Consider the following 72,089-nt stretch of genomic DNA (forward strand, 5'->3'; position numbering starts at 1 on the left):
TGTTTTCGTGCACTATTTACAACCTGTTGAACATTGACATGAAAATAAAGACCTGCATCACCATCACGTTACACTCACTCCTCCTCAGTACTTCAGTCACTTTGTAAATCTATCCTTTAATGACTTGTAAAGACCACGTCTCACAAACAAAAATAAAGTTCTTAATAAATAAGTTAACAAATGATTGACATGAATGAAAGCTACCAACGCTACATACCGCCAGTGAAAGGGTTAACTTGGCAGTGCACAATGCATAGTGTAATCTACAGCGGAAACACACTTTATGAAGCAGACAAGGGTTACAGCACTGTTTTAGGCTAGCGATCCTGGGTGGTTTGGTTTCCTATGGGGACAGTAAGAGGTTAGGCGAGGGGTTGATTTGGGATTGGCCATTGAGAGACACGTTCTAGTCCCCTCCCACTAGCTATGTTAAGACTGCTGGATGGACCTCTGTTTCCTCAGTGCCACTGGCCTGCTAGTCTCTCTCTCTACTCCCATCAACAACTTCACAGATCCCTCTGAAATGAATGCCTGAGGTGTGTATGTTTGTGTGTAATACATTATTCATTCATACTGTTGAAATGGAAAATAGCATAAGCTTAAAGACATTAATAGATTGTGTGTGTGTGTGTGTGTGTGTATATATATATATCCGTTCAAAAGTTTGGGGTCACTTAGAAATGTCCTTGTTTTTGAAAGAAAAGCGAATTTTTTGCCCATTAAAATATCAAATTGATTATAAATACAGTGTAGACATTGTTAATGTTGTAAATGACTACTCTAGATGGAAGCGTACAGAGGCCCATTATCAGCAACCATCACTCCTGTGTTCCAGCACTCCTGTGTTAGCTAATTCAATTTCAAAAGGCTAATTAATCATTAGAAAATCCTTTTGCAATTATGTTAGCACAGTTGAAAACTGTTGTACTGATTAAAGAAGCAATAAAACTGGCCTTCTTTAGACTACTTGAGTATCTGGAACATCTGCATTTGTGGGTTCGATTACAGGCTCAAAATGGTCAGAAACAAAGTGCTTTCTTCTGAAACTCGTCAGGCTATTCCTCTTCTGAGAATTGAAGGCTATTCAATGCGAGAAATTGCCAAGAATCTGAAGATCTCGTACCATGCTGTGTACTACTCCCTTCAAAGAACAGTGCAAACTGGCTCTAACCAGAATAGAGAGAGGAGTGGGAGGCCCTGATGCACAACTGAGCAAGAGGACAAGTACATTAGTGTGTCTAGTTTGAGAAACAGACGCCTCACCAGTCCTCAACTGGCAGCTTCATTAAATAGTACCTGCAAAACACCCGTCTCAACGTCAACAGTGAAGAGGCGACTCCAGGATGCTGGCCTTCTAGGCAGAATTCCTCTGTCCAGTGTCTGTGTTCTTTTATTGGCCAGTCTGAGATATGGCTTTTTCTTTGCAACTCTGCCTAGAAGGCCACCATCCTGGAGTCGCCTCTTCACTGTTGACGTTGAGACGGGTGTTTTGCGGGTACTATTTAATGAAGCTGCCAGTTGAGGACTTGTGAGGCAATTGTTTCTCAAACTAGACACTAATGTTTTCTAATGATCAATTAGCCTTTTAAAATGATAAACTTGTATTAGCTAACACAACATGCCATTGGAACACAGGAGTGATGGTTGCTGATAACTGGCCTCTGTACGCCTATGTAGATATTCCACTAAAAATCAGCAGTTTCCAGCTACAATAGTAATTTACAACACTAACAATGTCTACATTGTATTTCTGATCAATTTGATTTTAAATGGACAAAAAAGTGCTTTTCTTTCAAAAACAAGGACATTTATAAATGACCCCAAACTTTTGAACCGTGGTAGTGTATATATATATATATATATATATATGTGTATGTGTGTGTTGCTCCTCCTAAATTCTACCTTGCAGCACATCAATCTATTTTCCTCGACCTTTATCTTTCCACTCCTCCTGACATGCGTTGACTCCCTTTCTCACTCCTTCACACCCGTCCTCTCCCACTATCCTTCTTCCACTTCTCCCTCTCTCCTCCCCCTGGAACTGAAAACCTGTTCATTGCCTCTTCCTCAAAGTTATCCATCTCCTCCTCTACCTCCTCATCCTCCACCATATCCTCTAAGATGTCGTCCACATCCTCCACAAAGTCCTTGAAGCTCATCTGGTCGTGAACGAACACTCCGTCACTGAAGAACTCCTTGGTTAGCTTACTGAGCTCCTCCCTCTTGGAGGCCTCCACCCCCACCCTCTCTGCCTTGACCAGGTAACCCAGGAGCAGGGCCTCAAACTCCGGCATGGTGACAGGGAGCAGCCCCTCTGCCTGGGCGCAGGCCTCCACTGAACTGCAGTGGGTTTGAGGGTTGGGTTTGTGCTGCAGTCGTTCTCTCTGGTGGCTCCAGTAGTCAGGTTGCTCAAGGGGGGGTCTTCGGTGGGTTTGGGGAGGGCCCTTTTCTCTCCTTCTCCTCTCTTTCTGCCCTTCCTTAGAGTAGTGGTGGTGGTCCTTCTCGTACTTGTCATTCCCCCGGTCCTTTTTCCAGTTCCCACCGTTTCTCTCCTCCTTCAATCCTTCCATCTTTCTATTTCCATCCGACCACTCATTTTCTCTCCTGTTGTCCTTACTCTTCCACTCTTTACTGACGTCTTTCTTTCTGTCTTTCTTTGTCCAATCTTTCTCTCCCTTCCACTCCCTTTTCTCTCCTCTCTCCTTCCATCCTTTGCCAAGGTCCTTATAGTCATCCTTGTCGTTCTTCCACTCCCCTCCCTTCCACTCATCCCTGCCCTCATTCCAACCTCCTTTTCTTAGATGTTTCTCCTCTTTTCCATTCTTCTCTCCCTTCCACTCATCCCTGCCCTCATTCCAACCTCCTTTTCTTAGATGTTTCTCCTCTTTTCCATTCTTCTCTCCCTTCCACTCATCCCGGCCCTCATTCCAACTTCCTTTTCTTAGATGTTTCTCCTCTTTTCCATTCTTCTCTCCCTTCCACTCATCCCGGCCCTCATTCCAACTTCCTTTTCTTAGATGTTTCTCCTCTTTTCCATTCTTCTCTCCCTTCCACTCATCCCTGCCCTCATTCCAACCTCCTTTTCTTAGATGTTTCTCCTCTTTTCCATGCTTCTCTCCCTTCCACTCCTTGCTATCACTCCATCTTTCAGGGTTTTCATTTTTCCAATCTTTCTCCACCTTCCAGTCTTTTTTCTCACTCTTCTCCTTCCATTCCATCTTGTTTCCTCTGTCCTTCCATGGTTTGCCCTCATCCCCTCTGCTAGATTTATCTTTCTTCCATTCTCCCTTCTTGTCTTCTTTCTTCTTCCACCCTTTCTCCTCTTTTCCTTCTTTCTCCTGGTCATATTTTCCACTTCTCCACTCTTTTTCTACCTTATAATCTGTCTTCCCTCCCTTATTCCAATCCGTCTTCCCTCCCTTATTCCAATCCGTCTTCCCTCCCTTATTCCAATCCGTCTTCCCTCCCTTATTCCAATCCGTCTTCCCTCCCTTATTCCAATCCGTCTTCCCTCCCTTATTCCAATCCGTCTTCCCTCCGTTATTCCAATCCGTCTTCCCTCCGTTATTCCAATCCGTCTTCTCTTCCTTCAACTCTGTTTTCTCTCCCTTCCCTGGTTTCTTGACCTTCCTCTCTATTGTTCCGGCTGTGTTCTGGCTGTCATCCCCATCTTGGCCAGAGGGGGGCGGGACAGAGGCAGAGACTGGAGGTGATGCTGCTTCTTTGGCTAAGGAAAGAATTTAAGAGAATTAGACATTTTTGTGTTTGTGTGCATGTACATGTTGTGTGTGTGTGTGTGTGCTAGTTCAGTCACTGTGGCTATTAGTGTCACTAGCTAGTGCTTTCCCCTTGTCCTCTTCCTCCCTCCTTCACATTCCCTACTCCCCTCCCTCTCCCCTACACATTCCCTACTCCCCTGCCTCTCTCCTACACATTCCCTACTCCCCTCCCTCTCCCCTACACATTCCCCACACAGTCCCTACTCCCCTCCCTCTCTCCTACACAGTCCCTACTCCCATCCCTCTCTCCTACACATTCCCTACCCCCTCCCTCTCTCCTACACATTCCCTACTCCCCTCCCTCTCTCCTACACATTCCCTACTCCCCTCCCTCTCTCCTACACATTCCCTACTCCCCTCCCTCTCTCCTACACATTCCCTACTCCCCTCCCTCTCTCCTACACATTCCCTACTCCCCTCCCTCTCTCCTACACATTCCCTACTCCCCTCCCTCTCTCCTACACATTCCCTACTCCCCTCCCTCTCTCCTACACATACCTGTGGGTTCAAATACTACTGGAAATCTTCCAATTACTTTTAGGGATTGCTTTAGCATGCCTGGTGTACCAGGTGGGTGGGGCTCGCTTGCAGTTAAGACAATTGTATTGTGCCAGGCATTCTCAATCAAGCCCAGCTGAAGTACAGTATTGTAAATGATTTTAAATAGTATTTGAAGCCAGGTCTACTCCTAAGTACCTGTGCTGTGTTTTAGTTCAGTCACTGTGGCTCTGAGTGTCTCTAGATCCTTCTGTAAGACAGGAACAGACTCCAGCTCTCTCTTCATCCTCTCATTCTCCTTCTGGAGGACAGGGAGCGACGTCATCTCTTTCTTCAGCCTACCGTGCTCCTTCTCCACCTCCTCCCTCTTCTTTCTCTCCTTCCCTCCATCCTCCACCTCCTTCTGGGCTACTTTTAGCTCCTCTTTCTGTGCCTGATTTAAACATTTTAAAAAAAGAGGATCCTTTGAGAATATAGGCAGCACACACACAGTTGAACATTAAGTCAGAAAGAGAGAGAGAGGGGGAGCGGAAGAGAGAGAGAGAGACATAGCGAGGGGCCTACCAGGAGTTGGGCTTGCAGTACAGCTATCCGTGGGTCTTCTTTAGCCAGTTTATTCAGTTGGTCTGTACTGTCAACGTCTACAGGTGGTGGAAGAGGAACCTCAGGATTCAGCCATTCCTTTGATAACACACACACACAGACAAACATTACACACACGCACAGACAAACATTACACACACACACAGACAAACATTACACACACGCACAGACAAACATTACACACACGCACAGACAAACATTACACACACACACAGACAAACATTACACACACGCACAGACAAACATTACACACACGCACAGACAAACATTACACACACGCACAGACAAACATTACACACACACACAGACAAACATTACACACACACACAGACAAACATTACACACACGCACAGACAAACATTACACACACACACAGACAAACATTACACACACGCACAGACAAACATTACACACACGCACAGACAAACATTACACACACACACAGACAAACATTACACACACGCACAGACAAACATTACACACACGCACAGACAAACATTACACACACACACAGACAAACATTACACACACGCACAGACAAACATTACACACACGCACAGACAAACATTACACACACACACAGACAAACATTACACACACACACAGACAAACATTACACACACGCACAGACAAACATTACACACACACACAGACAAACATTACACACACGCACAGACAAACATTACACACACGCACAGACAAACATTACACACACGCACAGACAAACATTACACACACACACAGACAAACATTACACACACACACAGACAAACATTACACACACGCACAGATAAACATTACACACACGCACAGACAAACATTACACACACACACAGATAAACATTACACACACACACAGACAAACATTACACACACGCACAGATAAACATTACACACACGCACAGACAAACATTACACACACGCACAGACAAACATTACACACACGCACAGACAAACATTACACACACGCACAGATAAACATTACACACACGCACAGACAAACATTACACTCACACACAGACAAACATTACACACACACACAGACAAACATTACACACACGCACAGACAAACATTACACACACACACAGACAAACATTACACACACACACAAACATTACACACACGCACAGACAAACATTACACACAGACAAACATTACACACAGACAAACATTACACACAGACACACACAACCATTTGAATGTTGAAGTTAGAGGAGATAAGATAGAGAGAAAGAGGCTGACCTGTTTTCCCACCACCTCTGTTTCTCTCAGCTCCCTGGCATCATAGTCCCCCTCTGGAAGGACAACAGCTGTTATAACGCATCACAAGACTGATACAGAATGTTACAATGCATTATATCACAGTTATAACAAGTATAATGCATCATAAAGACAATGGAGACAACCACAGACATATCAAATAATACATTGGGGACAATACACATCACTCAAACACTAGGATGCACTATCACCATGACAACAAAACACAAGGATGGAATGCAACACAGTGCATCAGTGCATGTCAGGAGCTTCCTCATCAAAGCATTGAGAAACAACATGATGCATCAAAACACACTCAAATGGTGTCATGAGGATGGGCAGGCAACATTCACCTGCACAAAGCCCCCTCAGCATGCACACACACACACACGTTATCATTATCAATGTGCACTTGTCATTTGTAATTGGCTAAGTAACCCTTCAGTTACACAGGGGGAAAAAACTAAATCATTAAGCGAATATCAATTTCTAACATTCATTGAATAGTAATATTATATACAGTGTAGATCTAGAGAGAGCAGTGCATCTTGGGAAAGCATGGAGAGCACTGTCAACCAAGCATGTGAGTGTTAATCACATAACACTCCTCTTTTCATCTGGTACACACACACACACACACACACACACACACACACAACCTACCACCATCCAGGTCCATGAAGACACCTGTAGACATAATACAGTCTCAGATACACCTTTATCTGCGACCACGACTTCAACCAACACACTACTGACTAGCTGTGATGTGGGGGACAAATCCCTTTAGTCTAATCATTCATCATTATGTGAAGCACATCGTGTTACCGTCAAAGAGAAGAGACAGGCACAGGTGACATACAGGCGTGTGTAGGTTGTACACAGGTCACTTAAAGGTAACAATATTGTATGTTACCATAGTAACAGAAACTGCAGACACACACCTGAGAAGATGATGGTTCCGAGGCCCAGCAGTATGACAGCTCCCAGGATGCACTTGTTGAGAGAGAAACCAGTCTCCTCTTGCTCCCTCTGCTGCGGAATCCGGAACTCATCCTCCTCCTCCTCTTCCTCCTCCTTCCTCCCGATCCGCTCCAGAGCTGCCAGGAGAGACCCCCTCCTCCTCCTCACCCCGGACACCCCTTCCTCCTCCTCCCCCACCACCTCCAGATGGGAGTCTGGCCCAGGGAGAAAGAGAGGAGTTATAGCCACTGAACATTAGCGTTAAAAGGGACAGTTCACACAAACTACATTTTAAGGAGAAGTGACAGTGAAGCTAATGTTGTTACGGTGCTCCAGACAGATGCCTTGTGTCTCACCTGTCTTGGCCCTGACCCCAGACAGATCAGACTCCTCCTCTTCCTGCTCAAGGCCTTCCTCATAATGATGATGCACATCCTGTATATACCCCTCCGCTTCCTGTACAAGCCCCACCTGCTCAGTGTTGAGCAGCAAGGCAGGGGGCTCTTCAAGGTCGGGGGAGGAGCTAATGTGGGTGTAGGAGTCAGAGAACGAATCAGGGTCAGAGATGGGAGGGGCTGGGTTCCCAGGGAGGCTTCTGGATTGGCTGTGTGTATTTGGGTCAAGCCCTGTGGGGGCGAGGACTTCTAACAGAGAGCTCGGAGGAGCAACACTAGCAGAGGTGGAGTCAAGGGCAGGGGTGGAGTCAGGGGCAGGGTCAAAAGGAAGGTCATGGGTGAGACTCTCTACAACAGGGGTGTAATCCTTGGCTCTCTCTGGTTGTGTTTCCTGGGTCTCCTGGGGATGGATGTGAAACAACTGTTAGAGTCCAAGACCAGTCAGTGTTTCCTCTAGCTAGATATGATCCTAGGTGGGGTGTCAATAGAGATGGATCTCTAACCTGCTGTAGCTTCACAGAGTGAGACTCTTCAGCAGACACAGCATCCTCCCCAGGCCTACTCTCTGATAGACAGACAGACATGTTAGAGGTTAAGTAGTATAACAGTATTAGTGCCTGTAGGTTATACTATTGCAGTTGCTACCCATCATTCACGGCAGGGCAGAGCCCCACCTGTTTTGTGTGTTATTTGGCATTAATACGTTTCACATGTCAGTTTGCAAACAATGAGTTAATAAAGCTGCATACAAACATGGTCTCTTTTTAGATTTCCTGAGTAACGCAGCTCCAAAATACAGGTGTTTTTGCCAGGCTCAGCGCTTTCTGTGGTGGTGGGCCAGCCAGCGGAAAATACAGAGCGAAGGGGTTGGAAATGTTCTCTAGTTGGGTCATGATTGGGTCAGTGTTCTGTCACTCATGGGGACACTACGTCAACGCAAAATCTACATGGAGATTCTGCAGCAATGAAGGTCCACAAGAACACATTGGCCTCCATCATTCTTAAATGGAAGAAGTTTGGAAACACCAAGGCTCATCCTAGAACTGGCCGCCCGGCCAAACTGAGCAATCGGGGAGAAAGGCCTGGTCAGGGAGGGGACCAAGAACCCTACGGTCACGTTGACAGCACTCCATAGTTCCTCTGTGGAGATGGGAGATCCTTCCAGAAGGACAACCATCTCTGCAGCACTCCACCAATCAGGCCTTTATAGTAGAGTGGCCAGACGGAAGCCACTGCTCAGTTAAAGGCACATGACAGCCAGCTTGGAGTTTGCCAAAAGGCACCTAAAGGTCTCTCAGACCATGAGAAACAAGATTCTCTGGTCTGATGAAACCAAGATTGAACTCTTTGGCCTGAATGCCAAGTGTCACTTCTGGAGGAAACCTTGCACCATCCCCACGGTGAAGCATGGTGGAGGCAGCATCATGCTGTGGTGATGTTTTTCAGTGGCAGGGACTGGGAAACTAGTCAGGCTAGAGGGAAAGATGAACGGGGCAAAGTACAGAGAGAACCTTGATGACAACCTGCTGTAGACCTGCTCATCTTCCAACAGGACAACGACCCTAAGCACACAGCCCGGACAACGCAGGAGTGGCTTCAGGACAAGTCTCTGAATGTCCTTGAGTGGCCCAGCCAGAGCCCGGACTTGAAACATCTCTGGAGAGACCTGAAGATAGTTGAGCAGCGACACTCCACATCCAACCTGACAGAGCTTGAGAGGATCTGCAGAGAAGAATGGGAGAAACTCCCCAAATTAGCGTCATACCCAAGAAGACTCAAGGCTGTAATCGCTGCCAAATGTGCTTCAACAAACTACTGAGTATAGGATCTGAATACTTGTGTAAATGTAATACATACATTTGCTAAAATAAAATAAAAAAAGTTTTTGCTTTGTCATGATGGGGTATTGTGTGTAGATTGGGGGAGCCCGTAGGGCGGCGCACAATTGGCCCTGCGTTGTCAGGGTTTGGCCGGGGCAGGCCGTCATTGTAAATAAGAATTTGTTCTTAAACTGATTTGCCTCGTTAAATAAAGGTTCAATTAAAAAAAGTACAATTTAAAAAAAAAATAAAAATAAGGCTGTAATGTAACAAAATGTGGAAAAAGTCAATGGGTCTGAATACTTTCCGAATGCCCGGTCTACCGTAGCTTTGATTGGACTGATCATGTCAACTTGATACTTTCAAAATCTTAGCTAGCAAACAGTCATCATGAGTCAGGTCGACAATGTACTGGCAAATCATTTTCAATAATTGTCATACGAAGAGAAATTATACAAAATGTATCATTGCTCATCGGCCAAACATTACACAACAAGTTGAAAACCGCAAATTCAACAATGAGTGGTTTGGAAGGAATCAGTGGCTAACTGCAAGCATTGCAAAGCAATCACTAGCCTGCTATTCAGTGGAAAGGGTATGTGGTCCAAGTCTGAGTTTAAGTGCCTCTTTTCCAAGCTTCAAAGGATGAACTCACTCAAGTCAGATTTCCAAGTTCCCGAAAACTGCCACGTTGTTTTGAACACAGCAGATTTCGGAACTGGGAAATCTCAGACTTGAGTGAGTTCAAGACAAATGGGAACTCTGGAAGAAATAAAAAAGATCCAACTGGGAAAATATGTTTTGAATGGTCATCCAACTCTGAATTCTAATTCGGGAACTCAAGCCTCTTTCTAGAGCTCCGTCCTGAAGATCATGACCTTGTCCCGTCCCGTCCCTTCCCCCGTCCCCCTCCAGAGTTCCCAGTTGTCTTGAAAGCACCATAAATCCAGCGAATGCCAGGCTTTGATGACTAAATTTGCCCCCAAGATGGACCGCTGCACCACCTTCCTGTTCAAGTGAGCACAACAAGGTGAGTCCAAACATGTCTTGTATGCTGCTGCATAAATTATGTAATATGCCAGGGAGATACAGTAAGCTATTACTAGCTCCTGTGCCTCACCCTAATAGTTACTCACCCTAATGGTAACTTTCCCCCTCATAATTTAGCCTACTGTTCTGACTTGTAGCCTATAGCCTGTTTTAGAGATGTCATTAATGTCTTAATCAAAATTACAGATTGATTCTTATCCACTCATCGTTCCCTTATTGCACAAGTTTGTACATCTTAATTATCAGTAGAAACCACATTTGTTTAAACAAGTCAGACATATCAGCTATGTTTTTTGAAAGGCAGTAAATGAGGCTGAATGAACTGTGTTGCTGCCAGACAAGGCTCCACTGATAGCCAGGTGTAGCAGTGGTAAGGATTCACTCCATGGTGCTGAAAAGAATGCTTTATGTCGGCCCTAACAGTTTGTGGGCACCGTTTGTCACCGTTATAGTGCAATTAATGTATTGTGTAGTGTTGTTTAGTGGCATAAATCAAACATTTTCTGAGTTTTATCCCACCAAGATGTACATGCTAAAATCACCACTGTTGCAATATGTGTTGTGTACCTGTAGGTTCTCATGTGGCAATACAGTAAGTATTGGGACAGTGCATTTTTTGTTGTCGTTTTGGCTCTGTACTCCGGCACTTTGGATTTGAAATGATACGGTGACTGAGGTTAAAGTACAGACTCAACTTTAATGAGGGTATATTCATCCATACCATTGAGAAATTACAGAACTTTTTGTACATAGTCCTCACATTTTAGGGGACCAAAAGTACTGGGACAAATTAATTTATATTATGTGCGTTAAATTAGTCTAAAGTTTAGTATTTGGTACCATATTCCTAGCACACAATGATTGCAGTAAGCGTGTTACTCTACAAACTTGTTGGATGCATTTGCAGTTTGTTCTGGTTGTGTTTCATATTATGTTGTGCCCAATGGAAATGAATGGTAAATAATGTAGTGTCATTTTGTAGTCACTTGTATTATCAATAAACACTTCTGAACACTTCTACATTAATGTGGATGCTCCCATGATTATGGATAGTCCTGAATGAATCGTGAATAAGGATGAGTCAGAAAGTTAGACGCACAAATATCATACACCCAAGACATGCTAATCTCTCACCATTACAATAACAGGAGAGGTTAGCATTTTATATCATACCCCCAAGACATGCTAATCTCTCACCATTACAATAACAGGAGAGGTTAGCATTTTATATCATACCCCCACGACATGCTAATCTCTCACCATTACAATAACAGGAGAGGTTAGCATTTTCTATCATACCCCCAAGACATGCTAATCTCTCACCATCACAAAATAAGGGGAGGTTAGCATTTTTTTTTTTTAGGGGGGTATTTGAGCGTCTAACTTTCTCACTCATCATTATTCACAATTCATTCAGGACTATCCGTAATCTTGGCAGCTTTCACATCAATGTAGAAGTGTTTAAAAACATATATTCTTATTTACAATAAACCTGACTTAAAACGATACAATTCATTCATTTACCATAAATTTCTATTGGGCAAAAAATTCTGAAAAACAACCAAAACAAACCGCAAATGCATCCAACAAGTTTGTAGAGTCACACGCTTTATGTAATACTAAACAACTTCTTTGCTCACTTTGAGGACATTACAATGCCACTGACACGGCCCGCTACCAAAACCGGCGGGCTCTCCTTTACTGCAGCCAACGTGAGTAAAACATTTAAACGTGTTAACCCTCGCAAGGCTGCAGGCCCAGACGGCATCCCCAGCCGCGCCCTCAGAGCATGCGCAGACCAGCTGGCTGGTGTGTTTATGGACATATTCAATCAATCCTTATCCCAGTCTGCTGTTCCCACATGCTTGAAGAGGGCCACCATTGTTCCTGTTCCCAAGAAAGCTAAGGTAACTGAGCTAAACAACTACCGCCCTGTAGCACTCACTTCTGTCATCATGAAGTGCTTTGAGAGACTAGTCAAGGACCATATCACCTCCACCCTACCTGACACCCTAGACCCACTCCAATTTGCTTACCGCCCAAATAGGTCCACAGACGACGCAATCGCCATCACACTGCACACTGCCCTATCCCATCTGGACAAGAGGAATACCTATGTAAGAATGCTGTTCATCGACTACAGCTCAGCATTTAACACCACAGAACCCTCCAAACTCGTCATTAAGCTCGAGACCCTGGGTCTCGACCCCACCCTGTGCAACTGGGTCCTGGACTTCCTGACGGGCCGCCCCCAGATGGTGAGGGTAGGTAACAACATCTCCACCCCTCTGATCCTCAACACTTGGAACCCACAAGGGTGCGTTCTGAGCCCTCTCCTGTACTCCCTGTTCACTCATGACTGCGTGGCCATGCACGCCTCCAACTCAATCATCAAATTTGCAGATGACACTACAGTGGTAGGCTTGATTACCAACAACGACAACACCAGGGAGGAGGTGAAGGCCCTCGGAGTGTGGTGTCAGGAAAATAACCTCACACTCAACGTCAACAAAACAAAAGATGATGATCGTGGACTTCAGGAAACAGCAGAGGGAGCAGCCCCCTATCCACATCGACGGGACATTAGTGGAGAAGGTGGGAAGTTAAGTTCCTCAGCGTACACATCACGGACAAACTGAAATGGTCCACCCACACAGACAGTATGGTGAAGAAGGCGCAGCAGCGTCTCTTCAACCTCAGGAGGTTGAAGAAATTCGGCTTGTCACCAAAAACACACCAACTTTTACAGATGCACAATTGAGAGCATCCTGTCGGGCTGTATCACCGCATGGTACGGCAACTGCTCCGCCCACAACCGTAAGGCTCTCCAGAGGGTGGTGAGGTCTGCTCCGCCCACAACCGCAAGGCTCTCCAGAGGGTAGTGAGGTCTGCACAACGCATCACCGGGGGCAAACTACCTGCCCTCCAGGACACCTACACCACCCAATGTCACAGGAAGGCCATAAAGATCATCAAGGACAACAACCACCGAGCCACTGCCTGTTCACCCCGCTATCATCCAGAAGGTGAGGTCAATACATGTGCATCAAAGCAGGGACCGAGAGACTGAAAAACAGCTTCTATCTCAAGGCCATTAGACTGTTAAACAGCCACCACTAACATTGAGTGGCTGCTGCCAACACACTGACTCAACTCAAGCCACTTTAATAATGGAAAAATGGATGTAATAAATGTATCACTAGCCACTTTAAACAATGCCACTTTATATAATGTTTACATATCCTACATTACTCATCTCATATGTATATACTGTACTCTATACCATCTACTGCATCTTGCCTATGCTGTTAGGCCATCACTCATTCATATATTTTTATGTACATATTCTTATTCATTCCTTTACACTTGTGTGTATAAGGTAGTTGTTGCGAAATTGTTAGGTTAGATTACTTGTTACATATTATTGCATGGTTGGAACTAGAAGCACAAGCATGTTCTACACTGGCATTAACATCTGCTAACCATGTGTACGTGACAAATACATTTTGATTTGAGAAGTGAATTTGTTCCCTGTACTAGGGGTACTATGAACAACAAGTGCTGTTAATTCTACACAGTTCACCTAATATGTATGAAAATACCCTCAAATTAAAGCTTGACAGTCTGCACTTTAACCTCATTTCAAATCCAAAGTGCTGGAGTACAGAGCCAAAACATGTCCAATACTTTTGGAGCTCACTGTATGACTGGGTGCACCTGTAGGTTTCTCTGCAGCAGTATGACTGGGTGTACCTGTAGGTTTCTCTGCAGCAGTATGACTGGGTGTACCTGTAGGTTTCTCTGCAGCAGTATGACTGGGTATACCTGTAGGTTTCTCTGCAGCAGTATGACTGGGTGTACCTGTGCAGGTTTGTACCCCGCAGCAGTATGACTGGGTGTACCTGTAGGTTTCTGCAGCCTGGGTGCACCAGCAGTATGACTGGGTGTACCTGTAGGTTTCCCTGCAGCAGTATGACTGGGTGTACCTGTAGGTTTCTCTGCAGCAGTATGACTGGTATGTGTACCTGTAGGTTTCTCTGCAGCAGTATGACTGGGTGTACCTGTAGGTTTTCTGACTGTACCAGCAGTATGACTGGGTGTACCTGTAGGTTTCTCTGCAGCAGTATGACTGGGTGTACCTGTAGGTTTCTCTGCAGCAGTATGACTGGGTGTACCTGTAGGTTTCTCTGCAGCAGTATGACTGGGTGTACCTGTAGGTTTCTCTGCAGCAGTATGACTGGGTGTACCTGTAGGTTTCTCTGCAGCAGTATGACTGGGTGTACCTGTAGGTTTCTCTGCAGCAGTATGACTGGGTGTACCTGTAGGTTTCTCTGCAGCAGTATGACTGGGTGTACCTGTAGGTTTCTGTAGGTTTCTCTGCAGCAGTATGACTGGGTGTACCTGTAGGTTTCTCTGCAGCAGTATGACTGGGTGTACCTGTAGGTTTCTCTGCAGCAGCATGACTGGGTGTACCTGTAGGTTTCTCTGCAGCAGTATGACTGGGTGTACCTGTAGGTTTCTCTGCAGCAGTATGACTGGGTGTACCTGTAGGTGTCTCCGCAGCAGTATGACTGGGTGTACCTGTAGGTGTCTCCGCAGCAGTATGACTGGGTGTATCTTCATGGTGTTCTGTTCCTTCCGCTACAGGCCTCAGTGTCTCAGCAACAGTCTCCTGAGACACACACATTATTTAATTGACCCATATGGTGACACATTAATCCCATTTGAAAAACAAAATGTTCAAAACTGAAACTTTTGTAAACTCTGCAGTGCACACACACACACACACACACACACACACACTAAAGTGTAAAGAGAGCGTACCTCAGCTGTGAGGACAGTCCAGCTACTGCTGTTGGCAGCACCACTGTTGTCAGACATTGCCCCCTCGTGGCTCTGACCAGCACCTGCAAGTCAAACACAGTACTTCAGCACAGGCTATAGATAGGCCTACAGTAGGCCAGCAATATTGAAATCCTGGCCTCAAGGTCCACAGTTTAATGGTTTTCATTCTTTCTTTCGACTGATTTAAACCTGGGAAACCAAGTGTGTGCCTGTCATGGGCGATTACATTAGATTGATAGAGTAAGGGCCAGAGGGAGAGGAGAAAGGCAGCAGTACTGCAGAGAGGCCCCCAGGGCCTGAATAGTGTTGCTATAGACTTTATGTACAGATACTAAAAAGACTGTAAAAACACCAGGAAATCAGCTCCAAGAGATGAATTCAATAAGTCTGTTGTAAGGATTCCCATGCATAACAGAGAGACACGTGGTTGTACACAAAGGTAAGCAAGGTTTCAAATTATTATTTTAGTCAAACATAGTGGCAAGAAAAAGTAAGTGAACCCTTTGGATTTACCTGGATTTCTGTATAAATTAGTCATAACATTTGATTTGATCTTCATCTAAGTCACAACAATAGACAAACAGTGTGCTTAAACTAATAACACAAACTATTGTATTGTTCTTGTCTATATTGAATACATAATTTAAACATTCACAGTGTAGGTTTGAAAAGTATGTGAACCCCTAGGCTAATGACTTCTCCATAAGCTCATTGGAGTCAGGAGTCAACTAACCTGGAGTCCAATCAATGAAAAGAGATTGGAGATGTTGGTTAGAGCTGCCCTGCCCTATATTAAAAAAAACTCACAAAATTTGAGTTTGCTATTCACAAGAAGCATTGCCTGATGTGAACCATGCATCGAACAAATGAGATCTCAGAAGACCCAAGATTAAGAATTGTTTACTTGCATAAATCTGGAAAGGGTTACAACAATATCTCTAAAAGCTTTGATGTAAATGGAGAAAGTTCAGCAAAGATGACTGCTAGAGCACAGCGCAGAATGCTCAATGGGGGTTAAGAAGAATCCTAGTGTCAGCTAAAAACATACAGAAATCTCTGGAACATGCTAACATCTGTTGACGAATCTACGATACATGAAAGAAGAATGGTGTTCATGGGAGAACACCACGAAAGACGCCACTGCTGTCCAAAAAAAAATTGCTGCACATCGGAAGTTCGCAAAAGGGCAGCTGGATGTTCCACAGAGCTACTAGCAAACTATTCTGTGGAGAGATGAAACTACAGTTGAGTTGTTTGGAAGGAAGGAACACACAACACTGTGTGTGGAGAAAAAAGGCACAGCACACAAACATCAAAACATCATCCCAACTATAAAGAATGGTTTTGTAAAGAGGGATGGTCCAAAATTCCTCCTGACCGTTGTGCAGGAGTGCAGGTCTGATCTGCAACTACAGAAAATATGTGGTTGAGGTTATTGCTGCCAAAAGGAGGGTCAACCAGTTATTAAATCCAAGGGTTCACATACTTTTTCCACGGTGTGTACAATAAAGACATGAAAATGTTATTAGTTATTAGTGTAAGAAGACTTTGTCTATTATTGTGACCTAGATGAAGATCAGATCAAATTTTATGACCAATTTATGCAGAAATCCAGGTATTTCCAAAGGGATCAGATACAGTGGCAAGATAAAGTATCTGTTTGGGCTTCTTGTTCCGCCCCCCCGACCATCCGCTCAGAGTCAGTATGATACAGTCCAGTTCACTGTTCCACTTCTCATTCTGTTACTGAAGGCCTTACAGAGTCAGTATGATACAGTCCAGTTCACTGTTCCACTTCTCATTCTGTTACTGAAGGCCTTACAGAGTCAGTATGATACAGTCCAGTTCACTGTTCCACTTCTCATTCTGTTACTGAAGGCCTTACAGAGTCAGTATGATACAGTACAGTTCACTGTTCCACTTCTCATTCTGTTACTGAAGGCCTTACAGAGTCAGTATGATACAGTCCAGTTCACTGTTCCACTTCTCATTCTGTTACTGAAGGCCTTACAGAGTCAGTATGCTACAGTCCAGTTCACTGTTCCACTGCTCATTCTGTTACTGAAGGCCTTACAGAGTCAGTATGACAGTCCAGTTCACTGTTCCACTTCTCATTCTGTTACTGAAGGCCTTACAGAGTCAGTATGCTACAGTCCAGTTCACTGTTCCACTTCTCATTCTGTTACTGAAGGCCTTACAGAGTCAGTATGATACAGTACAGTTCACTGTTCCACTTCTCATTCTGTTACTGAAGGCCTTACAGAGTCAGTATGATACAGTCCAGTTCACTGTTCCACTTCTCATTCTGTTACTGAAGGCCTTACAGAGTCAGTATGATACAGTCCAGTTCACTGTTCCACTTCTCATTCTGTTACTGAAGGCCTTACAGCATCAGTATGCTACAGTACTGTCCTCATTCTGCTACTGAAGGCCCGACAGCATCAGTATGCTATAGTACTGTTCTACTCCTCATTCTGCCACCGAAGGCCCTACGGCATCAGTATGCTTCAGTACTGTCCTCATTCTGCTACCGAAGGCCCTACAGCATCAGTATGTTACAGTACTGTCCTCATTCTGCTACCGAAGGCCCTACAGCATCAGTATGCTACAGTACTGTCCTCATTCTGCTACTGAAGGCCCTACAGCATCAGTATGCTACAGTAATGTCCTCATTCTGCTACTGAAGGCCCTACAGCATCAGTATGCTACAGTACTGTCCTCATTCTGCTACTGAAGGCCCTACAGCATCAGTATGCTACAGTACTGTCCTCATTCTGCTACTGAAGGCCCTACAGCATCGGTATGCTATAGTACTGTTCTACTCCTCATTCTGCTACTGAAGGCCCTACAGCATCAGTATGCTACAGTACTGTCCTCATTCTGCTACTGAAGGCCCTACAGCATCAGTATGCTACAGTACTGTCCTCATTCTGCTACTGAAGGCCCTACAGCATCAGTATGCTACAGTACTGTTTTACTCCTCATTCTGCTACTGAATACCCTACAGCATCAGTATGCTACAGTACTGTCCTCATTCTGCTACTGAAGGCCCTACAGCATCAGTATGCTACAGTACTGTCCTCATTCTGCTACTGAAGGCCCTACAGCATCAGTATGCTACAGTACTGTTTTACTCCTCATTCTGCTACTGAATACCCTACAGCATCAGTATGCTACAGTACTGTCCTCATTCTGCTACTGAAGGCCCTACAGCATCAGTATGCTACAGTACTGTCCTCATTCTGCTACTGAAGGCCCTACGGCATCAGTATGTTACAGTACTGTCCTCATTCTGCTACTGAAGGCCCTACAGCATCAGTATGCTACAGTACTGTCCTCATTCTGCTACTGAAGGCCCTACAGCATCAGTATGCTACAGTACTGTCCTCATTCTGCTACTGAAGGCCCTACGGCATCAGTATGCTACAGTACTGTCCTCATTCTGCTACTGAAGGCCCTACGGCATCAGTATGCTACAGTACTGTTCCACTCCTCATTCTGCTGCTTAAACTCCTCATTTACATCCTCTGTTTTTACATGCACAGGAAGTGTGTGTGTGTACATGAAGTGCACACTCCTGTGAGTGTATTTAGTCCTTCATTAGTAGTATAGTGTGTGTTGCTAGCATTGTGGCTACCCTGGCTTCTGACTGGCTGACGCATGCGTTGGCAGAAACAGGGGTTACTATGGCTCGGGCCATTGTAGAATTAGAATTAGTAGAACAGACATTCCCAAAGAAGCAGTGGATTGGCCTACACCCGGAGCCACACTAGGTACAGGAAGGCCAGGTATTATTATTATTATTTTTTTAAATGTTCGATTAATTGATGCCAACCACAATCTCTTTTATTGTGCCTTTCTCAAAATTATACTACACATGCACAAAATGGCAAATTCTATTGTCATTCGGTGGATGGTGGATTTTAGAGAACTAGTCCATTCTAGTCATTGTGACTATGTCTGGCCAGGCAGTGCAGGAGGCACCTCCACTCTGGCTGAAATTACTGGGGCAGAAACCAACTGACTGAAAATACTGGACAGGGTTCTAAAACGACGCAATAAACTGCATACATGCATTAGCACTTTTATTGAAATTAGGGGGGAAAAGTGTCCTGTCTACTTTTAAAAGTATGTTCTTCTATTAAATTGGACTTTCTGGGCTACTTCCAATACGGGTTATTATTGTCATTGTGTCTGACACCATCTTCAATCATGCCACTTCTGTCAGATCACAGCATGACACACTTTAGTCCCCCATGTCTCTTCTCTGTCCCACAGTCATTTAGGTCTTCTAATCAGGCTCTTCCCATGAGAGGCCTGTTGAACGTCGCCTCGGGCCAACGAGCATTGTGGAGCATATCGCGGAATGACTTAAATATAGATATTAGCCTAGCTAAATATAGAGCCAATGAGATAGACTCCAAGACAGAAAGAGCGAACAGTGCCCTGGTGAATCAAACAAACATGCACACGCATTCTGAAGGAGCGCCACTGTCTTAACTGTGGAGCATTTAAAGAGGCAGTGGTGACCCGTCATTCAGGGCAGAGCTAAAAAATATACAAATAACACATGTATATATTTTTTTTGCATGTTATTTTGGCATTAATGTCAGTTTGCAAACAATCATTGAGTTAATAAAGCCGCATACAGTCTCTTTTTTGCTTTCTTAAGGCAGCTCCGAAATGCAGGTGTCTCATGGGGACCCTAAGTCACCGCAAAATCTACAGGTAGAGCTTGAAAATTCAAGCCCCTTGGGTGCCCATCCAAGAAGGCTCAAGGTCTTTGTCGTCAAATCACATATCTACCGTAGCTTTGATTGGACTGATCATGTCAACATTTCAAAGTCCTAGCTAGCAGTCAAAATCATGAACCAAGCCAACAATCTACTGGCAAATCCTTTCAATACTTGTCATATGAAGAGAAATTATACATAAAATGTATCGTTGCTCATCGGAAATTGGACATAAACATTACACAAGAAGTTGGAAATTTCAAATTCAACAATGAGTGGTTTGGAAGGAATCAGTGGCTAACTGCAAACATTGCAAAGCAATCACTAGCCTGTTATTCAGTGGAGGAGGTGTGTAGTCCAAGTCTGGGTTTAAGGGTCTCTTTTCCAAGCTTAAAGGATAAACATTCAACACCATGGGCCATAAAAGGGTGAATACATTAGCCATGCGGTCAACCCAGACTTCTACAGTTTGAGTTTATTTTTACAGGGAGTGTGCACATTTATCAACGTTTCAGTAAAAGTGCCGGTTTTAGCCAGCCGGCTAATTTTCAACCGCAGTCCTTGGGCAGGTTATTAAAAACTATTTGAATACAGCATTCAAAACAACTGGAAACACGGAACTGGGAAATCTCAGACCTCAGTGAGTTCCAGACAACTGGAAACCCGGAACTGGGAAATCTCAGACCTCAGTGAGTTCCAGACAACTGGAAACCCGGAACTGGGAAATCTCAGACCTCAGTGAGTTCCAGACAACTGGAAACCCGGAACTGGGAAATCTCAGACCTCAGTGAATTCCAGACAACTGGAAACCCGGAACTGGGAAATCTCAGACCTCAGTGAGTTCCAGACAACTGGAAACCCGGAACTGGGAAATCTCAGACCTCAGTGAGTTCCAGACAACTGGAAACCCGGAAATCTCAGACCTCAGTGAGTTCCAGACAACTGGAAACCCGGAACTGGGAAATCTCAGACCTCAGTGAGTTCCAGACAACTGGAAACCCAGAACTGGGAAATCTCAGACCTCAGTGAGTTCCAGACAACTGGAAACCCGGAACTGGGAAATCTCAGACCTCAGTGAGTTCCAGACAACTGGAAACCCGGAACTGGGAAATCTCAGACCTCAGTGAGTTCCAGACAACTGGAAACCCGAAACTGGGAAATCTCAGACCTCAGTGAGTTCCAGACAACTGGAAACCCGGAACTGGGAAATCTCAGACCTCAGTGAGTTCCAGACAACTGGAAACCCGGAACTGGGAAATCTCAGACCTCAGTGAGTTCCAGACAACTGGAAACCCGGAACTGGGAAATCTCAGACCTCAGTGAATTCCAGACAACTGGAAACCCGGAACTGGGAAATCTCAGACCTCAGTGAATTCCAGACAACTGGAAACCCGGAACTGGGAAATCTCAGACCTCAGTGAATTCCAGACAACTGGAAACCCGGAAAAAAAAAGAGCTCGGACTGGGAAAATACGTTTTGAACGGTCATCCAACGCTAAATAACAAGTCGGGACTTGGGCCTCTTTCTAGAGCGCACCTTGTCCCGAGTTCCCAGTTGTCTTGAAAGCACTATAAATCCAGAGAATGCCAGACTTTGATGACAGAAATTGCCCACGAAGGACCGCTGCGTCACCTTCCTGTTCAAGTGAGCACAACACAACAAGGTGAGTCCAACAATGTATTGTATGCTGCTGCATAAATGTAATATTCCAGGGGGATATGTATACTATAGTTAAGATGTTTTGTTGTGTAGTAAGGTGACTCACCCTAATAATTTGGTCCCTTTCCCCCTCATAATTAAAAAAAAAAATCACTGGTTAGTGAGGAAGATATGAGCCTCCAGCTTCAGTGATTTAAAAATACAAATAAAATTGCAGTTCATTCCAGTCATTGGCAGCAGAGAAACACTTGGAAGTTTGTGAAAATGTGAATTGGATGTAGGAGAATATAAACACAATAGGATATGGTAGAAGAAAATACAAAGAAAAAACAACAGGTCTTCTACCACCATCTTTGAAATGGAAGAAAAAGGTCACAGTGGTAGCTTTCACTGGTTGTAATTCTGATATTGTCCACAAGATGGCAGCAGTGAATGTGCAAAGTTTAAGATGGATAACTTGAAGTATGAGTGAACTACAAGACATTTAGTGTGAAGTCCCCAGGTACATTTGGGCAAATCATGAAGGAGACATTCGCATTCATATGACATTTTTCTGCAAGGATATCGTATACTTGGACTTGATTTAGCTTTCCAAGTATTAGTAGCCATATTATACATTCAACAAAACAACCAATTTTCATAACTGTGAATATCCTTTTAATTTTTGTCCAAAATGAAAAGGGATGTTGTCGTACAAGGTTAGTAGCTACATTTTACAACATATACATGGTTTCCGGACACTCCCGTAAAGCCCAGCTCACTGGCTATCTAGCTAGCTTTGTTTGACCCCGATTGGTGCTTATTTGACAAGATACAGTAGCTCAAGTGATGACCGCCCACGACATCGGCGTGCCATTAAGGCATCGCACTCGGACCAAATATGGTGTCCTCTAGGATATACTACACCCGTAACGATATAGTGAAGTCTTGTTACGTTCTAGGATCTCTGAGGAATACATATGAACATGATTTGACTTGTTAAAACAACGTTTAGGGTGAGATTTTCACAGATTCCTTACTTTGCAAATATAACGAGTGGAAATACAAAATTGATCGTGCATGCCATATGGACCTTTTTAGGATATGACAAAGGATTTTATCTAACAAAACGACACCTCATGTTTTCTCTGGGACCCTTCGGATGATAAATCAGAGCAAGATTTCAGAATGAAGTACACATTTCACCTTCAGAGGTGGATTTTTCAAACCTATCGTGGTGAAAAAGTGTTATATTGTTAGGAGTTCTCCTCAAACAATAGCATTACATTTTTTGGCTTTAATAGCCACTGTAAATTGGACAGTGCAGTTATATTAACAAGAATTTAAGCTTTCAGACGATATTAGACACTTATTCTGTATACTTCTGGCCCATCTTTGGACACTGTTAACTAACATCTCCTTCCGTGGCCTCCAACTGCTCTTAAATGCAAGTAAAACTAAATGCATGCTCTTCAACCGATCGCTGCCCACACCTGCCCGCCTGTCCAGCATCACTACTCTGGACGGTCCTGAATTGGTATTTGTAGTTGTCCACATATTCTGGTTAGACTGTAAACTCTCCTTCCAGACTCACATTAAGCATCTCCAATCCAAAATTAAATCTAGAATCCGCTTCCTATTTTGCAAAAAAGCATCTTTCACTCATGCTGCCAAACATATCCTCGTAAAACTGACTATCCTACCAATCCTTGACTTCAGCGAAGTCATTTACAAAATAGCCTCCAACACAGCAAATTGGATGCAGTCCATCACAGTGCCATCCGTTTTGTCATCAAAGCCCCAGCTGCTTCAGGCAAAAATTTGCATCCTGTATCTCTAACTCCAAAAAGTTCTGGTACACTTTAAAGTCCATGGAGAACAAGAGCACCTCCTCCCAGCTACCCACTGCACTGAGGCTAGGTAACACGGTCACCACCGATAAATCCATGATTATCGAAAACTTCAACAAGCATTTCTCAACGGCTGGCCATGCCTTCCTCCTGGCTACTCCAACCTCGGCCAACACCCTAGTAAAACTGACTATCCTACCGATCCTCGACTTTGGCGATGTCATCGACAAAATAGCTTCCAATACTCTACTCAGCAAACTGGATGCAGTTTATCACAGTGCCATCCGTTTTGTTACTAAAGCACCTTATACCACCCACCACTGCGACCTGTATGCTCTAGTCGGCTGGCCCTCGCTACATATTCGTCACCAGACCCACTGGCTCCAGGTCGTCTACAAGTCCATGCTAGGTAAAGCTCCGCCTTATCTCAGTTCACTGGTCACGATGGCAACACCCACCCGTAGCACGCGCTCCAGCAGGTGTCTCACTGATCATCGCTAAAGCCAACACCTAATTTGGCCGCCTTTCGTTCCAGTTCTCTGCTGCCTGTGACTGGAACGAATTGCAAAAAAATCTCTGAAGTTGGAGACTTTTATCTCCCTCACCAACTTCAAACATCTGCTATCTGAGCAGCTAACCGATTGCTGCAGCTGTACATAGTCTATCGGTAAATAAGCCCACCCAATTTACCTACCTCATCCCCATACTGTTTATATTTATTCACTTTTCTGCTCTTTTTGCACACCAGTATCTCTACCTGTACATGACCATCTGATCATTTATCACTCCAGTGTTAATCTGCTAAATTGTAATTATTCGCCTACCTCCTCATGCCTTTTGCACACAATGTATATAGACTCTCTTTTTTTTCTACTGTGTTATTGACTTGTTAATTGTTTACTCCATGTGTAACTCTGTGTTGTCTGTTCACACTGCTATGCTTTATCTTGGCCAGGTCGCAGTTGCAAATGAGAACTTGTTCTCAACTAGCCTACCTGGTTTAATAAAGTTGAAATAAAAACTAAAAAAATAAAAATACTACCCACCACTGCGACCTGTACGCTCTCGTTGGCTGGCCCTCGCTTCATATTCGTCGTCAAACCCACTGGCTCAAGGTCATCTATTAGTCTGCTAGGTGAAGCCCCATCTTATCTCAGCTCACTGGTCACCATAGCAGCACCCACCTGTAGCCCCCGCTCCATCAGTTATATTTCACAGTCACCCCAACAGCCAATTCCTCCTTTCGCCGCCTTTCCTTCCAGTTCTCTGCTGCCAATGACTGGAATGAACTGCATTTTTTTTTCAACACTGAAGCTGGAAACTCATATCTCCCTCACTCTTTAAGCACCAGCTGTCAGAGCAGCTCACAGATCACTGCACCAGTACATAGCCCATCTGTAAATAGCCCATCCAACTACCTCAACCCCATACTGTTATTTTATTTATTTCTCTCCTTTGCACCCCAGTATCTCTACTTGCACATTCATCTTCTGCACATCTATCACTCCAGTGTTTAATTGCTATATTGTAATTATTTCACCACTATGGCCTATTTATTGCCTTACCTCCCTTATCCTACCTCATTTGCACACACTGTATATAGACTTTTTCTATTGTATTATTAACTGTATGTTTGTTTATTCCATGTGTAACTCTGTGTTGTTGTTTGTGTTTCACTGCTATGTTTTATCTTGGCCAGGTCGCAGTTATAAATGAGAACTTGTTCTCAACTAGCCTACCTGGTTAAATAAGGGTAAAATATGTACAGACATTTGTTTTTTCAATAAAATCTGCGTTCTTGACATAACCCGCTGCATGATTTACAACTGTCCCATTGACGGGGCACTGATCGTTAAGCAAGTCAGCCAAATCAGCTATGTTTTCATAAAATACAGTAAATGAGGCTGAATTAACTGTAGCTGCCAGACGAGACTCCGCTGATAGCCAGGTGTAGTGTAACGGATGTGAAACTGTTAGCGGTGGTGCGCGCTAAATAGCGTTTCAATTTGTGACGTCACTTGCTCTGAGACCTAGTAGTCTTTTGTGGAGCGATGGGTAACGATGCTTCGTGGGTGACTGTTGTTGATGTGTGCAGAGGATCCCTGGTTCGCGCCCGGGTATGGGCGAGGAAACGGTCTAAAGTTATACTGTTATATACTCCTAAACTTAACCTAATTCACCTAACCTGCTATTTTCATTCGCCCAACCTGCTGCATAAATTATCTGAAACCTGCTACGAAAAGTCCATTTGAACTAAAACTGTATCCCTTCTAGACAAAACCTCTGAAGTGGTGTATTAATTTGGCAGCCATGGAGCTCTCGACAGAGTAGCAAACTTCTGAGATGGTAGCACACTTGGCCTATACAGGCGTCCACTGCAAACTGCACCTTTCCCTCTTTATATTTGCTTAAATAGTCCTGGGTAATAGAGGATGTGCTTTGAAACGAGTTTCTCTCATTCTCTTTCATCTTTAATTACATTTATTTTTGAGTTGTCACATGCTTCTTCCGTCTGTGTGCCAACAGCCTATTATATATATTTATCTGTGTCTCAGGGAAAGAAAATGACCAAAAATGGTCACAACGCTACACTGCTGGCCTTGTTTAAACATTTACAACCTAACATCGACTAGACAAGTGTTCAACCTAAGCCTGGCAATGAATCATCGCTCCCTGACACCTAATTTGCATGTTACCCATCTCAGTGTCGACAAAGAAGGTGTGTACTCTAAAATGTCAACTGTCACACGGCATCTCCACTGATGAACCATTTAGAAAAATAAAAAATCATAATCGAGTGAAACATTGTAACCATCGGTGGTAACACAATATAGAACTAAATAATACTGAAACTTTACTACATCCGTTATAAAACATGTACTATTCAATTGAAAATAAAACCCGTTTTCTGCCAACCTACTATGAAAAACTTGAATCCCTTCCACCAAAAATACCAGTTACTTTAACCTCTGTCGAGAACCAGGAAACAGTAACATCTAATGTAACATTACATTTTCTACTGCACTTACCTCTGAACGCCTTGGTTCCCTTATTTATGGAAATTGTGTGTAAATCGCTTTCTGCCAAATTAATTGAATACACCCAACGTCGGAACTTGGAAGAGTCTTTGACACTTGCGTGAGCCACGCCTCTTGTCCAACCGGGAAGGGCATTCTCTGACGTCCCACCCCTCCTTTCCCATCTCGCCAATGATAATCGCTCTCTCGTGTCGCTCAATGGACACACTTTCAAATTGATTGACACTCGCAGGTGATAAGAGTGGGTATGCAAAATATACCATACGCAATGCTTTTCCGATGTTGAGTGGTGCAACATGACACTATGATGACATTGGCAGATGTCAGGCTCTACTTTTTTGTTTCTCACTCACACACACACACACACACATCACCCAACTCTGGTTAGCACACACAAACAAAATCAGATATTGTTTATTCCTTTCATATTAAGACTGTACAGAAATGAATACAACTTGGAATTAAATGTGACCTAAGCAGCATCAAAAGCCATGTCCATTGCCTCACAGGTTTGGTTTCTCCACAGGTCTAGGATCAGCAGATTGGTGTTAAGACGACACTTCACACACACTGCAGGTCTCCAGACCGACTGACTCAGGATCAGAGAATAACAGAGATCCTCTGATACACCAGGCAGCACATCAGTTTCCCAAGCCTCCAGACAGGAATACAGAACTGCATCATGGGCACTAAGAGGAGCAAATCCACACACCAGGGCCATATAGTACAACATGTAAACCATAACATACTACACAGTCCTACATACTTGGTAGAATATTTTACAGGTAACATGTACCGTAGCTGAAAGGAAATTATGTTGTCAGTAAACAGTTTGGCAAACATCTTCTATTTTGGAGTCAAACTATGTACAGTATCTACTGTATATAACGACAAGACTCATACTTACACCGCTTCACAATCTGTTTTTCTCTCCCCAGCTAAGATGTTAAACACAGAGGAGAAAGAGAACCTCACCCTCGTGCCCCTCTCTCCCTCTTGTAGTGTCTCAGTCAGTCAGTCCAGTATCTCCTTGATGCACCAGCAGCAGAGTACGAAGTAGAGGCACTCCTTGAGGGACTGGATGAAGCCGTAGGCAATGTTCCCACCAAGGAAGTTCTTCCCTCTGCCTAGGCCCATGGCCATGTCACGCAGGTTCTGCCCGAGGGAGGAGGGCATGGCCTGGGGGAGAGGACGCTGGGGGTGCATGGCTCTGTGGCACTGCTCCACACAGAGGACAGGAGGAAGAAATGATAGAAATGGGAGATGAGAGGAATAGGGGTCAGGTCAATCCCAGAGGAGTAGAGGAGGAAAGGAAGAGAAGACCAGGGTTGGACTGGGTGTGAGTGGACAGAGAGCTCCTCCTATAGTGACATCAACACTACCAACACTAGGGGGTGTTCTCTCAGCTCCTGATCTTTCTCTATTCTATTCTTCTACACTCTGGAACACAGACACACCAGTCACTCCTGGTTATGAAACTTTCTGTTCACTGGCTCTGGGTGTGTTCTGCACCCCACCACCCCTCTCTCTCTCCCTCCCTCCAGCTCTCTCTCTCTGCATCTCTAGGGTTTTTGCCAGTCTGGAACAGTCTCTCCCCATGTAAAGCATAATCTATCCACCACACCTACAGTACACCCCTCAGGATTGTTCCAGTATCACCTGCTCAATGCAGCTCTACTGTAAAAGCGCACAATATGCCTCCTCTCTTTGTCCAGGACTGTGTGACTGTCTATTGTTCCTCTCTTCTGGTAATCTGTGTTCTGAACAGGTTGAAATAAGTAAGCCCCACTATTCTGATTTCTATATTGTTGGATGACTACGTGGTGGTCATCGTCCAGGTTGAAATGATTGTGTGAATGACAGCTATAGGACATGTTATCACCAGAGGTCTGAATATAGAACATTTGCTGACATGGACCCTGCACCAATGCACATTCTCTAACCCCAGACCCTACTGTACACCTTGGCACTTAATGTAGAGGCACAACTAGCCTCTACCTCCCCCCTGCGGTAACTCAACTAGCCTCTACCTCCCCCTGCGGTAACTCAACTAGCCTCTACCTCCCCCTGCGGTAACTCAACTAGCCTCTACCTCCCCCTGCGGTAACTCAACTAGCCTCTACCTCCCCCTGCGGTAACTCAACTAGCCTCTACCTCCCCCTGCGGTAACTCAACTAGCCTCTACCTCCCCCTGCGGTAACTCAACTAGCCTCTACCTCCCCCTGCGGTAACTCAACTAGCCTCTACCTCCCCCTGCGGTAACTCAACTAGCCTCTACCTCCCCCTGCGGTAACTCAACGAGCCCCTACCTCCCCTGCGGTAACTCAACGAGCCCCTACCTCCCCCTGCGGCAACTCAACGAGCCCCTACCTCCCCCTGCGGCAACTCAACGAGCCCCTACCTCCCCCTGCGGCAACTCAACGAGCCCCTACCTCCCCTGCGGCAACTCAACGAGCCCCTACCTCCCCACTGCGGTAACTCAACTAGCCTCTTCCTCCCCCTGCGGTAACTCAACTAGCCTCTACCTCCCCCTGTGGGAACTCAACTAGCCTCTACCTCCCCCTGTGGGAACTCAACTAGCCTCTACCTCCCCCTGTGGCAACTCAACAAGCCTCTTCCTCCCCCTGTGGCAACTCAACAAGCCTCTTCCTCCCCCTGTGGCAACTCAACAAGCCTCTTCCTCCCCCTGTGGCAACTCAACAAGCCTCTTCCTCCCCCCTGTGGCAACTCAACAAGCCCCTTCCTCCCCCTGTGGCAACTCAACAAGCCCCTACCTCCCCCTGTGGCAACTCAACAAGCCCCTACCTCCCCCTGTGGCAACTCAACAAGCCCCTACCTCCCCTGTGGCAACTCAACAAGCCCCTACCTCCCCTGTGGCAACTCAACAAGCCCCTACCTCCCCCTGTGGCAACTCAACAAGCCCCTACCTCCCCCTGTGATAACTCAACAAGCCTCTACCTCCCCCTGTGGCAACTCAACAAGCCTCTACCTCCCCTGTGGCAACTCAAGAAGCCTCTACCTCCCCTGTGGCAACTCAACAAGCCTCTACCTCCCCTGTGGTAACTCAACAAGCCTCTACCTCCCCTGTGGCAACTCAAAAAGCCTCTACCTCCCCTGTGGCAACTCAACAAGCCTCTACCTCCCCTGTGGCAACTCAACAAGCCTCGTCCTCCCCTGTGGCAACTCAACAAGCCTCGTCCTCCCCCTGTGGCAACTCAACAAGCCTCGTCCTCCCCCCTGTGGCAACTCAACAAGCCTCCCCCTCCCCCTGTGGTAACTCAAGTAACTTCTTCCTGCCCGATCCTGTCTCTTTCCTTGTCCTCTCATAATCTCCTTGTTCGTCTCCTCAAAGTGTAGAACTTCAATTAAAACAATATATCATCCCCACCTGTATTTAGCAAAATAAATAAGGGGATATGTTCTATTTAATAGTTATGAATCAACATTTAAGAAAACACATCACAGGAGACCAAAGTGTAAATCCAGAAACTGCATTTTAAAGCCAAACTCACCAAGAAAGATGATTTCAGATACAGGTGTAAACATATGTATTTCCCCCCCAAAAGAACAAGAGTATTAAAAGAACAAGAACAAAAGAACAAGAGTATTACAACAGAACTGTAAAAAGTAAAATATTAAATCAATATTTGTGAAGGCTAATTGAAAATAACCCTTTGGCTTTCAAAACTCAAATTAAAAAGTACATCAAAACAACAATATAGAAAATTTAAAAAATGATTTCCATGCAACAAAGGCAACTGTGATGAACAATGACAACGCTAGAATGCTTCACAAATTATGTAGAGGATAGATGATTCCTTTTACACACACACCTTGGGGCTTGTATACTTCTTGTTGCCTATCCAGGACCTATAGTCACTTAAACAGTCTGTGACTAACACAGCTGTCCCTCCTGTGTGTTTGTGACAGAATGAAGCAAAGGCCTCACACACAGAGCACAAGTGCCACCATGTAAGAACTACACAACCCCTACACTCCCAACCATAAACTCTGATCATCCACACATCCTCTCTCACAACACATACACAAGCACGATGAGAAAGATGAAAACAATTACCTGTCCGGGTTCAGAGAGCCCTTTCTCATGACTAGAGTTGCAAAATTCAGATAACTTTCCCCAAATTCCCCGGTTTTCCAGAAATCCTGGTTAAAATAATCCTAGAATTACACAAGCGAATAAAACAGGAATTCCGTGAATCCTCCCTCCAACCAAGATTTCTAGAAAACCACAGGATTTTGCAACCCTACTGATGAGACAGAAATATTTTGTACAGCAGGTGGCAGATCCCAGTTTACTCTTCACTTCCACATTTACAGTTTGGTTTCAGCCTCCCTCAAAAACCTGGACATGGTTCATTGGCTAGAATCAAAATGAATTGGATTCAGAGAGAAAAGTATTCTGTGGGTATTACATGTGAAATACAGTATCTGGTTCTGTCCCACCCATGTTATTAATAACATCTAAACAATAAAGACTTTCATTTCAGAAACAAGAACTCAAACCGACCAATCAGATCTGATGTTATTTACAGGTGGAGTGGAAATCACTCCAATGAGAGCTGCGACATCAAGCAACCGTGACAACAACAAGTGACAACAGGAAGTAAGAATGAATGTGCAATAGAGGAGTGGATTGGCATCACTGGACCTGGGTGGTGAGAGTCAGTGATGGCCTGAGAGACCATGTGACAGGATCCAACGGTCCACTACATTTGGATTAAGTACATCAACTGACTGTACAATAAGCACAGTACATTAGGTGACAGACTGGAGTGAGGCGACTGCATCTAAGAAACAAGGCACGAGTAAAAGATACAAAACATATCATGAAGAGAAGGAGGGAGAGGATGATTCCTCCACGTTCTCTCCCTCTACTATCTTCTAATTCCAAGGAAAACAACACGTCAAAGTCCAACCTCTGACCAACGTTCGTGAAGCTCCCAGTTTTCCCTGCAGTGAGCTGAGAAGAAACACATCACACACTAATGCTAACGCTAAACGCTAATCTCCTGACCAAGTGTTGCAGCACATTTGGAGAGGAGATAAATTCATTGCTTTGAATGCTCTGGACCGAATGCTTTTGGCATTAAACACACTTCATCCAGTATGCCCCCCAACCTCTCCACTCCCCACCCGTCCAGACAAGAGACATGGCCAAAGATTGTCAAGGCAAACAGTTATTAACAACAAATCCATTGAAAAGCAAGAAAATATTGGCATTAATACGAACTACGATTCCAACACAGCACCGATTAAATTGTGACAGCAGCATTTGGGTTGACTGTGACATCGTCGTAGAATTGGTTGTGAGCTCTTTCAGATGACATCGTGTCTAGGTCTGATGACATCTCTAGATGTGGAACCTCCCCCCGGCCTCCTGCCTCTTCCCAGTCTTCTCTCCATCCCTCTCTATGTAAAGACACTATACTCCCAATGAAAGTACACATGACAGATACAGACTAGCACACTGTATGTTGGTGTAGGAGTCATCTCCATGGTTTCTGCTGCCCCAGTCCAACCAAGTTCACTTTCTTTGTCATGATCAGGACAGAAAGGTAAGACCAGTCCCATGCAGACAGACAGGGAGACCAGTCCCATGCAGACAGACAGGCGGATGTCAGATGGGCATGAATCACATCCTTTTATCAAACTCCACCTTCAGAGGCCAGAAAGAAACCTTGTCCATATTTGGACAGACGGAGACAATGGTTGTTGGCATAGCAACCCCCTTTTTGCATACAGAGACGTCCTCCGTGACATCACCAGGTATCACTCAGGGGGTCAATGGTCAAAGATGAAAGGTATTTTAATAGGAATGGCGTGAGGGTGAGTGAGGGCCCTGATTGGTGTGGACACAAAAATGTCTATGCATATTAACAGGAGGCCTGATCTCAGTCATGATTGGTTATTTATGTGTTCCACTGATATTTGATTGGCTGTTCCTGTGTTCCACTGATATTTGATTGGAGGGTCCATGTCTGAGCTCTCTGATGAGTCCAATCATCAGACAAGTCTTTGGAGTGCTTCTGTGACGGTGAGAGAAACTGTTTCCTCTGCTATGTCTGGATCAAGACCTCTCCCCCCCATCCCTCCATTCCTTTCTCTATGTTTCATTCCTCCCCTCCAAGGTGCATAGTCCTCCTTTACTATGATAGAATCATTCAGAAATGATACAATGGCATGATTGAATTAATAATGCTCCGTTTTTTACTAAATTGTATTAATTTCTGTCCCAATGAGAAGGAAAATAAAGTGTTCCTAGATGTTACTCCCACGTTCTTTGGAGGGATGGAGGGAGTGGACCTCGATGACAGAAGGAGGGATCACGGAGGTAACAGTGAGTCGTCCAGGAGGAGAGAAGGGTGTGAGGAAAAGCAGAGAGCAAATGATTTTGGCAGAAAGAGTGATAGAGGTGTTTTTTTTGGCTTTCCTTAATGTTGTCAGCACTGCTTATGTGTGTAGTGTTTCTGAGAGTGTGTGTTGCATTGCTGTATGTGTGTGTGTGTTCAGGCCCTGTGCTCCACTGGTTGTTGCAGACACACTTCACTGCCTGCTGATACGATGGGCAGTCTGTTGTCCATGTGGTAACTGATCAGGTGGCTCACACTCTCAAAGTGGTGGTCTTTGGTACGTACCTGAGTAGGACACACACACACACACACACACACACACACACACACACACACACACACACACACACACATAGAGAGGGTCAACAAAACATATCACGTCACAGCTGATAAGTGGGAAGGCTTCGGGTGGCTCGCTCTAACTCAGATACCTCTCCCTCCCAACTCACCACTCCCTCTGGGTCGACCAGTAGTAGGTGTTTGGGCTGACCCCCCTGTTGTCCAGTGAGGACGTACTGTCCAGGGGTGGTGCCTGACTCTCGGACCAGGAAGTCTCCGTCACGGGTCAGCAGTCTCTCAGCCTGCCTGCGACTCAGGCTGCCGTGGAACCAGGCCTCGCACTGCAGCTGTTCCACCAGAGGGGGCGCCGCTGAGACCCCCAGACCTGATACACCCAGGGAATCATCAAATGGCTCTGAGAGGAGAAGGAGAGAGGGCAGAGCGAGAGAGACGTTGTGAGACCATACGACCAGCCCAGACTCATTCTTGATGCATTCAGGATAACAATATTCTAATTTCCCCTATGTCCAAACCCAAATGAAAAAACAAATGACTTCTACTGTAGTGTAATTACTGCAATATAGCTGATAACCATTCTAATTAGTCTTATCTGTGACTGCTATAGACTGCATGGCCAGTTGATGTATTGTACACAGACTCTAGCTGATAGGGCCAACTGGGACTCACTCATGTCGAACGCATCTCTGTGAGCATTGCCATTGGCTGCAGCTGTTGTGGGGCGGGGTTTATCCACATTGACGTATGAAGGGTCATCACACAGGTCCCGCCCTCCCTCCTTTGCTCCCACTGAAACAACCAATCAGAGGAGTTTAATCACATAACTGTCTGTCAGTATCACCTGGGAGGTGTTCAGGGATGGGAAACATTTAGAGCAGAACAGATAAATAGAATATCTGTTCTGCAATGTCACAGATAGAAGAACCCAGATAATTCACAGGATGTATAAATCTGAGGCATCCGTTTAGAAATTCTTCTCACTACAACTACTAAGGACATGGTGATGAGAGGAAGTCCAGTGGGAGGAGATGGAGTTAGATGAACCTACTACAACTACTAAGGGCATGGTGATGAGAGGAAGTCCAGTGGGAGGAGATGGAGTTAGATGAACCTACTACAACTACTAAGGACATGGTGATGAGAGGAAGTCCAGTGGGAGGAGATGGAGTTAGATGAACCTACTACAACTACTAAGGACATGGTGATGAGAGGAAGTCCAGTGGGAGGAGATGGAGTTAGATGAACCTACTACAACTACTAAGGGCATGGTGATGAGAGGAAGTCCAGTGGGAGGAGATGGAGTTAGATGAACCTACTACAACTACTAAGGACATGGTGATGAGAGGAAGTCCTGTGGGAGGAGATGGAGTTAGATGAAACCTACTACAACTACTAAGGACATGGTGACCTCTAGTGGACAACCAGAGACTTACACAACCAGAGACTTTCTGTTTAACTATTCGTCACAGACGGATCGGGCGATTTCAGCAGAGCGAGTCGACAAAGACATAAAAGCGTAAATATGTACATTGCATTTCTAAATCTGAATGAGTGGGTGCTAAATATCCGTATTTACGATGAGCGTATTATTCAACTGCATCCTCTGCCCTAACCCATCTGGACAAGAGGAATACCTATGTGAGAATGCTGTTCATCGACTACAGCTCGGCATTCAACACCATAGCCCTCCAAGCTTCATCAAGCTCGAGACCCTGGGTCTCGACCCCGCCCTGTGCAACTGGGTACTGGACTTCCTGACGGGCCGCCCCAGGTGGTGAGGGTAGGCAACAACATCTATCCCCGCTGATCCTCAACACTGGGGCCCCACAAGGGTGATTATTGAGCCCTCTCCTGTACTCCCTGTTCACCCACGACTGCGTGGCCATGCACGCTCCAACTCAATCATCAAGTTTGCGGAGACACAACAGTGGTAGGCTTGATTACCAACAACGTTCAGAAGACGGCCTACAGGGAGGAGGTAAGGGCCCTCGGAGTGTGGTGTCAGGAAAATAACCTCACACTCAACGTCAACAAAACTAAGGAGATGATTGTGGACTTCAGGAAACAGCAGAGGGAACACCCCCATCCACATCGATGGAACAGTAGTGGAGAGGGTAGCAAGTTTTAAGTTCCTCGGCATACACATCACAGACAAACTGAATTGGTCCACTCACACAGACAGCATCGTGAGGAAGGCGCAGCAGCGCCTCTTCAACCTCAGGAGGCTGAAGAAATTCGGCTTGTCACCAAAAGCACTCACAAACTTCTACAGATGCACAATCGAGAGCATCCTGGCGGGCTGTATCACCGCCTGGTATGGCAACTGCACCGCCCTCAACCGTAAGGCTCTCCAGAGGGTAGTGAGGTCTGCACAACGCATCACCGGGGCAAACTAACTGCCCTCCAGGACACCTACACCACCCGATGCTACAGGAAGGCCATAAAGATCATCAAGGACATCAACCACCCGAGCCACTGCCTGTTCACCCCGCTGCCATCCAGAAGGCGAGGTCAGTACAGGTGCATCAAAGCTGGGACCGAGAGACAAAAACAGCTTCTATCTCAAGGCCATCAGACTGTTAAACAGCCACCACTAACATTGAGTGGCTACTGCCAACACACTGTCAATGTCACTGACTCTACTCCAGCCACTTTAATCATGGGAATCGATGGGAAATGATGTAAATATATCACTAGCCACTTTAAACAATGCTACCTTATATAATGTTATTTACCCTACATTGTTCATCTCATATGCATACGTTGATACTGTACTCTATATCATCGACTGCATCCTTATGTAATACATGTATCACTAGCCACTTTAACTATGCCACTTGGTTTACATACTTATCTCATATGTATATACTGTACCCGATATCATCTACTGTATCTTGCCTATGCTGCTCTGTACCATCACTCATTCATATATCCTTATGTACATATTCTTTATCCCCTTACACTGTGTATGACAGTAGTTTTTTTTTTGAATTGTTAGTTAGATTACTTGCTCGTTATTACTGCATTGTCGGAACTAGAAGCACAAGCATTTCGCTACACTCGCATTAACATCTGCTAACCATGTATGTGACAAATAAAATTTGATTTGATTTGATTTGTATGATAGATGAATTCCTCTGTCTCTCTTTCTCCCGCTCTTTTTTCCCCCAGCCCTTTCACTGTGTAACCAGCCATCATATCGGGTTAGTCCACTAGGGACTTTTCATTGCATTATGTTAGTAATCAACGTATAATCTATCCTGTGTGTGTTAATGTCATTCTGTGTGATTATTTAGTTAGTCAGTAAATAAATGAGCCAGTTTGTGTATCGCTGAATCATCATGCAGACTAGGGTTGGTGCAAGTCAACGAGGTTCAGAATGAGACTGATATGAGGTAATAATAATTCATGGATGACTAATATGATAAAGGTATATTCTGATATTCTTTAGTCAATTCGGGGAAATGGTAACTCATTAAACAAACTTTTTCTGTGGTACCCCAAGATTGCTAATGAGTTAATTGTTACGTCATTAATTTAATCACATAATCATTTAAACGTAGTAAATTGATTTAATTAAATAATTGTCATAGCATTAATGGTATTCACGTCACAACACCCCTATGGGAACACAGAGACCAGTTGACACACACACTGTCCGAGAGCAACACACACTGTCCGAGAGCAACACACACTGTCCGAGAGCAACACACACTGTCCGAGAGCAACACACACTGTCCGAGAGCAACACACACTGTCCTAGAGCAACATACACTGTCCTAGAGCAACACACACTGTCCTAGAGCAACACACACAGGGTCAATCTGACTCATTTCCTCTCACTGTGTCCGTGTCATTCTCTCACTGCAAGTCATTGTATTGTGTCACCTCATATCCTTTAGCTGTGTGTGTGTGTGTGTGTGAGAGAGAGAGAGAGAGTGAGAGGGATGGCTCACTTGGTAGAGGGGGAAGCGGCTGCTTGTGAATATCATTCTGACCCGGCTGTCCATAGGGCTGAAAAGACACACACCAGAAGCAATTAAGATACAGATGGAAAAACATACATTACACTGACCAACTGATGAGACACACACACACTGTGAGGTGAATAAGGTGAGCGCCAGAGAGAGTGGAAGACTAAGGCCTGCTGTGATGTGAGAGTGAGACTGGCTCAGATGATTAGCCTACATACTGAACTGCCCTCTCTCCCCTGGAGCTGCAGTCTGGATTCAATACAATGGACTAACAATTACTTGATATGTGTGTGTATGTATATATCTCACCAGCGTAGCCCCAGGGCGGGCCCTCATGTCCACCAGTCCCCCAGGAGGAGGTTGTTTCCCGGGGAAGTTATTATAGTACGGAACATCTGCAGGGGGCGGTGCTCCCTCATCTTCCTCTTCCTCCCATGCTGAGCCGTCAAACGGAGCCATCCTGAGAAAGGGGAGAGGAGTTAGAACTCAGGAGTGACACACACACACACACACACACACACACACCTGTCATGGGGGGTGACCAGTTTGGGGGGGTTCTTCAGGTACTGTTTGAAGCGTAGTTCGAAGGCCTGCCCTATGGTACTGATGACTTCCTGGGCCAAGCCCTCCGAACACTCCAGGATATGACACGCTGGACAGAAAAGAAGCAGAGAGGAGGGTAAACAACAGAGGTAAGGAAACAGAATATTGGCACTGCCTCGCTGTCCAAAGAAAGGTACTGAACAGGGATTTGATGTGCTGCTGGATAAATATATTGAGTTTGTGTTTATTTTTACAGGGACAGTGCACATTAATCAATGTTTCAGTAAAAGTGCCAGTTTTAGCCAGCTGGCTAATTTTCAACTGCAGTCCCTGGGCAGGTTATTAAAAACAATTACAATATAGACAATCAATGAGCAGTGAGCACACGCAGAATAATATAGGACAAGCAACACGTAGCATGCAGACAAAGCAATAGCACAAAAAGCAACAAAACACATAAAAGCAACAAAGTGGAGGGATGACATTGATGTAAGGTACTGAACAAGGACTGGATGTGCTGCTGGATAAATCTATTGGAGGGATGACATTGATGTAAGGTACTGAACAAGGACTGGATGTGCTGCTGGATAAATCTATTGGAGGGATGACATTGATGTAAGGTACTGGACAAGGACTGGATGTGCTGCTGGATAAATCTATTGGAGGGATGACATTGATGTAAGGTACTGGACAAGGACTGGATGTGCTGCTGGATAAATCTATTGGAGGGATGACATTGATGTAAGGTACTGAACAAGGACTGGATGTGCTGCTGGATAAATCTATTGGAGGGATGACATTGATGTAAGGTACTGAACAAGGACTGGATGTGCTGCTGGATAAATCTATTGGAGGGATGACATTGATGTAAGGTACTGAACAAGGACTGGATGTGCTGCTGGATAAATCTATTGGAGGGATGACATTGATGTAAGGTACTGAACAAGGACTGGATGTGCTGCTGGATAAATCTATTGGAGGGATGACATTGATGTAAGGTACTGAACAAGGACTGGATGTGCTGCTGGATAAATCTATTGGAGGGATGACATTGATGTAAGGTACTGAACAAGGACTGGATGTGCTGCTGGATAAATCTATTGGAGGGATGACATTGATGTAAGGTACTGAACAAGGACTGGATGTGCTGCTGGATAAATCTATTGGAGGGATGACATTGATGTAAGGTACTGAACAAGGACTGGATGTGCTGCTGGATAAATCTATTGGAGGGATGACATTGATGTAAGGTACTGAACAAGGACTGGATGTGCTGCTGGATAAATCTATTGGAGGGATGACATTGATGTAAGGTACTGAACAAGGACTGGATGTGCTGCTGGATAAATCTATTGGAGGGATGACATTGATGTAAGGTACTGAACAAGGACTGGATGTGCTGCTGGATAAATCTATTGGAGGGATGACATTGATGTAAGGTACTGAACAAGGACTGGATGTGCTGCTGGATAAATCTATTGGAGGGATGACATTGATGTAAGGTACTGAACAAGGACTGGATGTGCTGCTGGATAAATCTATTGGAGGGATGACATTGACGTAAGGTACTGAACAAGGACTGGATGTGCTGCTGGATAAATCTATTGGAGGGATGACATTGATGTAAAGTACTGAACAAGGACTGGATGTGCTGCTGGATGAATCTATTGGAGGGATGACATTGATGTAAGGTACTGAACAAGGACTGGATGTGCTGCTGGATAAATCTATTGGAGGGATGACATTGATGTAAGGTACTGAACAAGGACTGGATGTGCTGCTGGATAAATCTATTGGAGGGATGACATTGATGTAAGGTACTGAACAAGGACTGGATGTGCTGCTGGATAAATCTATTGGAGGGATGACATTGATGTAAGGTACTGAACAAGGACTGGATGTGCTGCTGGATAAATCTACTGGAGGGATGACATTGATGTAAGGTACTGAACAAGGACTGGATGTGCTGCTGGATAAATCTATTGGAGGGATGACATTGATTGATGAACAAGGACTAATGTGCTGCTGGTACTGAACAAGGACTGGATGTGCTGCTGGATAAATCTATTGGAGGGATGACATTGATGTAAGGTACTGAACAAGGACTGGATGTGCTGCTGGATAAATCTACTGGAGGGATGACATTGATGTAAGGTACTGAACAAGGACTGGATGTGCTGCTGGATAAATCTATTGGAGTGATGACATTGATGTAAGGTACTGAACAAGGACTGGATGTGCTGCTGGATAAATCTATTGGAGGGATGACATTGATGTAAGGTACTGAACAAGGACTGGATGTGCTGCTGGATAAATCTACTGGAGGGATGACATTGATGTAAGGTACTGAACAAGGACTGGATGTGCTGCTGGATAAATCTATTGGAGGGATGACATTGATGTAAGGTACTGAACAAGGACTGGATGTGCTGCTGGATAAATCTACTAGAGGGATGACATTGAGTCTCACCTCTCTGGTTGACTGGGTCTTTGGCCACGTATGCTACATACTCTGCTGTGTCCTGAGGGAGAGAAAAGAGAAGAGGGGGATGGGGAGGAGGAAGAGAGGGTGGGAGGGGTAAATGAGAGGGAAATATGAAGAGGAGGGTGAGGAGAAAAGGGGAGTCAGAAGAGTGGGTGAGTCAGAAGAGAGAAGGAAGCAAAGACATTGAGTCGGAAGAGCTGTTAACACACAATGATCTAGAGAGGAGGAAGAGCTGTTAACACACAATGATCTACAGAGGAGGAAGAGTTATTAACACAATGATCTAGAGAGGAGGAAGAGCTGTTAACACACAATGATCTACAGAGGAGGAAGAGAGTAGGAGGAAGAGCTGGAAAAGAAAGAATACATGTCTGAGGAAGAGAGGTAGGGAGTCCCACTGACGTGGATGAAGAGTAGTAGATGGACAGAGTGAAGCAGGGAGAGAGAGAGGCATAGAGGAGTAGATGGGTGGACAGAGTGAAGCAGGGAGAGAGAGGCATAGAGGAGTAGATGGGTGGACAGAGTGAAAGGAGTAGATGGACAGAGAGAGAGAGGCATAGAGGAGTAGATGGATGGACAGAGTGAAGCAGAGAGCGAGAGAGGCATAGAGGAGTAGATGGATGGACAGAGTGAAGCAGGGAGAGAGCGAGAGAGGCATAGAGGAGTAGATGGATGGACAGAGTGAAGCAGGGAGAGAGAGAGAGGCATAGAGGAGTAGATGGATGGACAGAGTGAAGCAGGGAGAGAGCGAGAGGCATAGAGGAGTAGATGGATGGACAGAGTGAAGCAGGGAGAGAGCGAGAGAGGCATAGAGGAGTAGATGGATGGCAGAGTGAAGCAGGGGAGAGAGAGAGGCATAGAGGGTAGAGATGGACAGAGTGAAGCAGGGAGAGAGCGAGAGAGGCATAGAGGTAGATGGATGGACAGAGTGAAGCAGGGAGAGAGCGAGAGAGGCATAGAGGAGTAGATGGATGGACAGAGTGAAGCAGGGAGAGAGCGAGAGAGGCATAGAGGAGTAGATGGATGGACAGAGTGAAGCAGGTAGATGGATGGACAGAGTGAAGCAGGGAGAGAGAGAGAGAGAGGCATAGAGGAGATAGATGGATGGACAGAGTAGAAGCAGGAAGAGAGAGAGAGAGGCATAGAGGAGTAGATGGGTGGTCAGAGTGAAGCAGGGAGAGAGGGAGAGAGGCATAGAGGAGTAGATGGATGGACAGAGTGAAGCAGGGAGAGAGAGAGAGAGGCATAGAGGAGTAGATGGGTGGTCAGAGGGAAGCAGGGAGAGAGAGAGGGAGGCATAGAGAAGTAGATGGATGGACAGAGGCAGAGCAATGAATAGAGTGGGGATAGAGGATGGATAGTGAGGTGAGCGAGGGAGAGGGCTATATGACTCACTGGGTCTCCTCCAGAAGCGAAAGAGATGGACTGCATGTGATGATTTGCAATTATCTGTGAAAAGAGAGAGAAAGAGAGAGAAGAGAAAGAAAGAGATATTTTAGCATGATAAAGAGTTGAGTTGTAGAGGTGGAGAGATAGAGAGAGAGATCATGTTTCTCCATTCAGCAGTATGGGTTGGTTCCATTGACAGTTAGATATAGTGTATACTAAATACCTAACTGACTGGATGATGTAATTAACACCATGTAACAGTCTGTAATAACAAACCCAGATAGCTCAATAACAACAATCACTCATTCAGGATCCATGCCCGAATGTGCTTGTGTGTGTGTGTCACCTGTTTGCAGTCGGAGGCCAGCAGGTTGAGGCTGCTGGTAGAGACCGTCAGGCTGATGGTCATCCCAGCAAACTGCAGGTTACGTTTCCCCAGAATGGACGTCATACAGCGAGACGACGGCTGGAGGGGGAGGGACATTCATGTTAAACAGAAGGCCAACATGGAAAGAAAGATTTCACCAATAAGGAAGATTAAACAGAATATATTCTAAAGGATAACAACAGAGCATAGTAAACGTACTGTACAATATACAGAGAAGAATGTGTGTGTGTGAAGGCAATAGAAAGGGAGAAGCATGTCTGAGCCGTGTGTGTGTGTGTGTGTGTGTGTGTGTGTGTGTATATGGAAGAACAGCTGCAGGCTGCCAGTGATCCTGTCTGACTCTGCTCTGTTCAATGGTTCATATGGTCAACTGAAGCTTGTCAAGTCTCCCACAGTCTCCCAGGGCCAGACATGATTTAGCCAAACCAGTCTGTTGGGTATATAGCTGTTTTATGTAGTGTTTGGGTGGATGCTTTAAGTTTTACTGGAATGTCCCCAGAAAGACGGACTGGGCCCGGCCCAGTTGGAGTTGGCTTAGTCTCGGCACACACAACTTAGTCACAAGTCTCCCTCATACAAGGGGCAGTGTGTACATGTGTGAGAGAGACAGTGAGAGAGAAAGAGAGAGACAGAGGTAATTACCTGGAAGTACCACTGACCACAGAGTGGTCAATCCAGCTAAATCCAGATCCAACAACGCCCTGACCACGGCCCTCCACTTAACACATAAATAAATAATACTCTGTGTGTGTGTGTATATTGGTGTACCTTTCTCTTGCGTTGGGCTCCTTTGGCTCCAGGCACTGCCTCACACACCACTGAGATAGCCTCTCTGAAACAACAACACGTGTGAGAATCTCTCTGTAACACACTTGTGCGGATTTCACACTGTGCAGCAGATTAGATGAAATCTGGCAACGTGACAGACTTGATCATCCTGACAACCACACTCATCCTCACCATGGATACAAACATCACTATAGAAACCAGAAGGAAACCACCAGGATTCCAGAACATGCTAATTTAGAGGTTGTGAGGGCGGTAGGCACACACACACAATACTGTTAAACCTATACAGTCCTTTCAGATTGGCCAACATGGAATGGGTAGCGGCTAGGGACCAAAATAGAACAGGGCAAAAAAGAGAACTGGGGGATATGAACTGGAGATAAATAATGCATTTGTATGTGAAAAGGAGGTAGCTAGTAAGAATACATTTTGTGATTTGCAATGTTTTGAACCAGAGCCCTATACAACACTTAGCTCTAACTACATGGCTCTGTTTTGAACCAGAGCCCTATACAACACTTAGCTCTAACTACATGGCTCTGTTTTGTACTACCTAACCACAGTACATCCGCGTGCAGTAACTTGATCATTAGCCTTAAACAACAGCTTAAACGGTTAGTTCACCCAAATGACAAAATAACACATTGGTTTCCTTACCCTGTAAGCAGTCTAAGGACAAGGTATGACAGCAATCCATGCCTTGGTTTGGTTTTGCTGGCGCTGTTTCCAAATGCTAACGTTTTAGCAATTGTTGCACAAATCCCATTCAAGTCATGGTACTGATATTAGCATTTTCCACGCATCATGTTCAAATCATCTATAAGTGACTTTGTTGAGCTTCACAATACATTTGAGATACTTCCGGGGGATTTTGATTGTCATAATGTTTCCATAGACTGCTTACAGGGTAACGAAACCAATATGACATTTTGTAATTGGTTGAACTAGCCCTTGAACAATTGGAGGTTCTCACCTGGTGACCTGAGTTCTGGTGTTGAAGTCCAGCGCCCTCATAGACTGTAGCACCTCCACACAGCCCATATACTACACAGGAAATAAAGAGGAGACGCATATGAATAGGGATGCCACATCCTACAGCACTCCTCTCCACACAGCCCATACACTACACAGGAAACAGGAAAGGAACTCATATGAACTTGGATTCCATTTCCTCCAGAACACCCATATTGCCCGGAGGGGCAGATGGAAACAGATAGAGACAGACGGAAAGATGGACAGACAAGAGAATAGATCATTTTGAGAGAGCAACAGAAAAATGGACAGATATGGAAAGTTAAAGAAATATGCAAGTACTAGCCTATAGGCCTACATCCTACAAACTGAAAAACAGAGAACAACCAACTCTTACCCGTACTGAGTAGGCGACCCCAGTGGTGCTGACTACATGGTCTGAGTGTAGCCATCCTCTGGTGGGCTTGTTGACGAAGGAGCCGTGGCGTGTCCACTCATCTCCCCCCAACTGCCCCCCCTCCACCCGCGCCCTCCTGGACGCCCCACCCAGCCGGTTCATATCCTGCAGAGGGGGGCGATGGGGGGGAGAGGGGGCTGTTAAACAGGGAGGGGGGTGAGGAGTGGGAGAGCTGGAACTGTTACCCCCTGAAGACCCCATGGGGGCTTGAGCCCGCTGAGGCCTGCTGGAGACCTTGAGGCCTGGGAGTAGAGTAGCAGAGACGCCCAGGCGAAGGGCTCCCATCCTGGGGAAGAAGGAACAGAGCGTGGTGGGGCTGTTCTCAGCCCGGCGGGGGGAGGAAGGGGGAGGATGGGGGTGAGAGAGGAGGAGGAGAGGGAGGAGGTTAGCCCAGGAGGGGTGAGGGGGTTGCGGGGGTGGAAGGGGGGAGGGACAAGGGGTTGGAGTTGGTATTGTCATTCGAACTGAGAGATTCACTCCGGAAGTGAGTGTACTTAGTTTTAGGGACCAGCTCCATCATGGATCTAAGATGTTATTTCAGTGTTTCTCTAACAAGTCCACACACTCTGGTGTGATTCAGTCTAAACAACAACGGTGGTTCATTCTCTCTTTCTCTGTATTATCAGTCTCCCGCTCAAAAACTCGCTCGTCTTTCTTTCCCTCTCAGTGACCGTTGTCTGTCCGTCCACCCTGTTTTATATCCTCCCGTCATTGTCAGGCAGTGCGGCAGACACTGCGCAAGAAACACCATCTACAAGAAAGAGGAGAGCAGCAAGAGGAGCGATTGAAGGATCACTAAGAGTCTAACCCAGCACACTGATGGAGTGATACTCAGTTGTTTGGTGTCTTCGCTGTCAGTCTTACAACATGTTATCACTTTCAATCCACAGAAATGAATGCCACTTTCCAATAGACAGAATCAAAAAGGATTTTCTGAAAAATGCTGTTTGAGCACATCAGCATGTCAACTAATGTAGCATGGCACTTAAGTCCAGTTGTTCATCTTTGAGCACCATGGAGATTCCACATACAACCTCAGAATGTGATTGTCTATTGACACAGACACTCAGGTGGTATGAGTTACTGCATCAAGAGGCCTACCCTCATGTGTCTGTGTGTGTTAGCATGTGTTGGAGTAGAAACCTACTCTTCTGCCTGTAAATGGCACAGTGTGTGAGTCTGTGGTGTGTGGTGTGTGTGTGCGCGTTTCAGCGTGTCTGTCAGGGCAGTAGCTGACTAGCCTCTCTTGCCTGACACGGGCCCATAAAAACCCTATTAGCTGCCAACGAGTAGATCAGAAGGGACACACACACACAGTGCTGATACGCACACACACTGCCAAGACACAGCAGTGACGGGTCGATACAACAGAGTAAGATTATCTGCAGAGCTTAATATAGCAAAGTTCTGTTAAGACCTGCTGATCTATGGCCAGACACCAATTCTGGCAGGGAAAATCTCTATCCCTCCTGCTTTTTATTCCTCTCTCTCTCTTTATCCCTCTTTCTCTCCTGTGAGCAGTTTTGTTTCAGGTTCCAAGGCTGCTGGAGAATACTCCTAAGTAATTTAACTCTTCCTCCTCTGTACTCTTTCACTCTCTCTTTTCCTCACTCCCTCTCTCTCTTCCTCCAGATGGTCTCGTGTCCTCTCTGGATGGCCTTGGCCTTCTCCCTCTCTTTCTCTCCCTCTTCCTCTCTCTTCCTCCAGATCACCTCCTGTACAGTCTCTCTCCCTCTCTCTGCGCTTCTCTCTCCCCTCAGCTTGTCCTCTCCTATCCTCTCCTGGAATCCCTCTCTCCTCCTCCACACTGTTTTCTGTGCCTCCCTCAGTAGCCGCTGCACTTCCTCCTTCTCTCGCTCCACCACTTCCTGCCTTCTCTTCCAAATGATCTCTCGCTCCCCCTCTCCCCCCCCCTCGTCTCCTTTCCCGTTCTCCAGACTGTCCTCTTAAACAGTCCCTCTACTTCAAAGATTGTCTGTCTCTCTCCACACTCACTCTGTAACTACAGCCAGAGTCTATACAATGCACATAACCTAGTAACAGACACCACTAGATAAGAAAAAGACCAGATGCTGGGCTTGTCCCTGACTGAAGTTTCTGATATGGCTAAAACCGTAGGTAGAGCTGTTCTAGAACATTGCTGCCCTGGTTAGAGTGGATATGTTCTGGAGCACCATAGCATCAGAAGTGCTTGAGTTGGAGAAGTTGCCTCTTTCTGGTTACAGAAACAGTGACACACACAGTGGTGATGTAACAAGAGAGAATGTAGGTCATTGGCTGATGACACCACCGGTGCGATTGTTTTGATGATAATGAGACCTGAATGGTACTGGAGGCTTGTTAGAGAACTCAATCACCCAGTCATTACACTTAAACTTCCCTTCCCTCTCCTTATGGATACCACAGAAAGTCTTGTTTAAACAAGCCACGCCAATAGTCAGTTACCTGAGAGAAGCATGTGTATTTCTTGACACAGCACAGTACGATACAGTACTAGCCTAACTAGAAACACTGAGTTAACTACAGTCCGAACAATCTGTATAGTCCATCCAAAGAGAAAACTAAATTTGTCTTACATGAACAGTCTCCAGCCGCAAGACACAGCTCACAGGACTGAATAGTGGAGGTTGAACCAAGAATATAACTCCAGGGGCTTGTCAGCTCACAGGACTGAATAGTGGAGGTTGAACCTGGCATATAACTCCAGGGGCTTGTCAGCTCACAGGACTGAATAGTGGAGGTTGAACCTGGCATATAACTCCAGGGGCTTGTCAGCTCATAGGACTGAATAGTGGAGGTTGAACCTGGCATATAACTCCAGGGGCTTGTCAGCATAGGACTGAATAGTGGAGGTTGAACCTGGCATATAACTCCAGGGGCTTGTCAGCTCACAGGACTGAATAGTGGAGGTTGAACCTGGCATATAACTCCAGGGGCTTGTCAGCTCATAGGACTGAATAGTGGAGGTTGAACCTGGCATATAACTCCAGGGGCTTGTCAGCATAGGACTGAATAGTGGAGGTTGAACCTGGCATATAACTCCAGGGGCTTGTCAGCTCATAGGACTGAATAGTGGAGGTTGAACCTGGCATATAACTCCAGGGGCTTGTCAGCTCATAGGACTGAATAGTGGAGGTTGAACCTGGCATATAACTCCAGGGGCTTGTCAGCTCACAGGACTGAATAGTGGAGGTTGAACCTGGCATATAACTCCAGGGGCTTGTCAGCTCACAGGACTGAATAGTGGAGGTTGAACCTGGCATATAACTCCAGGGGCTTGTCAGCTCATAGGACTGAATAGTGGAGGTTGAACCTGGAATATAACTCCAGGGGCTTGTCAGCTCACAGGACTGAATAGTGGAGGTTGAACCTGGCATATAACTCCAGGGGCTTGTCAGCATAGGACTGAATAGTGGAGGTTGAACCTGGCATATAACTCCAGGGGCTTGTCAGCTCACAGGACTGAATAGTGGAGGTTGAACCTGGCATATAACTCCAGGGGCTTGTCAGCATAGGACTGAATAGTGGAGGTTGAACCTGGCATATAACTCCAGGGGCTTGTCAGCATAGGACTGAATAGTGGAGGTTGAACCTGGCATATAACTCCAGGGGCTTGTCAGCATAGGACTGAATAGTGGAGGTTGAACCTGGCATATAACTCCAGGGGCTTGTCAGCTCACATATCAGTGTTGTTTCCAGCACTTTACACCTGTTCTAACCATTACTCTGCCAGGTTTGACCCACTGAGATAAAACTTTGTAACAGATTGACAATTTGGCACCAAGAGTTACACGATGATACCAGAGAAAGTTGACTTTCAACAACAAGCGCTAACGGCTAACGCCCTGTATGTTTGGAAGCAGAGGGCTACCAGCTAGCCATTTGATTTTGGCTGCCTAGCAACAGACAGAGGGACGCTCAGTCGATCACACCAGTCTAGCACCAGAGGGTCTGTCTACAGAGCCTGCCACAGCACTCGCTAGCTAACGTCTCCTCCCAGACAGAGAGCACCAGAACACATCAAGATACAGACTGGGATTAGCTATGAAGTGCTATGTAGGGGCTATGAAGGGCTATTAAGGTCTTACGACAGCCTACGGCAGGCTCTTAGCACAGCCTAACTGTCTTCGCATAACTACAAAAGTCTTCCATTATAGTCTATGCTCTAAATGTCTATTTGTCCTAGTGCTGTAGCACTACCAGTGGAATGCTAAATGCAGGCTAGATGGTCAGATCGCGACGGTCAATTAGTGGCTGTAGACAACGTGTCCCGTGTGGCTCACCTGGTGGAGCATTAGGCTTGCAACGCCAGGGTTGTGGGTTCGATTCCTACAGGGGACCAGTAAGAACAAGTATGCACTCACAACTCTAAGTCGCTCTGGAAAAGAATGTCTACTAAATGACTAAAATATAAAATGTCAACACAGATGAACGTATAGAGTTGCGTTCAATTGTGAAACGTTAGCAACAGACAGAACCAGTCGCTAACAGTGACGAGATGTCACAAACATAGCCAACGGGTCAGTTAGCAAACATAGGTTAACACTAGTAAATGCTAGTACAGCAGGTTTAACCCTCGCCCTGCCAGATGTTAGTGCACAGAATAAACACAGTGTAGGTCAGACGAGTGCTGAGTATAGCGCCCTCTACCTGAAGAGATGTCCTGATTCTCCTACACACAGATAGAAAACACACACAAGTAGAGAAAGTCACCACTACACTAACACATAAACAACACACAGTTGATGATACCAGTTAAGACTACACAGTTCCACAGCTGTACAAAGTGAATGATATGTCCACATACAGTATCAGTAGAATCATCTGATTATAATCCAGATTGGTCATTTCTGACATCGGCTTGGTATACCACCTGTCCCGGTCAGGACACTAGTTAATATGGCAAAGATGGCACAGCACAAGCTAAAGAGAGAGAACGAGAGATATACCTCATGGCAAACCAGTAAGAACACTGCATCAAATTAATTCTAGACAGAGCCTACATTTACATAAATAGGTTAGAGGTTCTAGTCTGGACTGTTTCTCCTGGTTATCACCACCCCACCAGTAGTCTGGACTGTTTCTCCTGGTTATCACCACCCCACCAGTTGTCTGGACTGTTTCTCCTGGTTATCACCACCCCACCAGTAGTCTGGACTGTTTCTCCTGGTTATCACCACCCCACCAGTTGTCTGGACTGTTTCTCCTGGTTCTCACTACCCCACCAGTAGTCTGGACAGTTTCTCCTGGTTATCACCACCCCACCAGTAGTCTGGACTGTTTCTCCTGGTTATCACCACCCCACCAGTAGTCTGGACTGTTTCTCCTGGTTATCACCACCCCACCAGTTGTCTGGACTGTTTCTCCTGGTTCTCACTACCCCACCAGTAGTCTGGACAGTTTCTCCTGGTTATCACCACCCCACCAGTAGTCTGGACTGTTTCTCCTGGTTATCACCACCCCACCAGTAGTCTGGACTGTTTCTCCTGGTTATCACCACCCCACCAGTAGTCTGGACTGTTTCTCCTGGTTATCACCACCCCACCAGTAGTCTGGACTGTTTCTCCTGGTTATCACCACCCCACCAGTTGTCTGGACTGCACCAGCACCAGTGTTTGAAAAAAAGAGAAAAAGAGTCAAAAGAACTTTACATCTCAGTCTGTCTCCGACTGAGGCGGATGCAAGTTGCCGTGGCAACAAACATTAAAAGAGAAGCCTGCTCAGGATCTATATTGAGAAATCCTGACAGCGGCAGAAACATCTCAGACAAAGAGATAACAGACTGCTTCCACAAATCAGAGCCCAGGAGCAGCTAAGCAGAGCTGAGACATTACGGTCTTTAACATCTAACTATAGAAACTATAGCCGGTCGGCCAGCCAGAGACTCCTGGAGGGATCAATACCACTCAGGAAATGATCAAAGTTTGGCCCACGTCGCACCGGCCATAAAACCAAATCAATGTTGACATCCCAACCTGTCTGATTCCAGAATCTGGCTAGGACACATGGATTAACACAACATATATTGCTTCAGAGGATGAAATACTTTCATATATGATAGTCAATATTAATATCAATAAACTTTACTAAATCACAATAGCTAACGCTTTAGAAAAGAATTGCATAACAACAACCTGAATGTTTTCCTGTACAGTCCTAACTGTTAGGTAAGTAATGACAAAGGTGGTGATTGTATAATAATCTGCAGAGCAGGAATTTTTCCACCTATAATTGTTTTGAGTTGTGAATAAATTCTTGAGAACTCTTCCTTTGCTTCAAGAGTGAATGAAAAATGTAAAACAATTGTTCCTTATTTTGGGTTAGACAGAGTAGAGGTGATTATCTGTAGCATGGTATTAACAGAGCTCCATATTCATGTTTAAAACACCCTCGCTCTCTCCTCTCTTCCACTCGTTTACATCACTAAGTCATTGCCAGATCTCATATCCTCTCCATCTATCCTCTCCTCAGCTTGTCCTCCTCCTCTCTTCTCCGTCTCAGCAGAATGTGAAACAGCAGAACGGCAGGGCTGAACAATGGCACTCCTTCATTGTCTTCCTCTCCTCCTCTTGCTTCGCTCTCTCATTCCCCTTTGCTTTCCTTCCAGCTCTGTCTGAGTGAGAGACGAGCCCGCTGTCTATCCTCTCCTTCTCCCTCTCTGTCTATCTGTCTGGGTGATGCCGCCTCTCTCTCTCCCTCTCTCACGTGCTGCTGCTTTTTTCCTGTCTCATCCGCTCACCCCTCCTTCCCTTTCCCTCTCTCGTTCCATTTCCCTCCCTCCCTTTCCCCTTCCATTTCACCCCCTCCCTCATTCCACCCCACCCCCTTTCCCTCCCTCCCTCCTTCCCTTTCTCGTTACATTTCCCTCCCCTTCCCCTCTCTCGTTCCATTTCCCCCCTTCCTTTTCCCTCTCTAGTTCCATTTCCCCCCTTCCCTTTCCCCCCCTTCCCTTTCCCTCCCCTCCTTCCCATTCCCCTCCCTCCTTTCCTTTCCCTCCCCTCTCTCGTTCCATTACCCTCGTTCCATTTCCCCTCCATTTCCCTCCCTCCCTCGTTCCATTTCCCTCCTTCCCCTCCCTCGTTCCATTTCCCCCTTCCCCTCTCTCGTTCCATTTCCCCTCTCTCGTTCCATTTCCCCTCTTCCCCTCTCTCGTTCCATTTCCCTCTCTCGTTCCATTTCCCCTCTTCCCCTCTCTCGTTCCATTTCCCCTCTCTCGTTCCATTTCCCCTCTCTCGTTCCATTTCCCCTCTCTCGTTCCATTTCCCCTCTCTCGTTCCATTTCCCCTCTTCCCTCTCTCGTTCCATTTCCCCCTCTTCCCTCTCTCGTTCCATTTCCCCTCTTCCCCTCTCTCGTTCCATTTCCCCTCTCTCGTTCCATTTCCCCTCTCTCGTTCCATTTCCCCTCTCTCGTTCCATTTCCCTCTCTCGTTCCATTTCCCCTCTCTCGTTCCATTTCCCCTCTCTCGTTCCATTTCCCCTCTCTCGTTCCATTTCCCCTCTCTCGTTCCTCTCTCGTTCCATTTCCCCCCTCTCGTTCCTCTCTCGTTCCATTTCCCCCCTCTCCCACTTTGCAGTCTAAACCATTTAACAGTACATACACGTGTGTGCACTGAGCGTTGCTCTCTCCCTTTCTCACTAACACACACACACACGGGGAAGGACAAAGGAATGGATGGAGGAGGGGAAGGCGAGAGGGATGGAGATAGTAGAGCGCACATGGGCTGTTTCCCCTCTAAAAGGCTCCTCCCCCCTTTTCCTGTTTGGTAACCTGAGAACCAGAGGGAGAGATGGATTGAACTGATATGGAGGGAAAGAGAAAAAAGGAGGGAAACAGACAGAGGAAAAGAGGGAGAGGAGAGTCTCTCTCTCGACAGACCACACAGACCAGACCACACATGCAGGCTGATTTGAGGGCATTGTGAATAACCTTGGTAGCCTAGTGGTTAGAGCGTTGAACTAGTAACCTGAAGGTTGTGAGTTCAAACCCCCGAGCTGACAAGGTACAAATATGTCGTTCTGCCCCTGAACAGGCAGTTAACCCACTGTTCCCAGGCAGTCATTGAAAATAAGAATGTGTTCTTAACTGCCTAGTTAAATAAAGGTAAAAATTAAAATTAAATATGGCCAAATATGGACATTTAACCTGGCAATGCCAAGCAGCTACTGTACCATGAGTTCACCGCTGGTAAAGAACAGGTTATTATCTCACTGTCCTGTTTGTAACAACAGAAACAATACACTTGATGTGGCAGTCAAGATTCATATTCTTCAAGTCTTAGAAAGAAAAGAGAAAACCAAAGTGATCAGTGGACCAAGTGAGAACTTCCAGTGATGAGAACCGAGATTCAGACAGAAACACAGAGGATCTAGAACTGCAGAACCGCTAGAGACACAGAATCAGGGAGAGAACCTCAGAACCCACGTCAACACCTCAGCGTTGCCCACAGAGAGAGTGATTGTTGAACACACACACACAGTGTGATGACACCGTTCACCATACAGATCACAGCGGTATACAGAGTGATTGTTGAACGCACACACAGTGTGATGACACCGTTCACCATACAGATCACAGTGGTATACAGTGTGATTGTTGAATACACACACACAGTGTGATGACACCGTTCACCATACAGATCACAGCGGTATACAGTGATTGTTGAACGCACACACAGTGTGATGACACCGTTCACCATACAGATCACAGCGGTATACAGTGATCGTTGAACGCACACACACACAGTGTGATGACACCGTTCACCATACAGATCACAGCGGTATACAGTGATTGTTGAATGCACACACAGTGTGATGACACCGTTCACCATACAGATCACAGCGGTATACAGTGATTGTTGAACGCACACACAGTGTGATGACACCGTTCACCATACAGATCACAGCGGTATACAGTGATCGTTGAACGCACACACACACAGTGTGATGACACCGTTCACCATACAGATCACAGCGGTATACAGAGTGATTGTTGAACGCACACACACACAGTGTGATGACACCGTTCACCATACAGATCACAGCGGTATACAGAGTGATTGTTGAACGCACACACAGTGTGATGACACCGTTCACCATACAGATCACAGCGGTATACAGTGATTGTTGAACGCACACACAGTGTGATGACACCGTTCACCATACAGATCACAGCGGTATACAGTGATTGTTGAACACACAGTGTGATGACACACACAGTGTGATGACACCGTTCACCATACAGATCACAGCGGTATACAGTGATTGTTGAACGCACACACAGTGTGATGACACCGTTCACCATACAGATCACAGCGGTATACAGTGATTGTTGAACGCACACACAGTGTGATGACACCGTTCACCATACAGATCACAGCGGTATACAGAGTGATTGTTGAACACACACACACACTGTGATGACACCATTCACCATACAGATCACAGTGGTATACAGAGTGATTGTTGAACGCACACACAGTGTGATGACACCGTTCACCATACAGATCACAGCGGTATACAGTGATTGTTGAACGCACACACAGTGTGATGACACCGTTCACCATACAGATCACAGCGGTATACAGTGATTGTTGAACACACACACACACAGTGCGATGACACCGTTCACCATACAGATCACAGCGGTATACAGTGATTGTTGAACGCACACACAGTGTGATGACACCGTTCACCATACAGATCACAGCGGTATACAGTGATTGTTGAACACACACACACACAGTGCGATGACACCGTTCACCATACAGATCACAGCGGTATACAGAGTGATTGTTGAACGCACACACACACACAGTGCGATGACACCGTTCACCATACAGATCACAGCGGTATACAGAGTGATTGTTGAACACACACACAGTGTGATGACACCGTTCACCATACAGATCACAGCGGTATACAGTGATTGTTGTGCTTGTTGAACACATACCCAGCAACCCCACACCAGGCCCTGCACCAGCGTAACACACACACACACACACAGTGTGATGACACCGTTCACCATACAGATCACAGCGGTATACAGAGTGATTGTTGAACGCACACACAGTGTGATGACACCGTTCACCATACAGATCACAGCGGTATACAGTGATTGTTGAACGCACACACAGTGTGATGACACCATTCACCATACAGATCACAGCGGTATACAGAGTGATTGTTGAACGCACACACAGTGTGATGACACCGTTCACCATACAGATCACAGCGGTATACAGAGTGATTGTTGAACGCACACACACAGTGTGATGACACCGTTCACCATACAGATCACAGCGGTATACAGTGATTGTTGTGCTTGTTGAACACATACCCAGCAACCCCACACCAGGCCCTGCACCAGCGTAACACACACACACACACACACACACACACACACACACACACACACACCTCTAAATGGCTTAGACAGACAAACAATGTCCTTTACAGCAGGGAGATACTGACAGTGGGAGGCGCAACCAGCAACCCATATGCCTGTGTGTGTGTGTGTGTGTGTCTCTCAAGTTCTTACCACGTATTCCATGGGACAACACTGACTGCCTGTGAGTGTCTGTAACCCTAAAAACACCAAAGCGCACATCAGCACACGGTACACGCACTCTTAGCCAATCACTGAGCGTTGTACATGTAGCGAATCATAGTTCTCCTAAATGATCCCCTCACAAACACTTGGCTTGGAGCATGCATTGCTCCCAGGATCAGCTGTGGAGAGAGTCATGTGACCTCCTTGCTCAGGTGAGCGCAAAAGGTATACACACACACACACACACACACACGTTAGGCAAGCTGTTTTTGTATCATACCAAAGACGGTGTGTGTGTGTATTGAGCATGTTCAGACACACATTGTGGAATGAAAGGAATTACTTACAGGGACTAGTCAAATAAATCCAGACAACAGCTTTCCTTTCCAAATATGTGTACACACACGCACAACATATAACCGGTCAGGTGTTGTGAATGTGACAGAACAGGTCCAGAAATAGTCAGGTTATAGAGGGTATATCACTGTGATTTGGGGGTGATATGGACATTAGATTAGCCAGGCTTTCAGCATTCAGCAGGCCCAACCAGCTGACCAGACCAGTTAACAGTTCTACATGAGGGAAACAGATAGTTTCAGGTTGTTTGCTCCTCTCTCCCTCTTTTTCGCTCTCCCTTCCTCTCTCCTCGTTTTATTCTCACGCTGTCCCTATCCTCGTTTTATTCTCACGCTGTCCCTATCCTCGTTTTATTCTCACGCTGTCCCTATCCTCGTTTTATTCTCACGCTGTCCCTATCCTCGTTTTATTCTCACGCTGTCCCTATCCTCGTTTTATTCTCTCTATCCACTCTCCTTCCTTCACTTACTCTTGTCTGTTTCCCTTGTCTGCTCTGTCTCGCATTGATTTTCTTTTCCTCTCAGGTTCTCCAAGTCTGTCCCTTCCTCTATCCTTCAATACCAAATACTGTAAAACTTCAATTAATATCCCAGGTGTTTATTTGCTTTAATCACTGAACACAACCGGCGCTTATTAGAGACAGGCCTTTATTTCAGCCAGGCGTCTATTTCCTTAACGCACACAGCTCTTGCTCAATAAAATGTTGAAAAGACTACCACACTGTTTGTGACTAGTATAAACATTGTAATAACAAATCCATCACAGATCAGACATGCAAAGACTAGGCTGCCCATCATACACCCCCGATTTCACGTTTCAGCACCATTGTCTCACTCGTTGCACCTCTTGTATCCACCGTAGTTGAGCCGACCATGTCAAACCACAATGCTGTCTCATCCATGACTCGCCTTTATCTTCTTTTGAACAATCTTTACTGTACTCACTGAAGTTCACTCGTAAACAATTACATTTAGAAACGGCATTTATTTGAAACAGGTGTTTATTTGCTGGAATGTGTGCCGCTGCCTGGCTATTAAAAAAGGACAGGCAGTCTGAAGGTAAAGTTTTTTTTATTGCCTACTAACATACTTAGCTATTCTCAGATACTCAAACACACACACATTCCCATTCTGCCTGCCTCCTGTCCTGACCACACCGGGTTCCACTCCTATCAGCTAAAAACAAGAAGAAGTGGCTCCAGTGGGCACGCGGTCACCAACACTGGACAGTTGAGGAGTGGAAACATCCCCTGGAACATAACAGCCAGTTCAGTTTATTGTTGTGGCCGGGTCAGTCCACAGACCTCAACCCAATAGAACATATTTAGGAGGAGATGGAACGGGCTGTTCACAGCATGCATGTACCACTGTCCAATCTGCAGCAACTGCATGAGCCCATGACGCCAACATGGACCAACATCCCTGTGGAACGTTTTCGACACCTTGTAGTATGTCACAAAGAATTCAGGCTGTTCTGGAGGCAAAGGGGGTCTGACCCAGTACTATTTTAATTTTTATTTCACCTTTATTTAACCAGGTAGGCTAGTTGAGAACAACTTCTCATTTGCAACTGCGACCTGGCCAAGATAAAGCATAGCAGTGTGAACAGACAACACAGAGTTACACATGGAGTAAACAATTAACAAGTCAATAACACAGTAGGAAAAAAAAGAGTCTATATACATTGTGTGCAAAAGGCATGAGGAGGTAGGCGAATAATTTCAATTTTGCAGATTAACACCGGAGTGATAAATGATCAGATGGTCATGTACAGGTAGAGATATTGGTGTGCAAAAGAGCAGAAAAGTAAATAAATAAAAACAGTATGGGGATGAGGTAGGTAAAAATGGGTGGGCTATTTACCGATAGACTATGTACAGCTGCAGCGATCGGTTAGCTGCTCAGATAGCAGATGTTTGAAGTTGGTGAGGGAGATAAAAGTCTCCAACTTCAGCGATTTTTGCAATTCGTTCCAGTCACAGGCAGCAGAGAACTGGAACGAAAGGTGGCCAAATGAGGTGTTGGCTTTAGGGATGATCAGAGATCCACCTGCTGGAGCGCGTGCTACGGGTGGGTGTTGCCATCGTGACCAGTGAACTGAGATAAGGCGGAGCTTTACCTAGCATGGACTTGTAGATGACCTGGAGCCAGTGGGTCTGGTGACGAATATGTAGCGAGGGCCAGCCGACTAGAGCATACAGGTCGCAGTGGTGGGTGGTATAAAGTGCTTTAGTGACAAAACGGATGGCACTGTGATAAACTGCATCCAGTTTGCTGAGTAGAGTGTTGGAAGCTATTTTGTAGATGACATCGCCGAAGTCGAGGATCGGTAGGATAGTCCGTTTTACTAGGGTAAGTTTGGTAAGTTTGAAGGAGGCTTTGTTGCGGAATAGAAAGCCGACTCTAGATTTGATTTTCGATTGGAGATGTTTGATATGAGTCTGGAAGGAGAGTTTACAGTCTAGCCAGACACCTAGGTACTTATAGATGTCCACATATTCAAGGTCGGAACGGGTGCAGGCAGCGAACGGTTGAAAAGCATGCATTTGGTTTTACTAGCGTTTAAGAGCTGTTGGAGGCCACGGAAGGAGTGTTGTATGGCATTGAAGCTCGTTTGGAGGTTAGATAGCACAGTGTCCAAGGACGGGCCGGAAGTATATAGAATGGTGTCGTCTGCGTAGAGGAGGATCAGGGAATCGCCCGCAGCAAGAGCAACATCATTGATATATACAGAGAAAAGAGTCGGCCCGAGAATTGAACCCTGTGGCACCCCCATAGAGACTGCCAGAGGACCGGACAGCATGCCCTCCGATTTGACACAACGAACTCTGTCTGCAAAGTAGTTGGTGAACCAGGCACGGCATTCATCAGAAAAACCGAGGCTACTGAGTCTGCCGATAAGAATATGGTGATTGACAGAGTCGAAAGCCTTGGCAAGGTCGATGAAGACGGCTGGACAGTACTGTCTTTTATCGATGGCAGTTATGATATCGTTTAGTACCTTGAGCGTGGCTGAGGTGCACCCGTGACCGGCTCGGAAACCAGACTGCACAGCGGAGAAGGTACTGTGGGATTCGAGATGGTCAGTGACCTGTTGTTTGTTGACTTGGCTTTCGAAGACCTTAGATAGGCAGGGCAGGATGGATATAGGTCTGTAACAGTTTGGGTCCAGGGTGTCTCCCCCTTTGAAGAGGGGGATGACTGCGGCAGCTTTCCAATCCTTGGGGATCTCAGACGATATGAAAGAGAGGTTCAACAGGCTGGTAATAGGGGTTGCGACAATGGCGGCGGATAGTTTCAGAAATAGAGGGTCCAGATTGTCAAGCCCAGCTGATTTGTACGGGTCCAGGTTTTGCAGCTCTTTCAGAACATCTGCTATCTGGATTTGGGTAAAGGAGAACCTGGAGAGGCTTGGGCGAGTAGCTGCGGAGCTGTTGGCCGAGGTTGGAGTAGCCAGGCGGAAGGCATGGCCAGCCGTTGAGAAATGCTTGTTGAAGTTTTCGATAATCATGGATTTATCGGTGGTGACCGTGTTACCTAGCCTCAGTGCAGTGGGCAGCTGGGAGGAGGTCCTCTTGTTCTCCATGGACTTCACAGTGTCCCAGAACTTTTTGGAGTTGGAGCTACAGGATGCAAATTTCTGCCTGAAGAAGCTGGCCTTAGCTTTCCTGATTGAATGCGTGTATTGGTTCCTGACTTCCCTGAACAGTTGCATATCGCGGGGACTATTCGATGCCATTGCAGTCCGCCACAGGATGTTTTTGTGCTGGTCGAGGGCAGTCAGGTCTGGAGTGAACCAAGGGCTATATCTGTTCTTAGTTCTGCATTTTTTGAATGGAGCATGCTTATCGAAAATGGTGAGGAAGTTACTTTTAAAGAATGACCAGGCATCCTCAACTAGATGGGTGTACCTAATAATCTGTCTGCTGAGTGTTTTAACCTGGGTGTAAAAATGTATATACAGTACCAGTTAAAAGTTTGGACACTCCTACTCATTATTTTCTTTATTTGTACTATTTTCTACATTGTAGAATAATGGTGTTATTTCATAGTTTTGATGTTTTCACTAAGAGTGTGCAAAGCTGTCATATATAAACCAATGATTCTCAGGGCAGTGACTGCTAGACTTGACTGAATAACAAGATATCTCCCATCAGTCTCTCTCCATCTCTTCTCCCCATGTCCCTCTCCCTTCTGTGTTGCTGCTTTGATGAATGTTAACCAATTCTACAGGGCCCCATAAATGCTGTACACACAAACGCACGCGCACACACCTCACTGTCCAGAACCACACGCCTTAACGGAGACCAATACTTTACAACACACAGGACAGGTCTGTCCTGTCCAAATCTATACAGACTCGCTCTGACTCATAGCCTACCCTACACAACTCATGGCCCAAATAAATTGGATAATTCAAGACAACAGCACAAAGACTGAAGAAACTCAGAGTCGTATCACTTTATTCACAAACATACTGGTATGGTAGACAGAGAACTCCTGACTACAGGCTCAGCCAGCCAGGGGAACTATTAGTGTGTAACACTACACAGACTGCACACCATAGGGAACTCCGAGTGTAACACTTTACAGAGAAACAATAAGTAATCCCTGGAAACTGCAGCCTCTGGGCCAGAGCCGGATGTAAGACTGAAACAGTTCCCTTTTAACCTCACAAACCTCCCACACAGAGGGCACACCACACAGGCCCAATGCCATGAACCTAGGATGGCAGAAAACAGGATTAGGCACAGAGATGTCATAAAGGAGACCAGGAAGTATGGGAGCTAACCATTCTATTCATTTCATTCGCTTCCATTCAGTGGACAGGAGTTCCATTTGTTCCCTGTTCATATGTACTCCTGTTAATAACATCAGACATTAGGAATGTCCCTCTCTAAATGTGCTGATCAAATGTGACCGACAGGACTGGCAGGAAGCACCAGTATATTATTGGCCTGAGTATGAAGCATGTGCAACCCTGATAAAGCTCCCTGTTTTGTATCATAAAAAAATCTATGAATAGTGGTATCATAATGATTGGGACTTGATTATTATATATGCCATTTAGAAGACACTTTTATGCAAAGCGACTTACAGTTATTAAGTGCATCAAGTAAATACTAGTAGGCCTTTAGTTTAAATGAATCTATATGGGAGTGAATCTGTCTGCAGCTCAGCATGTAGTCTTAAGAGTCTATGTGAAGTGAGTAGGAGGCAGACCAGGGCTGCAGGGCAGGAAGTGGAGCTCAGGCCTCACCATCTCTTCCGCTACGTTGTAAGAGATGGACAACCACACACTGAGACACAGATAACTGCTCCTACAGTGTTTCCACACACGCTGAAAACTATTTGGGTCCACAATTAAGTGTTACAGTGAAGGACCCAAATAAGTCAAAGGTCATACATATGAATGTTCTTAAAACCATGGAAACAAAACCTCTTCTTGATGCAGATAAGCTGCTGCTCACAACAGCTGAAACAGTATCTTGCCAGCTAAAACAGAGCAGTATCTAGCCAGCTGCTTGGCTTTTTTCTCTGGCAGGGTGCTACATGTCAGACATAGCCTCATATTGATACACAAACTGACGCTGAGTGAAATCCAAGACTGTTGCCAATTGCAACTAAGGGCTGGCACACGTGTGCACACATGTATATGTGCACACGCTCGCACACACTTATTTTTGAGCAGAGATACACACACCGGTCTGCCAAATCAAAAGGGAGTTAACGAAAGGTGTCACCCAGCCAAGCTTATCACACAGACAGGACTGATTGGTTCTGCTTTTGATTGATAGGGTCTGCATTAGATTAGGCAGACCTTGTTTGATTGAGAGGGTTTGAGGTGAATTGTGAAGCTCTGTGTCAAACAGGATGTATTTGATTGACAGATAGATTAATAGATTAGTTGGTAGTGTGTGTGCGCATGTACATTTCTAACTCTGACATTTCAGTCTCTCAGAGTTTATTATCCCCATGCAGCAGTCAGTCAAGCCTTCCTCCTCTTCATCACCATCAGAGAGATAACCCACTGACAGTGAGTTTAAGGAGTGTGGGAGAGTGTGATATGGGAGCTGGGCTTATTATGAAGCAGTCCATTCAGACACATAAGCCTACCTCTATCCACTCCATCCCTGACTCCTGTCTGTCTGGGGTGTCTCCAAACCATCAGAGTGGTATACTATGATTAAACTTAGATTTACTCAGTCTTTTCTAAAGCTAGCCAGCTTTAGTCACATTCCAGCTCAGGCTTCATCCGTACTACAACAGTGGATATTGCTTATATGCCTGCTGCTAACTCTAGCAGGCTTGTAACTGTGCATGCATGTCACACGTGTCTGGTGGAACACCAAACTTTTCATTGAGACAAGGCTGAAACATCCATCCATGGGCGAGTCAGTGCCATGTTTTAATTTGTGCAAAATGAAAAGAGTTATGCTGCACATTCAGCAGGCTGTGGTGTAAAATAGGCTCGTTGAAGGGCCGTCTTTATTTTATTATAGTTAATACCTTCTTTAGTGTGCTTATCAATACACGAGCACCTTTCCCCCACTCCTATCGATATAAGAATTGTATTAAGTTATACACACGTTTTACTTGATTTTATTGGTCTTTAACTTGTGACACTTCATTCAGGATACATGGAGTTAACCCTGAGTAAGCCTGCCCAGGTGCAGGTTAGTTCTGGATTTGTTACCATAGAAATGTACCTGGCTAAAAGGTGAGCTGTCGTGGTACCAGTTATCCCAAGTTGAACTCAGAGTTAACCAAAATGACCTCGCTAACTCCTCAAACCACATACGTAGTATAGGGCTCAGGAACAGGCCAGCTGTCAAACAACAGTAGTCCCATCACAGACTGAGGTGTAGGTAACCATAACAACTGTGTGTGTTTATGTTTCTGGCCACACCAATACAGCCCGAATCATAGGCTTATGAAGGGCCCAGCATCACAGCTTGTTGTTGAATGTTCTGTATGACACATATCCAACTACAGAGCACTGTTTTAGTCAGGGCTTGTTACAGATGATTGAAATGATCGTTGTTGTCTGAAACATATAGTTACACTTCCATGACAATATAGAACCTAGACCTATTGAAACATTAAATCATCTCCATGAGAATGCCACCTTGACAATATGCTAAAGATCTATATTGCACATCACAGAAATGTGAACTTCTGATTAGGTCGCTGAAATAGAATGGGAGCATTTACAGAAAGCCAAACCCAGCCTGTTTAGTCAGACTTTAGATTCAGTTTCTCTAAACCTGTGTGGTAACACTGGGATTCATTTAGTAATATCCTTGCATTAACGTGTTTTTACATAGTAAGAACAGTAGCATAGTTTCCATTGCATAGTAGGAATTGTGGAGTTTACATAAGCAGAATAGTGGCCACTTCCTGTTCCACGTGTAGAAAAACAAACAAAACTCCATATTGCTATAGTAGTACGTAAACAACACGTCAATACAAACAATGCGGTTACTTTTCTTGTTACAGTATTAGTACTCATGTAAGTCTATAAAGTGTTACCAGAACAGTTTAAATGACAGAGTTGAACAACTTGTTGTGAGGAAAGTAATGATATCACAGGAACCCAGGCCTACAGAACTGACTATTTCTAGTAGCCTATGCAGCAAACCACTTTTATTTTGAAAACACCCAAAAGTGACAACACGGTTGTTTTCGACTTCTGTTGAATGGATACAATGTTTAATGTGCGGCCTAGGCTAGTTACTTTGTATCACTAGGCTATATTTCGCAATGTTTACAATAACGACATTTTTCGTAGTACGGCTATACTGAACTCAGCAGTCTTGCTAGAATAGATATCAGCAAATGATTGTTTCGCCAACATCAAACTGATGGCACAACAAAAAGTAAGGCAGCCTACAATCGGCCTATAGCAAATCATATTCATCTATCAGACAGAATGTTATTGCTTTAGTATTCGAATGTCCTAAAACGTCTCTCTACCACGTTACAACACGCAGCCCTTAAAATTCAAGCCCAAACCATGCCCAGAGAAGTGTGCTGAACTTTTGTCAGGAGAACTTACCAGCTATCTTCCTCCTTGTACCTTTTGTGCCTCTTGTTTTCTCCCAGCTGTTGTTGTCCCGTAGGCCTACCTCGAACTAAATTACACAAGTGGCTGAATGCGAAGGTTCAAAACGCCAGCTGTCGTACAGTGTGCATATGAATTTCTTTAGAAAGAGTGCTGAAACTTTTCTTCTTTAGTTTCTCTTCCTTTCCTCCCCTTTCTACTAACACAAAAAAGCCACTTCCGCGAACAAACGGTAACGTCATTTGCCACTCAGTTTGTGTGGTTCTCTGCACCTGGGCCGCGGTTGAGCGGCCTTGAAAGAAAGGGATTGCGCAAAACGATAACTTCGCACAATAACAAACCAGCCTACCGTATAACTGAGTAAACTAACATTAAACCACATTGACACAGTCTTTGTTGAATCACACATTATTATTTGCATAGTGCAACTGTAATGCCTATGTTTTAGGCTACAACATTTCTTGACCGAGGAGCACGAGAACAAACCTGAATAGCAGATCATAATGTTTATGATTGGATCACTGAGACCAAATAATGTTCAATAATAGAATAGACCCTAATTGAATAGGTAAAATATGATAAATAGCCTACAGTCTAGATATATCCATGTAGCCCAGTCATTTATGCATAGTGAATACTGTTCACTGGAGTCCTCTGCTGGTAGATACCATATTTACACGCGCACATATTAATATTTGTACTTGACAGTATTAGAAAGTCAAAAGTAAAAACATTTACATTTAGCAGACGACCCAGAGCGATTTACAGCAGTGAGTGCATATTTTAATCCTTCTTTGTATAGGTCCAACCTGGGAATCGAACCTACAACCCAAGCGCCATGCTCTACCAATTAACATTCAAAGGACAGTCATCTACATTCTACTGCCTACTTATTGTTTTTGTTATGGTTTATCACAAATCATTGTAAGAATTGTAAACTCTGTGACAGATAGGCTTAAAACACGTGTTTTTGCTTGGTCGAGGCTAATATAATAATAATAATGTTATAATCATAACATGATATTGTAGGCATACTCTGGGTGCATGTTTGTCAGGGTCTTGTCTAGAAGGGATACAGGTTGTGAAATTTGACGTCAAAAGTATGTTTTATTTTTTTTAGCTAATCCTAACTCTTTTCCTAACCTTGACCTAGTTCTCATAACCTACTGCTCACGTTATGCTAAACCTACTACGAAAAAAGTTGTATCCCTTCTAGACAAAACATGATATCAGTGGAACACTGCACACCCTGTACGTCCGCTACACAAACAAACACGTGGTAACATTTCATCCCGCCTTCTCACAGCTCATTGGCTTTCTGGATTCAGAGATTGCAATTTATTGCTCTTGATTGGCTCGCCAGAGCCGCCCAGTCTTTGAAGGACATGCAGTTTTGTCGGCTAATACATTACGAGGACGTATGCGACTTTAGGGTAAGCACTTGTCTGTTGATTACACGGGTTATCAAATACACGATTGTTGCTATCTATTGTCACAGCAGAGATAAATTATGATCTGTAGAAAGGGTATCACGCTGCCATTAAACTAATGATAATGGTTACATACAAACTCATGTGCGCGTTGCGCAGGGGGTAACTAGCTAGCTGTTAGCATATGATGTAGGCTAAATTAAGATATCTTACGCAGGCCGTTTACCTTTTGAAAGCAGTTGTCATAGTTCCGGTCTGCTTTAGGGATAGCAGCTGGATCTGGTCTGCTTAGTTCATTGACTTAATATGAACCTGAAAAATATGTGCGAGTGGGATGTCTCGCTTACTTTTCCGTATCTGGTCCAATGCAATGGTTGTGGCTGGCTTGTTCCTCGCCGAATGACCGTGGCGAGATCGCCCTTTACTTTTGTTTATTTAGCCTTTATTTAACTAGGTAAGTCAGTGAAGAACAAATTGTTATTTACAATGACTGCCTACTCCTGTGGGGACGGGGACCTGGGATTAAACAAATAAATCCAATATAAATAAAGGACAAAACACACATCACAACACTGCATAAAGAGAGACCTGTAAGACGACAACATAACAAGGCAGCAAAACATGACAACGCAGCATGGTACAGTAGCAACACAATGGTAGCAGCACAAAAATACTGTACAAACATTATTGGGCAAAGTCAACAGCACAAAGGTCAAGAAGGTAGAGACAACAATACATCATACAAAGCAGCCACAACTGTCAGTAAGAGTGTCCATGATTGAGTCTTTGAATGAAGAGATTGAGATAAAACTGTCCAGTTTGAGTGTTTGTTGCAGCTTGTTCCAGTCACCAGCTGCAGCGAACTGAAAAGAGGAGCGACCCAGGGATGTGTGTGCTTTGGGGACCTTTAACATAATGTGACTGGCAGAACAAGTGGAGAATGAGGGCTGCCACTCTAGATAGGCAGGTGGCTTATAACTACAGCAGACATGTATCTTGAACTTAGACAGCAACACATTTGAGCCACCATAACTTCAAGTTAATGCTTGGATTTCAAATAGAATAGGTAGCTAACTGGACAATAATTTATGGTGAAATCCTGTGTATGTAACACTCCTCCCCTGGTCTACCCTCCCTGCCTTATGTAAATATGATGACAAACTTATTGCTGTCCATTCTCCCATTTCTCCCTATCCTCTACTCCTCCATAACTCACCCTCCATGTCCATCTCCTTCCCTGCCTCCCTCTCTAGTTGGTTCTCTTCCCCCACTCTTTCTGTCTCAGGTCTGGATGCTGCAGGCTGTGTCCAGGCTGAGTAGAGCAGCGGTGCGTGTGAGGCGAGTGGCCGCCCAGGTCCAGGTCACCACTGTAACCATGGCCCAGAATCACCAGAGCTGCGGTACCTCCTGTCAACAGAAGGGGGGTGCTGTCACAGCAGCCATCCTCATCATCGGGGACGAGATACTCAAGGTGATACTGGAGATGGGGGCTTGGTACTGAGTGGAATATGCCTGATCTCTGACAACCTCCTCCCGAAGTCCCTATCTCTTAGGAATTAGCTAATCTAAAGAGTCTCTCTCCCTCCCTCCCTCTACCCACCCACTCTCTCTCAGGGTCACACGGTGGACACTAACAGTGCCTTCCTGTCTCGAGCGCTGAGAAAGCTGGGAGTGTGTGTCCAGCGTGTCACAGTAATCCCTGACCAGCAGGAGGTCATCTCTAAGGAGGTGGCCCTCCTGGCCCCACAGTACACACACCTGCTTACCTCTGGGGGAATAGGCCCCACCCACGACGACGTCACCTTCGAGAGTGTTGCCATGGCGTTCGAGGAGGAACTGCATGCCCACCCAGAGCTGACCCGTTTGGTGGAGGAGTTCTTTGGGGTGGTGGATAGGGAGAATGCAGCCATGAAGCTCGCCATGGTCCCCCGCTCGGCCAAGCTTAACTACGGCACTGACCCTCAGACTGGAAAGCCACTACGCTACCCACTGGTCAGTGGCTGACTACTGTTAAACAAAAATATGTTTTGGTATTTTCATTCCCATTAGTCCACTGTTGATACAGTCCCTAAATTCTTTGAATGTTAGCAGTCAAGTCAAGATATTGGACTTTCAAGAAGTAAAGCGTCACTTGCTACATCATCATGATGCAAAATGCATCATCTGACTCCTTTAACATGTAAGGGATAAACACCCACGTTCTGTACATTACCTTGGAAACAACGGACGGCAGGGTGGCAGGCGGCGCCAACTAGCTACAGCAACACAATCCCGACCTCTGCAGCCGAATAACAGCAAAGTTTATTTTGTTGCATTTGTTTGTTGCATTCGTTTATACTACATTTGCTAAAGAAAACAATACTAAGCACACATTTACCGGTAGAAAAGAAAATCCATTGATATTTTCACTCGTATAAGCAAATTCATACTCATATTTTGGTTGCTAAAGACTCGACCCAGTGGTTCATTATGATTAGTAAGATATTTATGGACGTGACCCAGTCGTTTGTTCTTTGTCCCGTTGCCATGCGCACTGCCAACATTCTTATCCCTTGCTTGCTAGCTAGCTATGGCTAACACAGTCAAACTCTTCAGCAAGATTAACAGCAAAGTAGATGTTTTCTATTGACATTCATTTGAATAAATCGATAACAATGAGCTGATAATGCCCGATTTTTGCCTGGTATAGCTAAAAAAGTTTGCTTTCTCGTCAGGACAGTCGACACTGTTCATTACGAGGAGATCGCATTGCATATCAAACACTAGGCTAGAAGCTAGCTAAATAGTTTGTTGCTATTTAGCTATAAAATACAATTGTCTGAAAACAGCTGGTCAAACTAGAAGTATGCGGCAGGATTTGACAGCATGGTGCTAATTGTCTCATGACTGCAAAAACATTTTTGGCACTCAGCAAATTTCAGGTCTGCTGAGCGCAAACTTGAATGTTGTGAAAATTCTGTGCAACTTCCAGCACACATTTACTGAGGCTGTACCTGCTTTAAGTTACAGTTTTCAGACAGTGGTCAAGTAGACTACTGTGCCTATTTGACCTACCAGAGTAGCCTACCACCAAAAACAATGGAGAAAATGCATTCCATAATATTTGTACATGGAAATAGCTGTTCCATCGTCAGCTTACAGTAGCAGCCGAATTGTGGTGCTCAATGTCGGCCTACATTCCATGAGACTTTTGAAAAAACATGCAGGGCTTGACATTAACCTGTTTATCCACTTGTCCTTCAGACGAGGTGACTGAAAATGTTGTTTGATACAAGAAACCACTTCACAAAATAAAAAGCATTATTATTCCCATACCATTATTACAGAGAAATTATGCTACAATCTGCCTATTGGCTAATTATCTTATTCAAGCCTGTCCCAAAACACACCACTGCCCCTTTTAAGAAAAAAAAAGCTCTTTACCTGACTTGCATCTCAAAGATGGCTAGACATGTACACATTTTGTGCTCATGTAGAAAACAATCACTCCCCCATTGCTGACTACAAATGATCTAATAACTCACTAACTAGCAGAGAATATGAACAAATGTGCACAAGTGGCTACATGCAGCTCACACTTTTGATCTCAAAACAAGCTCATCTCCTCACGACTGCTTATGCTGTAAACACAGTCCAGTTCAAAGTGAATGGCACAGATCCATATATGGAAAACAAAAAGGATAACGCCGCACACTGCTGCTCAGGCTCCCAGGTGATTTTATTTATGTTTCGACCCTTCATCGGGCATCCATGCCCCAGGTGGCATGAGGGACCATTATTTTTCTATAATATATATATATATATCAGCAAACTTAACATGTAAATATTTGTATGAACATAAGATTCAACAACTGAGACATAAACTGAACAAGTTCCACAGACATGTGACTAACAGAAATGGAATAATGTGTCCCTGAACAAAGGGGGGGTCAAAAGTAACAGTCAGTATCTGGTGTGGCCACCAGCTGCATTAAGTGCTGCAGTGCATCTCCTCTTGATGGACTGCACCAGATTTGCCAGTTCTTGCTGTGAGGTGTTACCCCACTCTTCCTTCAAGGCACCTGCAAGTTCCTTGACATTTCTGGGGGAATGGCCCTTGCCCTCACCCTCCGATCCAACAGGTCCCAGACGTGCTCAATGGGATTGAGATCCGGGCTCTTAGCTGGCCATGGCAGAACACTGACATTCCTGTCTTGCAGGAAATCATGCACAGCACATGGAGGGCTGTGCGGCGCCCCAAAGAAATGCCACCCCACACCATGACTGACCCACCGCCAAACCGGTCATGCTGGAGGATGTTGCAGGCAACAGAACATTCTCCACGGCATCTCCAGACTCTGTCACATGTGCTCAGTGTGAACCTGCTTTCATCTGTGAAGAGCACAGGGCGCCAGTGGCGAATTTGCCAATCTTGGTGTTCTCTGACAAATGCCAAACGTCCTGCACGGTGTTGGGCTGTAAGCACAACCCCCACCTGTGGACGTCAGGCCCTCATACACCCTCATGGAGTCTATTTCTGACCGTTTGAGCAGACACATGCACATTTGTGGCCTGCTGGAGGTCATTTTGCAGGGCTCTAGCAGTGCTCCTCCTGCTCCTTGCACAAAGGCGGAGGTAGCGGTCCTGCTGCTGGGTTGCCCTCCTACGGCCTCCTCCACGTCTCCTGATGTACTGGCCTGTCTCCTGGTAGCGCCTCCATGCTCTGGACACTACGCTGACCGACACAGCAAACCTTCTTGCCACAGCTCGCATTGATGTGCCATCCTGGATGAGCTGCACTACTTGAGCCACTTGTGTGGGTTGTAGACTCCGTCTCTTGCTACCACTAGAGTGAAAGCACCGCCAGCATTCAAAAGTGACCAAAACATCAGCCAAGAAGCATAGGAACTGAGAAGTGGTCTGTGGTCACCACCTGTAGAACCACTCCTTTATTGGCAGTGTCTTGCTAATTGCCAATAATTTCCACCTGTTGTCTATTCCATTTCCACAACAGCATGTGAAATGTATTGTCAATCAGTGTTGCTTCCTAAGTGGACAGTTTGATTTCACAGAAGTGTGATTGACTTGGAGTTACATTGTGTTTAAGTGTTCCCTATATTTTTTTGAGCAGTGTATATATATGGGCAGTACTCAGTGAAACAGTTTGGGAGCAGTGTGCAGCACTTTCCATAATTTCACCTGCGAAAAGTACCTGGATGTGCGTATGTTCTTCAGCTTTTGTACAGATCCATATATGGCAATGGTCTATTTGCATGTAGGCTACTGCTGCTCTGATTGGTTATGCCGCACCTGTCTGTGAAGAGTAAGGGCTGAACAGAATCCTTCTCCGATGCGTTCTGCCTACCAAAAAATCCCTTGCATAGTTAGTTTAGGATACTAAGTAGGTTGCTAATATTGTGGCTAATATTGTGTTGATTCGATCACAATTCCCACAGTAAAGGGAAACGTTCATAGTGTTAACTTTCCAGTTTTTCCCCCTTAGTTAAGTGAAATTCAATCTCATGCTTTTCTTTGCAGACTGATATTTCTACTGTGTCGCGCCTGTGCACACGCACAGTTTAGAGGGAACATTGGTATTGTCCAGAGAGATTCATGTTCATCACTCACCACGTTAGGTCATCAGATGCTCCAAAACATGTCTCTGCAAAAACAAATAGACGCTAGCTAGATACGTGTTTTTTTTCTCGTTGGACATGCGTTTACAATTTTCATGATTGCAAGGCGTCCCGATATCTTTTCCAACTGTCCAGTTATCTGGTTTTAATGTAATTCTAGAATGCCCTTCTAGCCAATCAGAAATGAGTATACTTCAACGCTGTAGTATAACATGATATCATGTAGAAAACCATGAACGTTCTACCTGATGGTCAGTGTCTGAAACCAGGTAAAATATATTTGAATGATAGGAGATATGAGTGCGTTGGAGCCACCGGCTTTAAGAGTCTGGAGATGCTTGTTGTCATGCTGGTCGTGGTTCTGACTCCGTCTCTGACATTCCCAGGTGAGTGTGCGTAACGTCTACATCTTCCCTGGGATCCCGTCTCTGTTGGAGAGAGCCTTCAATGGTCTGGAGCACCTGTTCGCTGGCTCAGGGACCACCTTCCACACACGAGAGGTGAGGTGACCAACCGTCTGACTCCACTACAATACAGTCGACAGGACGTTTTCAACAGACAAACGTCGCTTCACTCCTGGTCCTGGAGACCCACAGGGTGTGCAGGCTTGTGTTAAATCTGAGATGGAACACATCTGACTCAAGTTATGGACTAATCATCAAGACTTTAATGAGCTGAATCAGCTGTGTTTGTGCTGGGCTGGAACAAAGCCTGAACAGGACCACTGCTGCGATGGATGCCTACTATAATGTTATGTATTCTCCGTGTTGTAGGTGTTTGTGGATGCAGACGAGGCGTTGATCGCCCCGGTGCTGACCCGCCTGCAGGCGGGCTGGGGGAAGAAGGTGGCTCTGGGCTCCTACCCTGACTGGCTCAGTAACTACCACCGGGTCAGGCTGGTGCTGGATTCAGACATCTCTGAGGAGGTGGAGAAGGCCCGGGCTCAGCTGCTGGAGGAGATGCCCAAAGGCAGTGTGGTTCCCCTGGTCACGGACCCTGTGTCCATCGCTACTGAGGAGGTCTACACCCTGGCCAACAGCGGTGTGTGTGTGTGTGTGTGTGAGAGACCAAAGGAGGGAGGGGTGGTGGAGGGAGGGACAGGTAGAGTACCCATAAAAAATGACAGTGACAACATTTCCCATAATTCCAACTGTCTGTATGAACTCCATCTCCCATAGGCACACCACTGGGTGATAAAGTGGCAAACGCTCTGAAGACCATAGAGACTGCTCTGGATCAGTATTCGGCAGGGGAGATCTGTGTGGGCTTCAATGGAGGCAAAGACTGCACTGCTCTACTACATCTATATTACGCTGCACTGAAACGGTGAGAGGGAGAGAAGGCAATAGACAGTTTTCTGTCTACACAGAATGAAGGAATGAGACGATATGTGACTTTTAACCCATATTGTGTTTTCCTGTCTGAATTGATTGTTTACTGGGAAAATCTACCTGGTATTTATTCTCTCTCTCCCCCTCCCTCACAGGCGGTATCCGGAGGGTAAGGACAAGGTAAAGGCTCTGTACATTCGCATCGTCTCTCCCTTCCCAGAGATGGAGAGATTCCTCCAGGACACAATAAAGAGGTAAGCTATCGGTCTCTGTAGTTAGCGTTAGCATCGCTAGGTCGCTTCCTCAATCCCTATATACTGCACCTCTGTTAGCTACAGTGGGGCAAAAGTATTTAGTCAGCCACCAATTGTGCAAGCTCATCTTTTTAAGTGGGAGAACGTGCACAATTGGTGGCTGACTAAATACTTTTTTGCTCCACTGTATGTACTTTTTTTCTGTCCCCAACAGGTCTGTGTATGGTTGTAGCTTGATCTGCATTGCATCTTTTGAGTTTGAGCAAATGAGCAAAACTCTGATAATAAAATGTATTACAGTATTATTATACAGAGACTTTGGCTCACTATTTAGCAGAGCTCCATCCTGTCTC

At 45.3% G+C, this 72,089-nt stretch overlaps 4 protein-coding genes across 5 annotated transcripts in view; 1 reads left to right on the forward strand and 3 right to left on the reverse strand.

The window, feature by feature from the left end:
• Nucleotides 1-1,821: 1,821 nt before the first annotated feature.
• Nucleotides 1,822-26,613, reverse strand: pbxip1b (pre-B-cell leukemia homeobox interacting protein 1b). The gene is made up of 11 exons (XM_042319319.1): nt 26,463-26,613; nt 15,191-15,273; nt 14,948-15,038; nt 8,000-8,061; nt 7,458-7,896; nt 7,083-7,316; nt 6,805-6,828; nt 6,124-6,176; nt 4,842-4,958; nt 4,476-4,710; nt 1,822-3,727 (listed from the first exon to the last, which is right to left on the reverse strand). The coding sequence occupies exons 2-11, from the start codon at nt 15,245-15,247 to the stop codon at nt 1,983-1,985; spliced, it is 3,057 nt and encodes a 1,018-aa protein (XP_042175253.1). The 5' UTR covers nt 15,248-15,273; nt 26,463-26,613; the 3' UTR covers nt 1,822-1,982.
• A 256-nt stretch (nt 26,614-26,869) lies between these two features.
• Nucleotides 26,870-28,763, reverse strand: LOC112222666 (lens epithelial cell protein LEP503). 2 transcript variants are annotated; one of them, XR_002949176.2, is made up of 2 exons: nt 27,379-28,762; nt 26,870-27,160 (listed from the first exon to the last, which is right to left on the reverse strand). XR_002949176.2 is itself a non-coding variant. In XM_042319320.1 (2 exons), the coding sequence occupies exon 1, from the start codon at nt 27,675-27,677 to the stop codon at nt 27,486-27,488; it is 192 nt and encodes a 63-aa protein (XP_042175254.1). In that variant the 5' UTR covers nt 27,678-28,763; the 3' UTR covers nt 26,870-27,160; nt 27,447-27,485. The 2 variants fall into 2 exon arrangements, 1 of the variants encoding a protein (XP_042175254.1); XM_042319320.1 differs by having other exon boundaries at nt 27,447-28,763.
• A 1,183-nt stretch (nt 28,764-29,946) lies between these two features.
• Nucleotides 29,947-44,887, reverse strand: shc1 (SHC (Src homology 2 domain containing) transforming protein 1). The gene is given in 14 exon segments (XM_024385390.2): nt 29,947-33,127; nt 33,292-33,536; nt 33,809-33,928; nt 37,096-37,153; nt 37,423-37,573; nt 37,639-37,765; nt 40,127-40,178; nt 41,537-41,590; nt 41,877-41,996; nt 42,687-42,750; nt 43,681-43,751; nt 44,077-44,486; nt 44,489-44,539; nt 44,542-44,887. Coding segments are annotated over 14 exon segments (1,767 nt in total). The 5' UTR covers nt 44,657-44,887; the 3' UTR covers nt 29,947-32,998.
• Nucleotides 44,888-64,422: 19,535 nt separating this feature from the next.
• The window catches only part of LOC112222668 (FAD synthase), a 9,655-nt gene continuing 1,988 nt past the window's right edge, over nt 64,423-72,089 (forward strand). Inside the window, exons 1-7 of the mRNA XM_024385391.2 lie at nt 64,423-64,539; nt 65,790-66,007; nt 66,151-66,528; nt 70,538-70,651; nt 70,925-71,192; nt 71,330-71,477; nt 71,638-71,736. Of these exons, the coding sequence (XP_024241159.1) occupies nt 65,828-66,007; nt 66,151-66,528; nt 70,538-70,651; nt 70,925-71,192; nt 71,330-71,477; nt 71,638-71,736 (1,187 nt within the window). The 5' untranslated portion in view covers nt 64,423-64,539; nt 65,790-65,827. The remainder of the gene's footprint in view (nt 64,540-65,789; nt 66,008-66,150; nt 66,529-70,537; nt 70,652-70,924; nt 71,193-71,329; nt 71,478-71,637; nt 71,737-72,089) is intronic.

The sequence above is a fragment of the Oncorhynchus tshawytscha genome, unplaced genomic scaffold, assembly GCF_018296145.1.
Source record: "Oncorhynchus tshawytscha isolate Ot180627B unplaced genomic scaffold, Otsh_v2.0 Un_scaffold_17_pilon_pilon, whole genome shotgun sequence".
In the NCBI taxonomy this organism is placed as follows: domain Eukaryota; kingdom Metazoa; phylum Chordata; class Actinopteri; order Salmoniformes; family Salmonidae; genus Oncorhynchus; species Oncorhynchus tshawytscha.

What these genes read in the sequence shown, in the direction of transcription:
- pbxip1b (XM_042319319.1), bottom strand. Translation starts at nt 15,247, where the DNA reads ATGTCTGACAACAGTGGTGCTGCCAACAGCAGTAGCTGGACTGTCCTC. An exon ending in TGGGGTCAGGGCCAAGACAG is followed by an intron (nt 7,317 to 7,457) that starts GTGAGACACAAG and finishes TCCCTGGGCCAG; the next exon opens with ACTCCCATCTGGAGGTGGTG. An exon ending in TGAACTAAAACACAGCACAG is followed by an intron (nt 3,728 to 4,475) that starts GTACTTAGGAGT and finishes TTCTTTCCTTAG; the next exon opens with CCAAAGAAGCAGCATCACCT.
- LOC112222666 (XM_042319320.1), bottom strand. Translation starts at nt 27,677, where the DNA reads ATGCACCCCCAGCGTCCTCTCCCCCAGGCCATGCCCTCCTCCCTCGGG.